Source organism: Vigna unguiculata, chromosome 3 (genome assembly GCF_004118075.2).
Source record: "Vigna unguiculata cultivar IT97K-499-35 chromosome 3, ASM411807v1, whole genome shotgun sequence".
In the NCBI taxonomy this organism is placed as follows: domain Eukaryota; kingdom Viridiplantae; phylum Streptophyta; class Magnoliopsida; order Fabales; family Fabaceae; genus Vigna; species Vigna unguiculata.
In genome coordinates, this window is record NC_040281.1 from 58,167,255 (window position 1) to 58,230,408 (window position 63,154).

A 63,154-nucleotide genomic window follows, 5' to 3' on the forward strand; every position below is an offset into this window, starting at 1 on the left:
GAAGACAATAGCGTCATCCACAGAATCCAAAAGTTCGCGCGGTACTGTTGAGAGAGACCCTCCCCCATCGTGATTGTTCTCATCATGTTCGACTGTGAAATCACTTGAATTGAGCGACCCATCTCCCCTGTCCTCCTCTGCAGCATCAGCAGCTTCATTAAGGTCAAACGATAGACCCGAATTCACCTCCTTCCGGGGCTTCAAGGACCTGTCCTCATCCGATAGCCAGCTGGGTCTTCGTTTTGATGCTCTCTTACCCACTGATATGCGTAGTTGCCACCCTCCCTTTGCTAAATTTTCAAGCTTTTCTTCGTCCAGTGGAGACCCATTGGAGAGGTACCTGAGGTCCTCTGGCAACCCATTTGCAGTGAGGATAAGCATCACATTCCCGAGACTGACTTCACGGCCGTGAGAATCCGGGAACCGGCCTTGTTCCATGGCTCTTCTTATGCTCCCGCGAAGAAGGATATTGGCTTCATCAATGTCCTCAAGCACGATTACAGAAAGTGGGTTCTTTCTGATGGCCTCCGCTATTCGATCGAGTGCTGTTTTACCACGGAGATGCGGGGCATCAGAGTCCCCTCCATCCCCACGGCGTTGTGCCAGAGGTATTATTATCGGATTGGACCCAGATACCAGCTCAGAAAGTGCTGCTGCCATTTTCTTCTTGCCAATTCTATCAGGACCCACGAACAGTAACCACGTGTCACCTTTGGAGCGTCGTTTTCCATTGCCCAGTTTGCACTGGGTCACTGTGGTGGCCACGGCTGACGCTGCATCCTGCTGCCACCAGACCTTTTCTGTCAGGCCTTTCAGGAGCTTCTTGAAAGAGTCCGCATCAAGTAGCTTTTTGCTCTGTAATTCATCGAACTTGTCTTGTGACTCAGAAGAGAGGCAGCTCAAGAAATCATTGATGCCTTCTTTGTGTGTTTCTTCTGGAATGGCATCAGCTGGCTTTGTTTGCCCAAGGACCAGGTCGGTCCTTACCGGACTTTGCTGCGGGCTCATTGCACGCTCTGGTGTGTGGATTGGCACTGGGTTTGCGCTCAATTGCAAAGTGGTTCCTAGATTTTTATTTAAAGGTATTTTGGGTTGGAATTGACGTGCCAGCAAGTTCATATTGTATAGGCCAGTCATTGGCAAAGGAGTTGGAACAAGTCTCTCTGTGCTCACACTTAGCTGATGAAATTTAGGGTGTAAACTCAAGCACGCATCATGCCATTTCTTCTGTATTTCTTGAGTCCTCTTCTTAGCATTCACTTCTTGGCCATTACTCTATTTAAAATAAAAAGAAACGCATCGGTTAGAAGACATGCATTATTTTCTACGAAACCCACAACATAACCGATGCAATTGTTTGTCACATTCACCTGAGCCTGATCCATTACTTTGCCGTTATCATTATTAGTTTTAGCATTCTGTAACCACTGAGGGAGGGACGGTTTAGCTGCCTCTGATTTGAGTTCAGTATCTGATTTCTCAGTTTCTTTCAACATTTCTGCCACTTCACGCTCGCAGTTCTGCATGCATTGCGGGCAACAAATTGATACAGCAGCAGGATCTACGTTCTCAGAGGCACGCCTCAGTGGAGCGATCGTTGTAGTTGACAAGGTCTTTAACGGGGACAAGGACTCGAGCGAAGTTCCAAGAATACCATTGGTCCCAAGCCTGGTTTACAAGTAAGTAAAACGGTCACACCACAAGGAATAGCAAATGCAGGGAACAGAATAATCATGTTCCAGATCACAGCCTAATCAAGCTAACAGTGCTAAGGTAGACAAAAAGCTAAAAATCCTCCTGTCTTATATTACTGTCAACAGAAACAGAAACATCACACGTTCTGTATTCAAAATGTCATGCAAGGGAGTTCAAGCAAGCCACCGGTGAAACACAAATCGAAAAAAAAAAAAAACAGAAACAAAACAGAGTTAACATATCAGACAAGATTCATTCACCAACTGCAATTCCAAGTTTAACCGTTCCATGAAAGAAAACGCGTTAACTCCATTCCATCACACACGAAAAACTAATCTTAATCATTTAATCTGATCTTGCTACAGAATAACCGGGGAAATAAGATTTTGGCAAGACGGAAAGAAAAAAGAATGAAATTCAATGAAGGTCAAGATGATATGCATTATTAAATTGGTGGAAGCAGAAAAACAAAATACCTGGGAAAGATCCCCGGGAGAGGGGCTCTGGTGGTAATTGGCACTGCCTGAAGATCCCAATCGTTTTCCATGGTGGGATGATAAACCTGACACCTCAAGTAAGTCTCGCAAGTAGCAGTACCTAACAACCAAAGTCTACCAGCGCCACCTTCACCGAACTTGCTGACCAACCTCCCCATCTCCGCCACCGCTGCCCGCCCGGCCTCAGCGAGCGTGAGTTGCTGCATGTTACCCAAACCACCACCCACGGCGAACCCAGCAGGCTGCTCCACCAGCCACTTCAAGTCACCCAAGTCAACGAAAATCCCTCCAGACCCAGAGTTCCCAGTCCTGGTCTCAATCAAATCCCCCAACTCCTTCAATCTTGCAGGTATCTGCGCCTTATCAGAAGGAAGCTCCTTCTCCAAATGAATCACGTGAGCATTCGCGAAAGCCCCATCTCCCAATTCCTTGTTCTCAATCTTCTTTATCACCTCCTTGATCGCAGCCTCGGGCTCCGATTCCCCCACCAAGATCGGGTTCCTCTTCTTGGACCTCAGCAATATGTCCACAATTCGTTTGGCGTCATCGCCCCTGTGCTGCGCCGCACTCCCCTGCTGCTGCTGTTGCTGCTGCAGACGCGGGTTCAGATACAAATTCCGGCCGGTGGCGGAATTGGACGGAGCGACCGCGCTAGGCCGGAATCCCAATCCGGAATTGACGGTGGAGGGGACGGCGTTAAGGGACTGTTCGATGGTGGCTTTAACGGCGGGGCTGGAGAAACTGGCTTCGCGCATGACCCTGCTGACGCTGGGGTCGTCGAGAATGGATATGATTAACTGTTCGAGCTCCACTTTGACGGCGAGGAGAGGCTGCTGCTGCTGCTCCGGGTAACCGCGACGCTGGTGGGCCTGAGCCCGCTTGAGGGCCGCCATCAAGGCATTGGAGATTGGCGGCTCCATGGAGGAACCGGTGTTCTGCGAAGTAGGCAATCGCTCGAGAGCGACGCTGAAACATAGCTCCAGCGCTCTGCACTGAAGGGGGTGAGAGGAATTGGGGTGCGATTTTATGCAGGCCTGACGGAGAAAGCCGGAGGGGGAGGCGAGCAGCGTTGCCGCGACGTGGAGCGGCGTGGTCTGGCCGTGGTTCCGGCGGCCGGCCTCGGCGATTGAGTGATTGAGAACGCTGGCCGCCTCCGGCGTTAGGGTTTGCTGGATGGTGCTTAGTCCGGCTCTCATTTCACGGGTGGAATTGAATTCTGCAGTGTTGGTGAGGCTCCAGCGGAAAGAAAAGTTGGGGGATTTGATTTGGGTCGGGTTGAGATTTGATTGGATTGGATTGGATTGAATTGAATTGGAAGAAGAAGAAGAAGAAGAAGAAGAAGAAGAAGGGTGATGATGGAGGGGGAGAGAAGGAAGAAGAAATGGAGAATGGATGTGAATGGTATCGGAGGGTACTTGGTTTGCTTGACTTTATGGGGGGAGAAAAAGGAGAGTAATGTGTGTGAAACTCACACTTGGGTTCTAAGGCTATTGAGCCCTGAGTAGAGGGAGAAAACGAAATTAGTGTGTGGGCAGATAAGATAAGAACACTTCAATATAGACAAATTCACATTTTCAAGGCTGCAAGGAACAACTGGATGGGTAGGCAAAACAATCAAACACAAGCTTTTTACAAACACAAACAAAATCAACACTCTAATACGATGCCCACCCCTACTAGCTACCCTCTTCTCTCTTCTCTCTTCTCTCTCTCTCTCTCTCTCTCACTTTCTATCCTCCGCTAAAAAGGCTCTTTAGAATTCGGAATTCAACGCCAAAAGGAAATATGAGATCCCCTCCCTCACCTTTCCTCCTTCACAACATCCATCCCCATTCTCTTCTCTCTCTCTCTCTCTCTCTCTCTCTCTCCTCTCCATCTCAAACAATAACCAATCTGTCCCCAGGAATAAATCTCTCAACATGCATACATACATGCATGCGTGAGGGCCGGTGAATATAAAGCTACTTCCTTTTTCATCAACTAACCCAACTTAGCTAATTAATCTCACCCAACACCAATATTATTCTATTCAATTTATCCCTGCACTGCATAAATAAATAAATAAATAAATAGACGGTTTCTTTATTGTGGGAAGAGAAAGACACGGAAGTAGAGAGAATTTCTAGTAAACGGAGAATTGATGGATGGATGAAAGTAGTACTATCGGTTGCAAGGATTTCTGGAAAAAATGCTTTGTGGACAGACCAATCTGCTCTCCTTTTTGTGTCATCTTTTTCCTCTCTCTATTTTAATATTATTAATCATTACTTTATTAATTTAACACTTGCCTTTCAATATTTCTTGTCTGCATTTTTTATAATTCAATTTAAAGGCTAATTTGTCTGGACTCAACAGATTAGTTATTCTATCATGGAAGAAGCCAAAACACCTTTTTTGCACATATCAATATTATATTCTCCGTTACCTAATATATTTCATATTAATACACGCTATTTTTTTTATTTGGGAAGTGAGATTATTATTTAAAAAGTAAATAAGAGTAATTAATTAATTAATTAATTAATTAATTAATAGAGAGGCGTGTCTGGTAAAAGAATACTACGACTACTCATTGGATAGAGAAATGTAAAAACTAAAAAAAGAAAGATGATGATGGGAGAGAGATAGTGAGGAGTGAGGTCTTGGGAGTTTGGATTGACTGCCTTTTTAGTTTTTATCTCTCTCTCTCTCTTTTTCTCTCTCATCGCTTTTGTTTTGTTGCTAGTTTGTTAAAACTGTAACAAAAAAGAGATTAAGCGTATGCATGAGTCCCACGCATGCAGTGGAAGGTTGATGACACGACCCAAGAGACATTGGACACCTATGGTCTGTGGGCCCCTTACGCGCCTAGGAAATGTGATAGTAACTGCTGCTGTCTCAATCCTCAATTTTGCCTTTCAACCAATTTTCTGCTTTTCACACGCAACACCTACAAAAGGTATCTCCCCACTTTCACCTTTTTCATACTTAAATTACTCTCTCTCTCTCTCTCTCCCTTTCTCTTACTTTATCTCAAGTCCAAGCCTACGTGATCGTTTGGCAAGTTACCATTACCGCATCAAAACACACTCACCTATTATTTCTTAAGCTAATCCTAATTAATTAATACACCTTATTATTCTAAACTTTTCTCATCACTTACTACTATAAAAGTCACTACTCAACAACGCTAATCCTGTATCTTTCTTATAACCAATATTTTTAAACATTTCTATTAATTAATATATTTAATGCATTTAATCCTTTATAAACAATCAACTCTGAGAATCTTTATAAAATGTAAGAGAAATTCAAATTATTCCGCATCACTTTTCTCCCTGGTTGGGTAACCGCACAGATTTAAAGAATCAACCTTTTTTCAAATGTATTGTCCCTTAATGAGACAGTACAAGCCATTCAAGTGATATTAATACGGGTTTTCCTCTTGTCATGAGGTTCAGATTCAATCAACTCTACTTCGGAATCACGTTGGTGCATGACTTCTGCAGCTTTGCTCATGGATGGACCATATATACATAATCGCTTAGAATCTTACTTACCATATATACCTTTCGATCTCAACTTAATAATAAAACAATGAATCTGGACCCTTGCCTGCCAATTTTTATTAATCCTCCCTGTTTAACAAAAGCAGGTTTCGATGAATTGAACTGCTTCTCATTAAAAAGTAAAAGGTATTTTCTTTCTGACCTTTACTGTATACATTTATTTTATTTACGTAAATGATGTAATAATTAGACTGCTCTTGTGCAGGAAGAATTGAGAGTTAAAAAGTATTTAAAATTATAAAAATATAAAAACTGATAAATTTGAATTAATTATTACGGGTATGAATTAGTGGTGAAAAAAAGAGAAAGAGGAGGAGCACATTAAATGCATTGAAAATGGTTGAGGCCTAACCTTCCCAGGCCACAGCCGCCCAATAATATCTGGCATTAAATTCAGTGGACAAATTCAACTTGGTTTTATATGGACCGACCTTCATTCAATCCGATAAATTACAATCTTCTTTAAATAAGAAAACGACCTCGTATTACACCTTCTTCTCATTTTTAACCTCTTCCAAAAACTAAAATAAAATACCAAAATTATTATTTTCATCATTCACTCTCAAATAAATAATTGCTCCCTTTAATAAATAAATAAAGAAACAACACATTCCTCTTATTTATTCTAAAATAACAGTTGTTTAATATTTTGAATATTTTGCATAAGGTACGATCACATCTGGCAAATCCCTTCACTCTTTTAAAGTTCCATGTATTCTACTTAATGGGATGTGAAGACCCAAACATAAAATAAAAATAAAATCGTTCTGAGCTTGTATGTATGTATCCATGTATGGGATCATTAATTGGTATCCATATCAAAAAGTTATTCTGCATTATGTACGGATATGTTCCTTTACGAAATAAAAGCATAAAAGTGTATGTCCGATTAATGGTACAAATTAAATATACAAGATCTTGAATCAATAATCGTTCCATTAACATAATTTAATCACAGGAATCGCTAATGTATTAAATGAAAGGTAAAATGTTGAACGTCAGTTTGTATTAATTAAGTCCAAATAATTAAAAGCGAGAAGATTTAAAATAATTAAGTTAAAAATGTTTGTTAGTCATTCCCAATATGTGTTAAGAAAAGCATAAGAAAAGAAAGAAGGCATTTGAAGATAAGAAATGATAAGGAGTGGTGTAAGGCTAATGATAATGGTGATTATGGAAGTGTGAGGGAGGGGATATATAAATAAATAAATAAAAAAATAATAATAGAAGGAGCTTTTGGGATTCCCAACTTTATATGACAGAGGGTAGCTTAGCCACAGACACACCAAACAACTTTTTAAGAAAAGCTTACAGAAACCCAAAAAATAATGAATCATCATAGTTCCTTTTTGTAACGCACGCCCTCCACCCCCTACTTTATTTTCTTTACCTCTCTCGCACTTTTCGCGTTTTTCGAGTTCACAACTACTTCTACCTTTATACGCACCCACCGCTGCATCACTTTTCTCTCTCTCTCCTCATTTGTCTCTTTTCCACACCCTTTGCTTCCTCCGCGCTTCATTCATGTCACAACCATTTTTTTCTACTCATTGCTCTCTCTCAGCTTCCCTTTCATCTTCACACACACGGTTGCCATGGCGTCATACCCCTCCCCGGTGGGGACTACCCTCTCTTTCTTCTAACAAAACAAAACAAAACCTTCACCAACAATTTTTTTTTTCTTTTCTCCTACATGTTACGCCAATATAAATCATTTTCATCCTCTCTTTTCTTGAATTCTTTTTTTACCTTTTATTTACTAGGTTATTTTCTTCAGAAATAAACGTTCTGTACAAAAAATATGCATGCATGTCCGATTGCATAAATACTCAAAATTAAAAAAAAAAATAGTGACAATTAAGATAGGTTCGTCCTTTAACCAATATATATACTTTTCCTTCTAAAAGTGGATGGAACATGTTTTGGATATGACCCGTAGCAAAAAAATAATCAGGAAAAATAGAACGAAGACTGTTTTCCCTTCCAAAAGTGGTGGGAACATGTTTTATGTATGACTCGTAACAATTTATTTCGTCTAGGAAAAATCAAAAGAATACTTAGTTTTCACTTTTGGTTGTGTACAATCTGGAAGGTGTGTCCAGTGACATAAGTGTTTGAAATTAAATAAAATTGAAAAAATACGTCATTGGAATAGTTTATGTTTTAAATAATACGTGAACTTCAATTTTTTCTCTTTTCCTTTCAGGAGTGGTTGGAAAAGGTAAAACTCTTAACTAACTTTTATTTTTCATTTTCGTCCTATAAAAGCCCAAACAATAGAAAGATTGATAGTTACGTTCTCTATTCTCGGGTAATATTATCTCTTCTCATCTACAACCACAAACACAAATGTGTAAAATGAGATTTCTTTTTTCTTTTTAAATGTTGTTCCAGTATAAATAAACTACTACTTCTTTCGGATCCTAGTTTATTTAATACTAGTATTTCAAAAATATTGTAGATAAACTTAAATATTACTCTCAAGAAAAATATATTTTAATTGTATGAAATCAAAAATTTTAAACATAATTAAATTATTTTGCAGTGTAATTTGATTTAATCTTTTTAATTTAGGTGGAATGTTCAATTCCCTCCCTCCGTATATCTTATATGTAAAATTAGATATTTATCTATGGTTCAATAGCCACTTAATAAAAGATAATGCGACAAATTCATCAAATCTTATTAGTGCAAATCATAAAATTATCTTATAATTACAAAAATCACTTGTGAAATAAAAGTTGTTCCATTAATATATTATAAAATAGTTTTAGATCTCCTCAATATAAAATATCTAAAATAAAAATAATATGTAATCTAACTTTGATATATGCTCACGTGAAAGATTTTTGTTGACAATGAATTTAACAATGTTAATGATATATATATATATATATATATATATATATATATATATATATATATATATATATATATATATATATATATATGGATAAAGTAAATGAAAAGAAAACAAAGATTTTGAATTCATCTTTGTTCTTGGCATGTGGGGGGAGAAGTTGCCACCTCTATCTTGTGGGAGGTTGAGAGGCTAAGAAAAAAAAATATTTGACAATAATACGTGTGAAATTACGGAGTCATGAATCATAGGATAATTTCAACACCAATTTTCTTTTTTTTATACTATTTTTATGGAAGAATCAATTCTCTTAATATGTTAAATGTGATTAATATTGTTCGATTCAGCTTTGAGATCCTTATAACGTCATAATCAGTCTGTATCGAATAAAATATATTGATCCAAATCAAAATCATGTCTCGAATCTAAATTGAATCTAATATCTTAAGATAGTTTTCTTCTTCTTTTTTTCACAACTTTCATCCCATATTATCAAAATCATAATAAACATGTCCATGGATAAGAAAGAAAAACAGGTAAATCAGTCAAATAATTACTTCAAAAGTTAATAAATTAAAATTTTTACTTTTTTAAAAAACCCCTTCTAGACTTTTTATTATTTTCCTTTTCATAATACACAAGTACATGCCATCACTTGATATACATTATGAAACATTCAATTTAAGTATGATATCACGTTTTATTTAAACTTTTTTTTATATATTTTGAGTGTTACGAATTTATAAATTCATATTTTTCTTCTTTTAGTATTGTAAAATTGTAATATTATATTTTAGACATTATTTTTATATATCTTTTTAACAAACCAACTGTCTTAATATCCTTTCAAACGTAGTCAATCCTTATTTTAAAATTATTAGTTATATAACCTAAAAATTAGATCACTTGGATCTTCATACGAGATTTACTTTTATAAAATTATTACTAAATTTAATGTTAATATTATTTCCTGTTTCTAAAATATATATTTAGTCATATAATTTATCTTTACAAGTATGAAAAGATAATAGATAATTCATGTGTCACTTAAATTGTTACAATAGAAAGTTAATTCCATTAATTATAATTATTGTTACTCATATGATAGATAATTCATGTGTCACTTGAATGAAAGATGGACCTTACTTTAAAATATTAATTTTTAATTTCAATATATACCATTAAACATATGAACCTCTATTTAAGTCTAAAGTTAGTTTTGTTTTAATTTTTACATTTGGTTAAAAATAATAATTAATTTTAATATTTCGGTATACAGATTAAAAATATATGTACCTAAATAAAATGAAAAAAATAAATAAATAACCTTAAAACAGTATATTTAAATTAGAATATTCTTATCGATCAAAACTTATAAGAGAAAACTCACTATACTATTGAAAAACATAGAAATTACAGCAATATTTTACATCTAGACTTTAGTAAAAGATGTGAAATAAAAACATGGTACCATAATGTAATTATGAGTACAACTTTATGTTGATCAATTCTTGAATTGGTTTAATAAAAGGATATTACATATGTTGTTTATCAAGCCAATGTTATATATTTTTTTCTTTTTTGAAAAATAAAAAAATTAAAGATAATATATAATTTAGTTTGTGAAACCAATGTAATATGTTTTTCAAATTAAAAAGGAAAAAAAAATACTACATCGTTTAAGACTAAGAAGCGATATAAGATTTTATGTTTTCATACCCGCCCTGCATATATATTTCACATTTCTCTTTTCACATTTTGTCCTTATTGTTTCACCCTTACTCCATGACAACGTTTTGAAGCTTTTTTCACTCCACTTTCTCATTTGTTCCTTCTTTTTTGCTTGTAGTGTTATTGTTCTCTACATTGTGATTTCTAGACGTTTTGAATCTTCTCTTGTCATTGTTGTTTGCGACCCACCATAGAGTCTCTCTCGTCGTCTCTCATGACCTATTTTTTTGGAGTATATCTCGTTATCTCTCTCGTTTAGTCTCACATCTTCCTGTCTCACTCAGATCGTATCTGATGCCCCTATTAGGAATGCAGTTCTCTTGTTTCAATAACCGCCCCTGATGTTAGGAAGGTGGGTTTTTGACTTCTTCTTCATATAGCCTAATAAAGACTTATAACCTTAGAGTTTAAGGTTTCAAATATTGTTGGTATTGTGCCTTTTTGTGTAAGAACTTTTCATGCTTTAAAAAATATTTGTACTCTTTAACCTTTTATCTATCTGTTTTTTTTTTTAACTCTCTAAATGAATGGAGGAGGGAGAATTAAGGATGATGAATTGCTGGAAAATGTTGTGTGCTCTCTCTCCTCAAGGATAAATAATTTATTTTTCACTTCAATGTTATATATTACATCGGTTGTCTTACAACCAATGTAAAAGTCATTGTACTTATTATATCGGTAGTATTTATATCGGATACAAAATTATTGTAATTGACTTTAAATAATTGATGTGAAAAATCATTTTTGTACTAGTGTCATTATCAGTTAAAAGTAAAAAATGTTTGATTAAAAAAAACTTATAAATAATGATCATAATAATAATTTCAGTGCAACCAATAAGAGACGTGAATGATTTTTTTTTTCAAGTTTAATAAGTTTAATGTTGTCGATATTCATTCATAACATAAGAGAAGTTATTATGTTATATTCCTTCCCGTAATAACTAAAAATTATCATGAAATTGAATATTGTGTTATGATATACTATTTGATAACAAATGTTAACAAATAATCAAATGAATAAGTTTTAATAAGTTGAAGATATATACCTATGATGCACTGATACTTCAACTTGGGTCACGTATCTGTGTTCGATACGTATTCGTGTTCGATACTTTAGGATACTTTATCGATACTTATCAATAAAGTATCTAATTTATAAAATTGCAGTACACTACAAGAAACTTTTTGAATAATAACTAATTTTATTGACAAAAAATAATTAGTCATTATATAGTGTCCAATTTAGGTGTCAATTTAAAAATTAAAAATTATTGACAACTAAAATAGTTCCAAAAAATTATAATTTGTCTCTAAATTGATAATTAAAATAGTTTTTATTATGATTTAGTTTCTAAAGTTTTGGCTACTAAAATAATTGGTCTCTAATTAGAAAATCGATTTCTAACATATTTTTAGTTACTAAAATTGGTTATTATTTATGAGTTTTTTTGTAATAGTACTTTTATGATGACAATAACTTATATTTTTTATGTTGACAACTTTAGTACATATAATTTTAATTTGGATTCACACAATAACAACCATATATTTATTATGTTTTTATACATTTTCAATATTCATATATTATGTATCTATGTATCGTATCATATTAAATGTATCGACGTATCAGATATGTGTCGTATCTGATACACATATCGTACCTATGCATCATAGATATATACTAATTGTTTAATAGTTATTGGGATTATGTAAAAAAAATTTAAAAAATTTTAAAATTAGAGTTTAATTTATGTTCATCAATGACATTTTTACCTATAATTGTCTATGTTATTCACTAGCATTATGAAATAATAAAGTAATTTCTATTAAATGTATCCATAGAAAAGTTTGTACCGATAATTTATGGAAAATAAACTCCTAATACTATTAAAATTCTTCATTGGATTATTATCAAAGTCAACTCTTTCAAATATCTTGGATACGAGTATTCATCATCTAAATAAAAATGGGAATAATATAACATTAGGTTGAAGCTAAATTAATTATCAAGGTTTTATTTATTTTTTATATGTAAAAATGAAAAATCTATAAAAAGGTTAAACTAATACATTTATTGAATTCGAATATTAGGACAAATATAATAAAATATAATGTTAAAGCGAGGGTAATCATTACAAAATGGTGGAAAATGAAAGATTAAAAAATTTGTTAGAGAAGACGTGAAAAAAGAATCCATTTGGCACAAAATGTTGACTTTAAATTAAAATCTTTCTAAACTTAGAAGCGAAATTTTTAAGTTCGATTTAATAAAAGAAAAATGCAACTAAAATGAAGTAGTCAAACTCTTAGCCATGTGTCGTTTGTGGATACATCATTGATACCTTTTGAGATCATTGCTTTCATTTAAATATATAATGGTTATTTTGACACATCATGTGACATGATTATAAGAATATACTATTTTATTATTCTAAAAATTTATAAGAATTAGATCAACATGTTTGTTTCAGATTATGAAAATTGGATTTCAATGAGAGAGTTTAGTTTTATTTTTTTGATTTGTGTAAATATTTTTCCATCAAAATGGAGAATTGTGAGAAAAGGGAGAAAATGGGGTTGTTACGTGTGAAGGTGGAAAGAGAAATTAATGAGAAAAGGGTGACGCGTGAAACATTAGTCCTTTCCTCTTTTGGCGACCCACAGAAAAGTGATACTTTGGATTTGGCTTTGATATTGGAAACGTTTAGAAGCAGAAGAGACAGTAGCTCTCAACTTTTTGCATTTATTACCTTCCTTCTTCACCCCTCAACCATCCTTATCTTGTTTTTCTTTTTTCTTTTTAATTCTATTCTCTTTCCCTCAAATATTCATCATTATCAAATTTTAGTTTAATACTTTTTTCTTTTCAAAAATTAAATATGCTTCAAAATATCCTTTTTACAACATAAATATGTCTTTATTTTTTCGTTTTAGATAGACTTTTTTTTCTCCCAAATTCAAAAGTTTATAAATAATGGAGTGATAAATATGTAAGAAATATAGTTAAAAAGTTATATTGTTTTGTTTCATTGCAATGTAATTAATTGAACAAATTTTATGTTGGATAGTTTAAGCGTAAATTGTGATGTATGATTTATTGACTTGTAAATGTTTATTATTATTATCATCATTATTATTATTATTATTATTATAATATGAATATTTTAACGAATGATACATTAAGTATAAATATACATAACTAAATGTATTTAATATTATTAAGTAGAAAAAATTAATGTCTCATATCTTTTGTTAATTTCATATTGTTGTAGTATATATAGGCGTGGAAATATAATTAGTATTTTTTTTTTAATTTAATTTATGTGTTCTTTCTCCCATAGTTAAGAAAAAGTGTATAAAATAATTAAAACATTTTGTTAAATTAAGAGCATAACTTAAATATAGTAATTAATATTATATTTAATTTTTCATTGAAAATACCGATAGAAATATAATATTAATTTTGTTTACATTGTAATTTCTTTTCTACAAACTGTACTAAAAAATTAAGTTATTTGTAATTTTTTCAAAGGGGAGATGAATTTTGTTGGGAGCAGGAGTATCGAGTTATAAATTAGTAGTTTATTTTTAATTTTAATAATTAAACATATATGCTAAATTTCATGTAAATTATGTATTTCACAATTTTATATAGTGAATAAAAAATTAATATATGAATGAAACACAATTTGTACATATTTTCTTATAAAATCATGTTAAGTTATATATATATATATATATATTTGAAATGGGTATTTATTCTTTTTATGTTTTCAATTAAATAATAATCATAATATATTTCAATACAAAAAATAAAAATATGTAACTTTATATCCATGCGCGTGACTTTTAAGATCTTATATTAGCAGTGACATGAACTCTATAAAAGATGCATGTAAATATGAATTTATTTAAAAAAAAAAAATATTGTGATTGGTTAAAATTTTTCTGTTCTAATTTTCAAAAAAAATAAACAGGATGATAAGAGTTTTAGAGAAAATATAAAGAAAATTAAATAAAATGTGATACTCCTAATTAACAATATTTTAGATCCTTACATTACATGACTCGTGCACTCATGAAAAAAAAAAACAGAGAAACATTTTTTTTTCCTTAAATGAAAATTAAATCTATATGGGTAAAAGAGTTATTTATATCTTAATTCTAAAGATTGGTAGTTAACAAAAACAACATAATAAAATTTATGTTTTCTTACAAAATCAATAATTTCTTAATGAATTTAAAAATATGATAACGCATACATACATATATAATTTGAATAAAAAAGTTGAATCATAGAGGACAAAAAAATAATAGATTCTTTACAATAAAAATTTCAAATGAACTCGAGAGTAGAGCACGAAATCAGTAACCAATTTCTTAGAAAGAGATACTCTGCAAATAGTTTAAAAGATTCAACTCACATGTATATATCACACATGATCACACATAAACATTACCCTGACTTAAGATGAATAATAATTTAATGCTTATGAACCTCTTGTACTATTTTCTAATTTTATACTCTCCATCGTCTTTTACAAACATTGACCTTACAAAATTGGACTTGGTTCATTCAACCTATTAAAGATCCCATCATCCAGAATATTCTACTTTTTGGGTTAATGCTACATAAAGTGGATATTATCTTTCTATTAAAATTCCCTACATATACTTGGAAATAAATATGAAGTAATACAAGTAAGAGATTAAATTATTTATTGACATGACAATTATTATGAATTTACATATTATCTATATCTAATTAGAAATGGATACTTAAAAATATCTTAGTTTCTTGCATGGTGAATAGTTTGTATACTATGAAAAAAAAGAAGAAGGAAGAGTGTGGTGGTTACAAACTTCCCATGCAAAATCGAAAAGAAATAAAAAAATTAAAAATAAATAATACTCTTATATTTTATTTAGAATAAAAAATAAACAGTCTTTATATATATATATATATATATTATTCAGAAGTAGATTAAAAATTACAGGGTGCAGGGTGTCCACCATGGAACATGATTTTCTGTTTGTTACGAAGGTAAGATCATTGAAAAGAAAAAGTTATAATAGAATAGTCTGATACAAATCTACAAATCCAAAATGTCTTGTTTATTTGTTTCCTTAATTACAATTTATCACAATAATTAAAGAGTTCACTCCTTTTTTCTTACGTCTGAAAATAGTTAACATAAATAGTTATTATGGAATTTTTTTGTTTTAATAAATAAATACTATTCTCAATAGAATTAATAGATGATTTTGACAAAGTCAAAATTATTTCTGGGTGACCAATTATTTTAAAAAGATGGTGAAAAGTTTAGGAAGATAAGAAGGAAAAGGATGTTTCTAAAAAATGACACTTGTGGCATTAGTAAGGAGAATAGGAGAAAGGTAATGATGAAAGGAAAGGTAAGGTAGATAGCCAAAATGACAAAAGAAGTTGAATTTGAGATGTGAATGCTAAGACGGAGGGGAAAGAAGAAAAAATAATTTTACGTTAGGAATTGTATTCAAAAAATGGAAGAGACTTATCATTTATATTTTTTTTAAACTTACAATATAAGGATTGTAACACAATTTTTTACTAGTTATTGCAAAAATACCATGAAAGAACATTTGTGAAAAAGAAAGAAAGGTGAATATAGAGGAACTGTAATGTTAATGAGGAAACTCAATAGATTGTTCAGAGCTTAATAGGCAATTTTTATGTAACCATCATAACTTTTGGAGAATGATTATCGTGTATTTATCATTTTAATCGGTGTTATAAAATCATTGTTTTTAATTAAGAAATAAAATTAAAAATAATTTACAATATCATTATTTTTTAATCTATGAAGACACATATTCAAAAGAAAATAAGACAATGTCAGCTAATAATAAAAGGAACAATATCTCATATATATTATTACCTTAACTATAAAAGAAGGATTTGATTTAAAAATTAATCTTTAAAAGTGTATAGAGTATTAAAAATATAAATATTATAATTTTTAACCAACTTACCAAATAGTTCATTGAAATTTCCGCTTTTAATAGATGGAAAAATTCACGTACCTAATTTTAAAGTCAAATTCGAACGCAATTAATCTAGATCTTTCCTTAATAAGGTCTATCTTTGTATAAACGTTTGATTTAATTCAATCAAATTTAGCACGAGCTTAATTACGTTGAACTTGATAAAAGGTGTATCTAATTTTATGAAAGATTATATTTTTCAAAGGTATTGAACTCCATTATATTTTTATATATATATATATATATATATATATATATATATATATATATATATATATATAATTTGATACTACTTATAAATCATTTTCGAGGTGATGTGACATGTAGTTGAGAATAAAATTACAATTAGTTGTGGCCATAGACATATATGTCTTCTGGAAAGTATATTAAAATAAAGTTCATTAAATAAACAATGAAAATTTTCAATTTTTGTAGTTTATGGAAAATTTGAGTCAAAAAAACTATTTTTAGAGATAATGTTTTGAAATTATTATTAAGATTTATTTCTAAACTAAAAAAAAAAAAGTCAAGAAAGGCAGACAAACTTTTTTTTTTTCTCTTGATACAGGTAAACAAGAATTGGTCGTGTTTTAACCATGAGTGTGCAAAGAATCCAAAATAGGAGGCTTGTTTTAACTTTAAAGAAGTCATAAAAGCATCGAGCATTGGTTTGTGTCATTGATTGCATGCGCTCATCAAAACTCAAATTTCGCCTAACTCATCATTATTGAGATGCAACTGCGGGGAAGACCAGTATTCCATTCCTCACCTCTGATCACATTAACTTCTTCACTTTCCACCTTTCCCTAAGTTTTCGTTACCAACCATCACACAATTTATATATCATCCATTAATAATATAATATTATTTATCACCATCAGGAGGAGTTGTTGTCAGTGACGAATTTCTGATACATCGGGAAATAGTTGACCCCGTTTTTTTAGTGATGCGAAGCAGAGGAATGAGCTCACGTAAAAAGAAAAATTGAGTTATTGAGAAACTATTTTAATTAACGTGCGAATTGAATGGCTGAAAAAGATAACGTCAAGGGACAATAATAATGCGCGAGAGAGTGTGTCAACAATGTTTTGTCCATATTATGCAAATTGGGCACCTTAATTGATTGGGTTTGAACGCAAATTTCATTGGGTGAGAATGGAAAGAAGAATACAAAGGCTTGAGTGCAACAATGAACATTGGCCAGAAACTTTTTCTTTTTTTTTTCTTTTTCAATTTTGTGACTATTTAAACTTTGGCTGTTTTGTCTCTAGCAATAGCATTTATATTAAGCATGATGCCGTAATTATTTTCTCCATCACCCTAACACAACACTTTTTTCTCAATCCTTTTGCATCTATGTTTCTTTTCTTTACCATCATTTTACTTCTTCTCCCTCTCCCACACATTCAAAATTTTCAATTTCTCTTTCTGAATTATTTACCTGAGTATGTATGATTGTCAAAAAGGCGTTGTTGCTTCTTAGTTGGTTTCTTCACAAGAGAAAAGTTTCCCCACTACACCCTTTTCAATTCCATTCCCATCCCCACCAATAATACAGAAACTATGATGATTCCAAGACGCCCGTTACTTTCATCCCTTTGATTCTATTCCAAGGATCCTTCTTCTATATGCTCACAGAACAAACCTTAAAAAAAGTTAAAAACACAACACAACAGCCTTTAATCGTAGAATTAGTGAACAAAGTTGTATATTCTCAGATTTTGAACATTTCATAAGTGTGGAAATTAAAAGAGAAAAGCACATTTCCCACAAGTTTAAAAAACTGAGATGATGAAAGGGTGACAGAGGAAAAGTCTCCCCCACAAAGGGTAATTGATGGAATGTAATGAGGCAAAAGGTCCCATGAGACTTTTGAGTATTGCAAGGCAAAGGGCACTTTAGCATGCCCTTTTTTTTTTATTATTAAGATATGTAAAAAGTGGATGATAATCATGTGATGAAGGTCAAACTTTAAGCAAACACATAGAGGAGCAAATCACTCACAACTGGGAAGAAATTAGGGCCATCTCCTCTCAAAAGTTTTTTGGTAGCTTCTTGCACTCAAAGCAAGTAGACTTTCGTGCCTTCCCTCAATCTCTTCTTCCACAACTATTCTCCCATCTTTTTCTTTTTTTTCTTTTTTTTCCTTTTTCAAGTTTAGATTAGAATAAAAGAAAGTGGTCTTGCTTTTTCAAGAGACGAAATCAGTCGGCAGAAGAGCACCAATCAAGCTAAACAAGACCGTTGGTTCCCCCTTTTTGCAGAACAAGAATTGTACCATCATTTCCTTTTTGAAAAGGAGCTATACGGTGAAAATTAAGTGTCACCAACATTTTTTTTTCATACACCATCTCACCACTCATAATTACTAAAATTAATTCATCTGCACCACTATTTTTAATCGTTAATGTAAAAATTGATAAATATTTTCAGAAAGATTAACCCGATACGATTATCTAGCAATGAATATGATTCTAAAATAACAATAATGAGACATGTCTATTAAACTCTTATTATTTGCTTTTGTCGTTTACATGCAAAATGTCCCCCCATGTAGTAAAAATCACTTCATATCGGAGAGAATTCTTGATTATACTGGAAGAAAATAAATAAAATATTAGGTCAGTCTGGTTGTAGAAAATTGACATGTACGAGATAACGAGTTTCATCATCATTGTCATTATTGTACGCACAAAGATTTTTAAAAAATGGCTTATAACAGAACAAAAATAAAAAATAAAAAAATTAATCTCAATGATTAGATCAAGATTAATAACTCAAATTATGTGTTTAATTGCAAATTGCCCACAATCTTTTTCCTTTAAGAAAGAGAAAAACACAAATTGTCCACAACCTTTTTGTTTAAGAAAACAAAACACCATTTAATGTCAAATTTAAACTCAAACTTTAATTATTTAAGACGTGGTCAACAAATCACAAGTCACGAGCAATTCACATGTGACATTTGTAACTAAAATCCGTAACCTGAATCACTATTACTTTAATCTAGCGTTAATTTAATATTTTCATTTGTCATAATAATTAACAGGTCTTAATCCGCGAAATATATTTCGTGTATGATGTAATAAAAGTCACCCAAGAAGTGAAGGCTTTTAATCACAATCATTATATTAAAATTAAAATCACAATCTTTTTTATGGATGAACAGAACATTTAATTATAATTATAGTTATTAAAGAAGTTAATTTGACCCATTTTATACGATCAAGATTAAAGAAATAGACCACATGTAACTGAATTCTAATTTCAAATAAATAATTAAATATAATTCTTTTAATAATGGAATTTCCTTCTATTTTAACGTCTTATTTAATCTATTTATACTACTCCATACGTATAATATACGTTAACAAAAGTACATGTATATAATATAACATAGAACATTTGTAACATTAAATTTCCAAAAGTTATATGTAGATGCATATATCTTGTTAAGTTTATAAAAATTTAAAACATTTGACCATCTTTATGTATTGTACCCACTCTCGATATAACAAATATAACAAATTACTTTAAGCCACAAATACATAAATAATCAATTATATGTCAATAAAATGGTATAATTAGATGCACCGGGCATCTTTTATAAGATTTGTATTAAACATGTTTTAACCAAAGTGATTAGTTAACTTTATTTATAGTTTTAATATAATAATCTGGTTTGATTTCTCAACACCTTGAAATTTTATATGTGATTAAATCATCAATTAGCCATTAGATTTTATTTTCTTAATAAGTTGTGTAGTTCATACTATAATTCTAAAGTCAAAACTATGATTATTCAAGAGGTTATTTTATCGAGTGACACACATAATAAGGCATTGATACCGTTCTCAACCAAAAACTTTAAGACGAAAAGACTTTCGATACAAGGACCTGTAGTGGGGGTTTCACTGAGAAGAACAAGCATCAATGAGACCTGAGTCCAACCTTATAAGACATTGACACCACTCTTAACCAAAAACCTTAAAGCAATACATTTATGGATTTTTATTCTTATATAATGTTTTACTTTCTCATTTCTATTCAATGTAGGACTTATAGACTTACACTTGGATTCTTAACAGAATGAAACAAGACGTACTTAATTACTTTTACGGAATGTTGGATAGTAGAATTTTTTTTTTCTTGAATGGTGGTATAAAATGAAAAATAGTTAGAAGGTATTTATTTATGAATGGTGGTGTGGGGTATGTATGAATTATTTAACATAATTGTTCGATATGAGTGATGGATGAAGAGGAAATGATAAAAGGCTAGGGTAGGTTGTTATGATGAGAGGGGCACCGCCCCATGTAATGAGTATAATGTATGTATACATATAATATAATTGTTGTATACTTGTTCCATTTTGGTGACATAAGGGATAAGGAGAAGATGCCAAATTCCCACCTCAAAAAGCTTTTTGTTTGAATGAACAAGGCATCTTCTTTACTTTAAACTTTTTGATTACATGGAATCCTTAAAGTGTTACTAACTATAGAAAAACCCACTTAGATGAAGCCACATGAAAAGTTACTTTCCCTCCACTAACTAATGTTCTTCAGGTTTTGTTCATCTCCAAACACCATTAATCAATTTCTCTCCCACACTTTACACACAAGCTTTTAGCTACCTTTCTACCACAAATTAACAAAACCTCTTCTCACCTGAAATCAAAAAGATACCATGCTGCTGCCTACGTAATACACTTTAACCACCTAATCCTTTCCTTTCACCTTCTACTAAGATTCTTCTTCTAACCCTTCAAACCAGCCTTTTATCAAAATCTGCTTATTAAAGTTCTGACAAATCTTTAAGATACCCATCCCTTCAAGGGACCTACAACAATTCATTCACTCATAATCACCAACACATTTTACACCTAATTATACTTACTTACCCATTCCCTTTTTTACTATCCTAATTAAATCATTTTTATCATCCAACCATTTTATTACAGTGTTTCTTTCATTCACATCTGTCACAGACACTCTGCTTCTTCCTTTGTATTCACCAATCATTGTTAGGTAAATGGCAAATGTTTTTGCTAACATTAACGTTGTACTGTAGATACTAACCAAATTAAAACTCCTGTGGTGACCATATAAGGATATAGAACCAATACCTCTTCACTAAATCTATATACAATATTTTATTCGCCTCACCAATTTTGTCATTGTCTCATTTACTAGCTTTCGAAAATGGTTTTCTTATTCCTTCTATGGACCTTCACTTAAATCTTTTATCCAAATAAAATTTTCTTTAAACTTAAACCTCAAAATAAGATTTATTTAAAAAAAAACATTACTTTATATTTGTATTTCCTTTGGTTTTAAAATAATATATGAAATAGAGTGGAAAGACAATAGAAGAGAACCGGAAGTTTTTTTTTTTTAAATTAATTTTCTTTGAAATTTTTTTTTCATACAAATGAAAGAGCATGTATGTATTAAAAGAAAATTATAAGAAAAGCTTTCATCTAAATACTGGTATTTTAGAATTTTTTTTTTCACCGTGGACTATTAGGAGTGTGAATGTCGGTTGGCCCACTCATTTGGATCCGGATTGGGACAAAGTGATTCACAAAAAACTAATAGGTTAACAGGTTTGACTTACATAAATTAAAAAAATTAAAAAATATTTTAGAAAATTGTTTATAACTTTTTAATCCTAAATTCAAATATCTCATCAAAATATGAATATACTCTAAACATATCAATTACAAAATATTTTTCCGGTTACTATAAGTAAATAAAGAAAAAATATTATTAAAAAAATTAAAGTAAATTATAAAGTAAAAATTTATATGCATATTTATATATTAGCAGTGAAAACACATGATTTGTTTTTTTAATGATGATAAAAAATACTAAAATTATTATTATTATTTTATTACAATTATAAAGTTAAATATAAATAATTTTTTATAATTTTAATATGATAATTTTATAATTAAAAAATGTTTAAATTAAATAAAACAGTCAAATAAAAAAATAATTAAATTTAAAGAAAATTCGATTGATAAAATAATTTTTTAACTTAAAATAATTTTTATTAAAAGATGAAATTGAATCTTGTTTATATATATAGATATAGATGCTTATAAATAAAAATAATGTGAATTATAAACTTGGTGAGTCCACACTTTAACTTACATGACAGTAAATTATCTGAATTGACAACTTAAATGTCCACTTACCTCAGAGACGAGACTCACGATTATTTCATACGACCTACTTCACATTATCCACCTGTACATTAGTTTGCTTAATCATAAAATCAATATTTTTTAAATAAATTTTAAAAATCATTTATTTAATAAATAGATGCAATTTACTTATTAAAATAAACTAAAATCTGACTGTATTTATTTTAAAAACAGATTAAACAAACATATACGACAAAGATAAATCGTATTTGTTAAAAACATTTTTTTTAGATGATAAACATAAAGAAACATTCCCCATATTTAATTTGAGCTAGTTGAATTTGATTTTGTATGTTAAGAAACTTAGAATTATACATATTCTATATAATTTTTAATGCTATAAACTTGTGCTATGTTTTTTTTTATGAGAAAACAATATCAGAATATCAGGAACTACAAATTAAATCTTATCAAATTCTTGACTCTTCGAGATGGATACTTCTCTATTCTTTGGGATATGTCTTTGTAATGTAGGCGAATTGGACATTTTAGAAATTACCTGTGGAAAAGACTCTCACAATTAAGTAAGCAAAAAAACTCTCAAAAATCAAATCACAGATTAGTGAAATAATGAATTGTGTACCTTTAATTACTGGGATCCATGTATATTTATAGAGTATTAATCACAATTTAGCTTATTTATAGGCTGAGCCTTTATTGGACTGAGTGGACCTCTTATGGACCTATAAGGCTGGGCTAGGACTTATGCGAGACATGTAACTTGATCTTGGGAATTTAACTATTATTTCTTAAATTAGGAGTACAATTATGTATGCATGATCTTTTTGTACAGCTAACCAATTATTCTGTTGATATTGGGACTATAAGTTAGTGGTTGGGACTGAGTGGTTAATCATACCGGTCTCAACCGCCTAGTATAGTACAATTTTATTAATACTATATAATATATACATAGAATTATATATATATATATATATATATATATATATATATATATATATATATATATATATTGTACTTGCAAATAGGATATAAATAAAATCATCTCCGAAATGAAATCCTTAAGAAATGGTTGAAGATGAAGGTAGTTTAAGAAGTGAGTAAATTTATGGGCATGCGCATCTGCTGGTACTTGCATTGGAAGGTAGCCATATCATTGTCGTTCTCATTCATTTTTATAGGACCTACACATTCAGAATGCATTCAATATAAATTGAGACCTAAACTACTTTCAACTAAATTCATAATTGCATCAAGCCACCATTACCATCTCCCTTACCCATTGTTCAATGCATCTATGAATTTAGGTACCATATTTAATACCACCACACCTTCACCCATATAATAAAGGAAAACATATTCTTGTCATAACACAATTTCATTAAATAAAACTATATTTATAAATTATATAAATTGTTTTTTTTTTAATTTTTTATTTTTTTCTCTTGTATCTCCCAACTAATTATTAAATTACTTTCTAAAATTAGCGACAGGGAATATCTTCAGTACATCTAATTGATAGACATAGCATTTATTAGAAGTTTCAAGTTTTGTTTAGGGACTGAAATAAAAGAAAAGAGAGTGCGAGATGATGTTTAGATATTTATTGGAGTTTATAAATACAACTTAATATTACAATGACTTATTTTAATTCATTTTAATATTTCCAGTATCAAAACAAGTTAATATAAGTTATTTTTAGTTTACATCTTTTCAAATAAATATTTTAACATAAGCGAAAACGATAATATTGCAATTGCGAGTTGAGGTTTAGTTAGAAGAAAATATACTGTGAAATATTAAAATAGTCTAAGACTCCGTATTTATTTATAGCATGTTAGTTAAATCATTAATATAAAATTATAATAACTACGACTTTTCATATCAATTTTTATAGTATCTATTAAAGAACAATTGTAGATACACTGATGGAGCATTATATGAATTTTAATAGTTTTGTAATATACAAAATATATTTTTTTTTTCACATTGTAATCGTTGTAAATTTTCACAACCAAATATTTTTTTTTCTTTGTGAGTCCAATATCAATAGAATCAAAATAACTCTTTCATAATCTCAAATTCAATACATATATTAACATAATATTACCTCATCTGAAATAACTATATGTCTACAACATATCACATGTTATATTATTATTATTATTATTATTATTATTATTATTATTATTATTATTATTATTATTATTATTATGCATTTTCATTCGATTTAAAGACTTAATTCATCATACTATAATAATATTTAAATATAACATGTTCATAAAATACAACAATTTAGTGGACCATCGGTTCATCGGTAGAACAGCAACGATGGACCCTCTGACCTCTAGAGGGCCTATCGGTCCATCGGTAGAACAACAACGATGGACCCTCTGACCTCTAGAGACCATCGGTTCATCGGTAGAACAGTAGTGATGGACCCTCCAGCCTTGAGCGCCTATCGGTCCATCGGTAGAACAGCAACGATGGACCCTCTGACCTCTAGAGACCATCGGTTCATCGGTAGAACAGTAGCGATGGACCCTCCAGCCTTGAGCGCCTATCGGTCCATCGGTAAATTAACAGCAGCGGACCTTCTTGTCTCAAGGGTCCATCGATCCATCGGTACAACAGCGACGATAGACCCTCTGACCTTTAGAGTCCATCGGTTCACCGATAAAACAACAGCGACGGACCTCATAAAAACACCTGACGGGCGATCGGTAAAACACATTACTAGCTTGTCGAGAACATCGTCATTTAACCCAGTCAAGCGACCATCGGTCGTACGGTCATATAACTTAAGCCAACGATTATGGGTTAAACGAGTCATTAATCGTCATTAAGGGATCATTGGGCCGTGATTAAGAAACCCTAATTACAGGCCCATGCCAAAAGCTATAAATAGGACCCAAAGGTAAGTTGGTAAGGATCTTAATTGCGCATTTATTACGACGGGTAATCTGACACACCGATCGGTCCCTTCTAACTTAAGCATCAGAGTATTTTAGACAGGTACCCCGATCGCCATCCCAACCGATCGAGCTAAGGAGTGGACTTTGCTGAAGTCGTTGGAGAGGAGGAAGATATCGCGAAGTGGAGTTCTTTTAGTGGGCTCTTGGTCCCTACCCCGAAACATTTTGGCGCCCACCGTGGGGTCGAGCAATCTCCTTTGAGAATATACCCATATGGTGACCACAAGGAACCGAAACAGCAACATGGACGGAGGGAGGTTAGCAGATGATCAAGCGGATACTAGGGAGATGATACGATTGATGCAGCAGAGAATGGACGAGATGCAGAGGAACTATGAAACGCAGATGCAGATTTTACGTGAGGAGAATGCCATCTTAAGGCAGAAGGAGGACGAAATCCCTTCGACCCCGACCGTACCCGACCCGAACAGGCTAAGTCGAGTACAACAGCATCGAGATGCTGAGCGGGTGGAGAGCCGTCTTCCACCTACGGGACATGAACAATCACAGCCAGCTCGGGTTGATAGGACGCAGGCCTCAAGAGGAAACCCGTCACACACGGTGGCGGAGAGTTCAGGAGCGAACAACGGGGGTCGCCCGTCACGACAGCCGATCCCCGCGTCGAGGTCCTCCCCCTTCACCTCGTACATCTTAGAAACGCCGCTACCGGAGAAATGGAAAATGCCGACGTTTGACAAGTACGACGGCACGACCGATCCAGACAACCACATGCGGGTCTTCATGCATCAGATGATGTTTCATGCTGTCAGCGATCCCATCTGGTGCCGAGTCTTCTCAACCTCACTCACCGGGGAGGCGCTGGAGTGGTTCTCTGAGCTACCGACCGGTTGTATCGACTCATTTGCTACTCTGAAGGCGAGGTTCAGCACACAGTTCGCGCCCCTGAAACCGGCCATTTTGACGGTCGACAATCTGGTGAACATCCGACAGGAGGATGGGGAATCACTGAGGAGTTACCTTGATCGGTATAACCGAATGTCGGTCAAGATAAAAGGTCTCAGTGACGAGATCGCGCGGCATCACTTCTCTTACGGACTCCAGCCAGGAGTTTTTGCGGACAAGATAAGCCGTAAGAAGCCGCAGACGATGGAAGAAATGAGGGAACGCGCAGCCAAATTCATACAAATGGAAGACATGCAGGAGTTCAGGGTGAAGAAGAGGGAGAAAGAGGATGCTGCACTCCCAAAGCCGATAGCTCCCAGATCGAGCAAACCGGTAGCCCGACCTACCGAGAGGAAGCCACCGAAGTTCACAACCTACACCCCCCTGGCTGTTCCCCGAGCTAGGATCCTGCAGGAGGCCTTCAGCGCCGATTCGCTCCCAGCGATTAGGAAGAAGCCTTCGCCGCCCGATGCAGACGGGAGCAAGCATTGCCAGTACCATCGGACTATCGGGCATACTACCGAAGAATGCCACACGCTCCGCGACAAGATAGAAGAGCTCATTCGACAGGGACACTTGAAGAAATACATTCGGCAAGATCGTCCCCAGCGGAGTCCGGTGAGGAACCAGAGCCCGAGGAGAAGAGTCCCCCCAACCCGATCGGAGAAGAAAAGGGAACCCGAGCGCGAGAAGCGTAGGAGAGGACCGTCTCGGTCACAACGGAGTCCGAGAAGGAGCCGCAGTCGTAGCCAGGAAAGACCCCTGAGGGGTTATATCAACACCATCTCCGGGGGTTCGCCGGAGGAGGGTCAAGCTCCGCAGCCCGAAAGAGGCACGTTCGGGCGCTGAAGTCGGTCCATCTGGTCGAGAAGAAGATCCGATCGATGCCTCCCATCACATTCACAAACGACGACTTCAAGGCGCCCGATCCTGATCATCACGACCCGATGGTTATCTCGATAGAAGTGGCCGAATATGGGATCGGGAAGGTGTTGGTCGACCAGGGAAGCTCTGTCAACATCCTATACTGGAAAACTTTCCAAAGGATGAACCTTTCCGAGGACCTGATCGTGCCGTACAACGAGCAGATAGTAGGTTTCTCGGGCGAACGGGTGGACACGAGGGGATACGTAGATCTTCGCACGAGGATCGGCTCGAGGAAGGATGGCCGAGAGGTAAGAGTTAGATTCCTTCTTGTTGAAGCTAACACTTCATACAATGTGTTGCTAGGGAGACCCTGTTTGAACGCCTTCGGAGCGATTGTGTCTACCCTGCACCTGGCCATGAAGTTCCCATCGGACAAGGGGACGATATGCACGGTGCATGCAGATCAACAGGTCGCCAGGCAGTGCTATGCTGCAGGATTGAGGATCAGGCCTCACAGCCGACCGCGTAAACAACACCGATCGGAGGTAGCGATGACGGACCTAGATCCCCGAACGAACATAGAGGATAGGCTGCAACCAGAAGGAGAGACCAAGGAGATCTTCATCGGGAGCCAACCTGGACAACTCACGAAGATTGGGGGAGCCCTGAGCGCGGAAGAGGAAGAGATCATCGGCGCCGTGATCCTGGAAAACAAAGATCTATTCGCGTGGTCGAGCGCCGACATGCCAGGCGTCCACCCAGACGTGATGTCCCACAAGCTAGCCATTTTCCGAGAAGCCCGGCCGGTCGCTCAGAAGAAAAGAAAGATGGGAGAAGAAAGACGGCAGGCGGTCGAGGAGGAGGTGAGAAAACTAGAAGGAGCTGGTTTTATCAGGGAAATCAAGTACACGACATGGCTGGCTAACGTGGTCATGGTAAAAAAGCCGAGCGGGAAGTGGAGGATGTGTACTGACTTCACTGATCTGAACAAAGCTTGCCCAAAGGACGCATATCCCCTGCCCAGCATCGATCGGCTGGTAGACGGGGCCTCGGGGCACAACTTCCTGAGCTTTCTGGACGCATACTCAGGGTATAACCAAATCCCTATGTATGGCCCGGACAGGTCTAAAACGGCGTTCATCACAGATCGAGCAAACTTCTGCTACGAAGTCATGCCGTTCGGTCTGAAGAACGCAGGGGCTACCTATCAGAGGTTGATGGACCGGGTCTTCCGCGGGCAGATCGGTCGGTCCATGGAAGTCTATGTGGACGACATGGTCGTGAAATCGCAGACTGCCGAAGACCATGTACGCGACCTCGGCGAGGTCTTCCGCTAGGTACGCAAGTATAACATGCGTCTCAACCCAGAGAAGTGTGTCTTTGGGGTGCCGGCGGAGAAATTTCTAGGTTTCATGCTGACCGCCCGAGGCATAGAGGCGAATCCAGACAAGTGCACTGCTATCGTGGAGATGAGGAGCCCTAAAAACCTGAAGGAGGTTCAATGGTTAATGGGGCGGCTGACTTCTCTGGCACGTTTTCTGCCCAGGCTGACGGAGAAGGTTAGGCCGATCCTGAAGATCATGAAGAGGCAGACCGCAGAGAAGTGGGATGACCAGTGCGAGGCGGCATTTCAACAAATAAAGGAGATGATCACCAGTCCACCAATCATGAGCCGACCGGTAGAAGGGTTGCCCCTGCAGTTATACCTGTCGGTATCTAACGACACGATCAGCGCAGCATTGATACAAGAAGCCCCGGAGCAGCGGCCTGTTTATTTCATCAGCCGAGTTCTACAGAACGCAGAAACGAGGTATCAGTTGATAGAGAAGATAGCCTTGGCGTTATTAACGGCCTCACGTCGGTTGCGCCAGTACTTCCAGAGTCACCAGGTGGTCGTCCGAACCGATCACCCTATAGCCAAGATACTCCGGAAGCCCGACTTGGCCGGTCGAATGATCGCATGGTCAGTTGAGTTATCCGAGTTCGGTCTCAAGTACGAACCTAGAGGATCTATCAAAGGGCAGCATTTGGCCGACTTTGCAGCCGAACTCCATGGACCGATCTCTTCGTCCGAGCAAACATGGATTCTGTTCGTCGACGGGTCGTCGGACAAACGAAGTGCCGGAGCGGGAATCGTCATTGAAGGACCGAACGGCTTCACAGTGGAGCACTCCTTGCAGTTCCAGTTTAAAGCCTCAAATAACCAGGCGGAGTATGAAGCGCTGATCGCCAGGTTAAGGCTAGCGAAAGACCTGGGTGCAACAAAGTTGAGATGTAACACCGACTCTAAGCTTGTGGTCGGACAAGTGCAAGGAGAATATCAGGTTAAGGACGACTTATTACTCCAGTACTATCACAAGACTGTTGAAGCCATGAAGGAATTCGAGGAGGTGACCGTCCATCACATACCCCGAGCGGAGAACGCCCGAGCCAACAGGCTATCGAAGTTAGCGGAAGGAAAAGAGAAGGGGCAATTAAAGACAATTATCAGGCAAACCCTGATGAGACCTTCAGCAGGAGAATGCGCCGTAGCAGGTCGATCGGTTGATTGGACCAGCGAGGTGCGAGAACTCTTAAAGAAGTGCGAGGCTGGAGAAGAGGTCAGGCCGACGGAGAGGAGACGAGCGCTCCGGTTTGTGATCATCGGAGAAGATCTATACAAGAGAGGCTTCACAACGCCACTCTTGAAGTGCCTATCAGCAGACGAAGCGGAATACGTCATGAACGAGGTCCACAATGGCATCTGCGGGATGCATACCGGTCGGAGAACGATGAAAGCAAGGATACTCCGAGCGGGATATTTTTGGCCGACCATGGAAGAAGATTGCGAAGCCATGATACGCAAGTGCGCAGGATGTCAAGCCCACGGAAATGATATGAAGAGGGCTCCGACCGAGCTACACAGTTTGACAGCCCCGTGGCCGTTCGCTCAATGGGGCATGGACATCGTCGGACCTTTCCCAATCGGTCGAGCGCAGAAGAAATTCATACTCGTAGCAGTCGACTACTTCACTAAATGGGTCGAAGCGGAGGCTTTGGCTAATATCACCGCTAGGCAGGTTCACTCCTTCGTCTGGCGCAACATTATATGTCGCTTCGGCCTTCCCCACACGATCATCACTGACAACGGTCGTCAGTTCATTGACAAAAAGCTGAAGGACTTCTATAAGCAGGTAGGGATAAGACATGTTACCAGCTCGGTCGAGCATCCCCAAACCAATGGTCAAGCTGAAGCCATGAACAAAGTTATAGTGGCTGAGTTAAAAAAAAGATTGGGAGAGGCCAAGGGAGCATGGGTTGACGAGCTGCCACAAGTCCTTTGAGCCTACCGATGCACGCCACACGGGACGACCGGGGAATCTCCTTTCAACCTGACATATGGTACAAACGCCATGCTGCCGGTCGAGGTTGGGGAACCGACCCTTCGGCGGGAAATGCAAGACTTGGAGGTGAATTGTGGACGAATGCGCGAGGAGCTAGATTGGACAACCGAACGAAGAGAACGGGCGGCCGTGCGAGCTGAAGCGTGCAAGAGAATGGTGGCAAGAAGGTATAATGCGAAGGTCAAACCAAGAAGTTTCGTCAAGGGAGATTTAGTTTGGAGAAAAACCAACGACGCACGAAAGAAGTCAACACAGGGAAAGCTGGCACCAAATTGGGAGGGCCCGTTCCGCGTGACCGAGAGCCTCCAGAACGGAGCCTATCGGCTGGAGCACTTGAGCGGCAAAGAAATACCCAACACATGGAACGCGTCACACATCAAAATGTATTACAGTTAATCATGAATAAAATGAGCGTTTCATACTTCATCTAACAATCTGACCGATGGGGCTCCCCACGGGACACGAGCAAAGCCTGACCGATCGAGACGGGGACTTCCAAGAGGAAGACCCGCTCTGTCAGCACCGATCCCAGCGATCTAATCACCCTACGGGTAAACGAGTGACACGAGCTGTCCTAACCGATCGAGGGTACCGCACCAACGATCTAAAAAACTAAAATTGAGCGCACAAACGACAACCATACAGAACAGATAATCATGCTAGTTTTACAAGAGATCCATCGGTCGTCCAGTCAGCCCAAATCTAAGTGCAACCCAAATTAACAAGATAAACAATTAAGACGGCCGATCGCCAACGCTAGTAAACAACAGAAGTACGGCCGGTCGCCAGCGTGAAGCAATAAACGAATGAAAGCAGGTCAATCGATGAAATAAATAAGGGGCTAAAAATTTACATAAGTGTTTGTCAAAAAGTAACCTAATAACCGAGCGAACGCGATCAATCGAACGGTCGATCGGGTTCGATCGGTTATATCAAAATATACGAATTACAAGTCTTATACAGGTGGGTCATTGACCTCGTCCAGCCGGTCGAAGACCCTCGTAACCCTCCCATCAACCACCCCCATATGAACATCGAACCGATCGGGAGAGCAGTTGTAGTAAAAGACAGCAAGGTCGACGACATTCTGGAAACCCGCTTCATATTGAGCAAATACTTGCTCATCGGCCACTCCTAGTTCGGCCTCCAAGTCCTTCGCCTTCTTCTGCCAGTCGGCAGCTGAACCAGCGGCGGCCATGTGCTCCAGAGTAAGATCATCGAAGCGTCGCTGAAGCTTGCGCAGGTCATCAGCGGCTTCACCTGCTTTCGCCTGCTCCGCCTTCGCTCGATCGTCTGCAGCCTTCAATAGGCCGGCGCACTTGGCGTGCTCGGCTTTAATACCGTTGAGCCGATCAAACTGGGTCTTCAGGTCAGCCGCCGACGCTTTCACTTCGTTGAGCTCAGCCTTGGCCGCTGCAAGCTCCTTCTCCAAATCCTCTATTCTGCTCCGCTCGGGGCGAGGAAACTTGGTGTACAGGGCAGCTAGCCTGAGAGTGAGCTCCCCGGCGGTCCGAAGGGCATCCTCTTCAGACACGTCCTTCAGCGCCTCGGTCATTCGAGGTCCCAACTGAAGAAAAACCTCGTCATCAAGGCGCACGCCGCCGCCGAGGAAAGCGTCGGCCAGGGATCCAGACGCCTCCCCTTTCTTTTGTTTTTTGAGAGGTCGGTCGGACGGGGAGTCATCTTTCTTAGACTTTTTGCCTTTGTCCCCAGCAGCAGTGGCGCCAGCACCTGAACCGGGCCCCTTCACAATCAGACGAGGCCGCGAGACGGCACCCGAAGTCCCGGCAGGGGCGGTGGAAGGAGGAGCTCGATCGGCCTGAGGGGCTGCAGGGACGGTCGTTATCGGCACCACCTCCTCAGCAGTATCCTCCCCCCTCCGTCGAGCCTTAGCACGAGCCACGAACTCGGCGTTAGCAGCGGTCGTCCGAGCCATTATATCTGTAAAACAGCAAAGCAAATAAGTTAAACTGCGACCAAGATCGACGATCGATAATATCAGAACAACTAACCATAAACCGCCCTCGATATGTCCGGGGAGCGGATGCATTGGATCAACGGCCGCGGGTGGATCTTGTCGGGCAGGGTCTTAAGGACGGCCAGGTCAGCCCGCTCGGCCGGTGTCAACTGTTCTTCAGCCCAAGCATCCGTGGGAGGTGGGAACGCCGTCCAATAAAGCGGAAACTTAGGACGATCCTGCTCGTCAAAGATATATCTCCTTCCCTTGCGGGGAATCGCGACCTTAAAAAATCCGGTCTTGAAACCCTTATAGGAGGCAAGATAGAGGGTGAACAAGCTCTTGTTCGCCCCGAGGAACGAAACCCAACCCTTAGACGCCGTCGGCCGCGTCTTATAGAAATGAAGGAACAAAGGCATGGTGGGCGTCAGGCCGGCCGCCCGGCAAAGGACGTCGAACGCCTGCATAGACGCCCATGCGTTCGGGTGAATTTGCGTCGGTGCACACTGGATCTGGCGGAGGACTGCCATCTGCCAATCGGCAAACGGCACGTTCAAACCTAGATCATGGAAAAGGCAGGCGTACACGTAGAAGAAGTCTAGCTTCGCCTCTCTCTTCCCGTGACACACTCTCTCGTTGCCGGCGCATATCTTGACCCGAAGGTGTCCATCCTCTACCTCCTCGCTGAATATTCTGGTCCGCTCGACCAGATCCCCCAGGTCGTTCCCCCAGCGAAACCTTGTCACGAGCGTACGCGGCTCATAGGGGGCCCAATCATATCCCGATATTTCCGGCAGATTGACTTCGTCCCCTTCGTCGCCAACGTCAATCCCGATGATGTCCCCGCTTTCATCAGAAGCAGCGACCTGCTCCGCCGCCTCTGCGACCGGTGGATCGGCCTCAGAACTGCCACTTAGGAGAATTAGGGAACTCGCGCCGCTCGACACTCCCCCGAGCGAAGTTCCCGACTCAGACGACTCAAACAGGGCGGAAACCGACCCAGCGTCCCCAGAATACCTGACCGCTCCACCCGACAGACCATCTGAATCCGATGCGCTTGAAGACATTTTTACCTGCAGATAGAGAAAAACGATCGGAAGCTCGGCTAGAAAGAGAAAGGAAAGTGTGAAAATAACGACAGTCACACAAACCTATTTATAGGGGGGACCATGTGACACGTGGCAGCCCCAGGACCCTACGATCACATTCGGATCGACGGTCCCAGCTTCGCGACGCTTCAGATCATAACTGCTAGGCACGTTCCACGAGACAATGTAACCGTTGAGAAACGCCAGTGGTCAATCGGCACCACGGTCTGAGAAACCTCTTCGCTTCATCCCTATCGCTCGAGGCTGGGGGGGCTTGTGTACAGTATGTCCAATCGGTCAATCGGCCATTCCTGACCCCCAGGGGACCATCGATCTCACGGGTAAGCGAACAACCGTGTAGCACCATTAAAGGACCATCGGTTCATCGGTAGAACAGCAACGATGGACCGTCTGACCTCTAGAGACCATCGGTTCATCGGTAGAACAGTAGCGATGGACCCTCCAGCCTTGAGCGCCTATCGGTCCATCGGTAGAACAGCAACGATGGACCCTCTGACCTCTAGAGACCATCGGTTCATCGGTAGAACAGTAGCGATGGACCCTCCAGCCTTGAGCGCCTATCGGTCCATCGGTAAATTAACAGCAGCGGACCTTCTTGTCTCAAGGGTCCATCGGTCCATCGGTACAACAGCGACGATAGACCCTCTGACCTTTAGAGTCCATCGGTTCACCGGTAAAACAACAGCGACGGACCTCATAAAAACACCTGACGGGCGATCGGTAAAACACATTACTAGCTTGTCGAGAACATCGTCATTTAACCTAGTCAAGCGACCATCGGTCGTACGGTCATATAACTTAAGCCAACGATTATGGGTTAAACGAGTCATTAATCGTCATTAAGGGATCATTGGGCCGTGATTAAGAAACCCTAATTACAGGCCCATGCCAAAAGCTATAAATAGGACCCAAAGGTAAGTTGGTAAGGATCTTAATTGCGCATTTATTACGACGGGTAATCTGACACACCGATCGGTCCCTTCTAACTTAAGCATCGGAGTATTTTAGACAGGTACCCCGATCGCCATCCCAATCGATCGAGCTAAGGAGTGGACTTTGCTGAAGTCGTTGGAGAGGAGGAAGATATCGCGAAGTGGAGTTCTTTTAGTGGGCTCTTGGTCCCTACCCCGAAACAGTTAGTATACGCATAAGTCAAATATTCAAATTTGAAGAAATCGTGCCAAATTAGTCAAAAAAATATTTTCATAACTTTCAACAATTAAATATCCCATTCTTATAACACAATACTAACTAGTAATGTATATTAAGAACATAAACTGTTTTCCAAAACTATGATTATTATCAAATAATTCTAAAAGATATCATAACCATATATTATTTATATCAAAACTTCAAATGCTTCGAATGTTTACGAACAAAATACATTCCGTACACAAAAAACTCAAACTCATTGTGATCAAGTCACATAATCACATCCAAGAAGACTACTCTTATCATAATTAGCTTCTCATTGTGATCACAAGGTGCTAGAAAATTACAATTAGCTTCTCTTATATCTATAACTTGCTTAACCAAGCTTAAGCTCTTAGCTTTGTTACTCCAACGAAAAGTCTAAACTTATACATAAAATTCTCTTATCACCAATCTAAACACACCATCATGTCCTTGAACTAACAAAGATTCATATTTATCTCCCAAAAACTAAAATGCAAAGTCCAAACGTTAGATAAAACTATTCTCGTAAAACCAACTCAAGAAAAAAAGATAATTAAACAAATACAACATTACTCATAAAACTGACTAGAAAAGAGATCAGACAAATAATTATTAAAAAATGAATTATAATAGGAGATAAATATTTCACTTTTCGTGGATTTATAAAGTAAACTCATATCTATAAAAGGACAAGCAATTAGAAATACAACCCTTCCCATAAAACTAACAAAGAAAACTTACCAAAGATGAATTCATAATTATGAAAAGATTAATAATCATTTAAAAATCTAAAAAATAAAGAAGAAAGAAGAAAAATATTTTTTACAAAATAAAATTAAAATAATTAACTTTTCTATTTATTTATTTTACTTAAATAATACAATCTATATACTCTATCTTATTTAAACTATTTGTATTATTGAACATATTAACTCAATCATTATATTCTATCTATACTTAGTTATATTATAATTGATGCGTATAAAAGAATATAAAAATAAACAATGAGCTAATTTATATATTAAATATTATTCTCTTTACATAAAAAGTAAGAATCCAATACAACACTTATTTCCAATGCAACACTTATTATTTATTTAAAATAATTAAGTGTTTTTAATAATTAAGGTATCACTTAAAAAGAATTAATGTTGTTTAATATGTGTTTCTAGGTACGCACCGAAAAAAAAAAATAAATAAAAAAAATACTACCTAATACGAGTGAGAAGAACATTCAAATGCCATTAGTTTATGATTTAATAATGAATTCATTTATGAAGTGAATCTTTCAAAATTTTCAATGAAAATTTAAATTAAAGTTAGTAAGAAAAAAGTCTACAAATTAATATCGATTCGTAATGATTTAAATATCTGCATTAAAACGAAATGACATTTAAATTATAAGGAAAATATTTATAGTTTAATAATTATTAAGATATCTTATCATGAAAATGTCGCCTCCTTGGTCGGTGATTCTCTTAAAGTAATGGAACAGTGTGGGCCTTATAAACAAAAACAAAAAATATCATATATTTTTTATTTTTTATATTTTTACACATTCTAAAAATTCTATAACACTTATAATATTTCTTACTTTAATTATATATCTCATAATATATTATGTTATAATATGATTTTCAAAATTTTATAAATCTACATTTCAATTAAAATACGAACTTAAACAAATATTTATTATACAAAATATATATATATATATATATATATATATATTATATTATATATATATATATATATTATGTTTAATTTTTAAACATTTATTTTAAAAAAGAACTTAATTATTCATAAGAGAAAATTCTACAAATACAAATATACATATATTTATTTACATATATTAAAAACTATCCTCTCATATGCTTAGTTTTGAAAAGTACTGTAAAACATCATATATTATTTTATATCACATAATCATTTTAGTTAAAATAAGTTGGTAATTTATAAAATGTCACATATTTATTATAATAAAATTTTTAAATTATAATCGATTTTGGAGATAAAGTTAATTAGTATTTAAATGTTAATTTATAGACTAAAAATGATTAATATCTAAAATAGTTTTTATTATAAATAAAAAATTATAATTGTTTTGTGAAGTAGATTCTAATTAATTTTTAATATTAATTAATAAAGAATCAGTATTTAAATTAATTATTAATTTAAAGATTGTGTGAGAAATTAAGTCCTTATATAAAATATATAAAACATGTGAGAAATTTAAATATTATTTTTAACAAATATAAAGTTGATTAACTTTAGTTTGATTTATAAATAATGTTAGACAAATAATCAAACTACTTCCAATAATATCTCTATGTGAATCATGTATATGGTACAGTTGGATTAGGATAGAAGAGTGGAGCGTGAATCTGTCTTCCTCTATGATGTAAACACAAAAATGAAAATTTCAAGACAATTTTTCAAATTGTATTTATCTTTAAAGAAAACAAAATAAATGAGGATATTTTAACGCAATCGATTATAATACAATCAATTACATAATGAATTTTTACATATTTATATTATAAACTAATAATTATATTTTTAATATACTTATTATGTCATAAATACTCTATTAACATTTAAAAATTATAACTATTATAATAGCAATTAATTAAAAATTATGTCAAAGCAATAAATATAATAAATCTATGATAATGAAACATTTGTTTCATCTAATTTAAATATCTTTATTTTCCATTCTCTAATCCAAATAAAAATGATTTATAATTACAGTTGTACATATTACAAGAAACTCGTGTGTTTATGACTTTATAGGTAAGTGGTTTAGTTTAACTGCACCAAATGATCCACATCACTTGACTTGAACCAACATTAAATTAAGTATCTAGAGAATTCTATAAACATTTATTACACTTCGTACATATAATTCAGTGTTAAATCTTAAAAATTAAGTTTATTAAAATAAGTTTAATTACCGCACTACTGTATAAACCTAATTTATACTTAACCATAAACTATAGTTAATACTCCCTCATCTTCTCATTTTCATTTTCTTTTTAAGCGTAATTTTTTATAATTTATTATTTAATTATCAATTTTTTGAAATGAAAATAAAAATAATAAAATAGAAAATGTTATAAATATTTTATTAAACCAAAAAATTATAACATTTAATAATTTCTCTTAAAAATCTTAAACAACGCTTCAAAACGGAACCAATGGAGTAATTTCTAATTATAAAAATTGACAAAAGATTTCGAAAAGGTTAACTAATTTATTTTAGCAAAATAATAAAAGTTAATAAACTCATGTTACAAAGCATTATAAAAGTCAACAATTTTATCTTACACAACGATATAAAATTAAGTTAATGAGTATCTATTAAATTTTATTTTGAAATATACCTAATTTCCACATCACTATCACATAAATAGTTATCATCAATCTCTTAATTTTATAATTTGTTTAGAGTTTAATATATTTTTGAACCTTATAGTTAAAAGGTTTATTTTTAATCTTTTCCGATAAAAAAAAATCTTTAAACACTATTTTATGAATTTTTATTTCTATGTTATTATCATCTTAAATGCTTTGTCGATCGGATTCACAAATAGCGTAATAATTTGTTGGACAATTAACATAATTATTGAGTTATTTGATATAGAAAACAGACTATTAAAAAAATGTTAAAAAAAATATAGAGAGAAAGTTGATAAAAAAAATTAGATATTAAATGTAAAATTTGAAAGAAAAATAAAAATTAAACACACTATTAAAAATATTAACCTTTTTCAAATATTACCGTATTAATTTTCTATATATAATGCCACCACTGGAATCTCAAGTATGAAATTCAAATTCAAATGTTGGAGATCGAGGTATCTTTAATTTAATCATTTATCTATATTTGTCCATAGCAAGTCTTATAATGTTTATACTTTTATAGTATTACTTTACTTTCTGTATAAAAATATGAGGATATTCTCCCTGTAACTTCGTTTTGACCGAAACTCTACCCAATTTATGAAACATAACACGCAGAATCAAAAGAATCAATTTCAAATTCAAAATGTTAGATAAGATTGAGGGACCATTCATTTAATCCCATCTCTATATATAGCAAACTTTTCATTAATATTAACATCTGGTAAAACAAATTAACATGGAATTATTCTCTTCCAAAAAACTTATATATTTTTTCGCATTTCTAATCTGATAACAAATTCACTAATAATAATAATAATAATAATAAATAAAACCCAGGTGTTTGTTTTTATAATCCTTTGGTGTCAGCATTGTGTCAATGAATCCAGATTCAAACTAGAAAAAGTACAATACTAACACCTGACATTCTTTGGTGTAGCTTCTTTGAAATTTCCTCATAATCATTGTCTTTGTCCTATTCCCATACCCACACAATTCCCTCTTTTTCTTTCTCAAACCTCATCATCTCACCCTCTTTGCATGCCCTAATGGGAATTCAGCACCCAAAATTAAAATTTCAAACCAAACTTTCATAAATAAACTACATTTACAATTTGCTTCCTATAGCCAAATACAGAAAAATTAATTTTTAACTCTGTCCTTCTACCCACTCTATTCATCTTACCTCTCCCAAAATTAAATGCCTCAACTTTCCTCAAATTAATGACTGTCATATGCAGGAAAAAGCATATTTCTTTACAGTACCAAACATATAAACAGTGTTAAAAATCCACCACTGACATCATCATTACAAAACGAACAGATTTTTTGTCATGTGCAGACTATTTTTTCTTCTTGCCAAGAATCATTTAGTCAAACCCTAAATGTAACTTTCAAAATTGAGATTGCTCGTTTTCTCATTAATCCTTCGATGTTTCTGGATTCGTGAATGCGTGTGGGTTATGGAATTTCGACATCAAACTTAAAAAAGTGGGGTATAGAAATTAGTTATGTGATAGTTTTCAGTTGATGCAGTGATTTAAAGGCAACTAAGTGGTATAGAGTTGGATATTTCGAAAGAGTTTGAAACTGTAAATATTTAAAAATAGGCATGGGAATGAAGAAAGAAGATAAAAAAATAGGTGAATGGAGTGAGAGAGTGGTGAAAAGCAGGGCAATGATGTTGATTGGTTTGAGTGTAGGTTGGTGGTGGAAGAAGGGAAAGAGTAAAAAAGAGAGACACATGCATATAACAGTTAGTACATTTGAAAGGGTTTTTCTTTCCAAAACTATGATAAGTGGTAGAATAGGCTAGGCTCATGCATTTATGCTACAACATAACTGCTTCTACCATGGCCTTGACTTTTCCTACTCCGTTAAAATCAATCAATAAATAAAAATAAAAATAAAAAACATTTATTTCCATTTTCGTGGTTCACCCTTTTCTTACATTCTTTTTCATGGAAGATCTTTCCCACGTTAAAAAAACGACCAAGAACAGTGGAGTCAAAGTCCACCAATCAAGGAGAGTGAGGTAGAGAAGTACGTGGCAGTTAATGCAAAAACGTGAAGTGGGTTGGTGCGAATGTGAAAAAAAGCAAACGGAGGAAGCCCCTGAAAAATGGCACCGACACAACACTGCATGCCTACACTACTTGACGTTGTCACTTTTTATACGTGTGTTTGTGTGTGTCTTCTGCCTACTAAGTAACATCTCACACACTCACGCCTCTCGTTTTTTCTTATATACACCGTCCATAATCGCTTTGTTCCCTTCACACACATTCGTCTAATCAAACATTATAAACCACCTTCATTAACATATGCTAAGTTGGAACCGATATGGAAAATAATTTTTTTGACAACTTTTTCTTACAACATAAGTTGTTAGAAAATATAAGGTGTCATTTTCTGAGTGATTATTCATTTTTTCACTATCTCATTATTTTATATTTCAGAAAGATGACATTTTAGGTTGTAAAAGAATATAGTCAAAATCTAGTAATCAAAATATTATTGTCCATTCCAACATCGAACTTCATGTTTGATTAATTATTTTCTTTGCCGGAAATTAACTTCACAAAATCATTTTTAGCTTTTAGTAATGATTTTCTTGAATTAATTTTAGGTTAAAGGAAGGCAAATGTGTTATCTGCATTTTTTTTTTTTGCAGTCCTTGGAAATGTTTTTTTTTTCACAAATACATGTAAATAATGTTAGTACTCCTTTTTTTTAATTTTTTTATAATTCCTCGTTGCTTATTGTTAGATATCCCTCTTTCTGTTGTCTGAGTTTGGTCCCACGCTGACCACCACAAATTTAGTTTCCTTACGTATGTTTCTCCAATTAAATTATTTTTCACTTCTTTTTCGCTTTGGGGGCATTGAATTTTAGGTTCAACCAGAAACTTCTGATATTTTCATTTTTCTTGTCTTTATTCGTCGTCCTATAATTTCTCAATTGATTGGACTAGGCCCATCATGCGAATGAATCATAACGAGGCCTCTTTATTTACTTTTTTTTGTTATCATCTTAAATTACTCAATTTATAGGCCTAGGTCCGTCACGTGGTTCATAAAGAGGTGTTTTGTTGTTTTTTGTTTAAATAACTTCCTTAAATTACTCAATTTATTGGCCTGGCCCAATGTGTGGTTTATAGCGCCGCCCTTTATCTGTATTGCTGGACTTCTAAAAAAATCAGGAAAAAATCAGGAACCTTTATTAGGTTTAGGCCCGTCCCGTGTTCGTTGGTAACTACTGCGACAAACAGGGTTCATGAGTTGATTAGAAGCAAAGTAAAATTATTTGGAACAAAACTTCCGTACAGCACTATAGACACTGATTCTATTCTATTCCGGTCTTCCAATCATGTTTTAAAGTTTAACATGACAATATCAATATTTACACTTCTTTTCTTATTTTCTCACTCTTCAATAAACAGTATAATAATAATAAAGTAGAAATCAAATTACAGGTACAACTCTTACTAAATATTACATCATGATTTTTGTCTGATAAAAAAAGTCACTTTTTAACTGTTCATAATCATATATTTTTTTAAATCCAACCTTAGATTAAAATTTCTTTTTACATATATTACATTTACAAAATTTCATGCCGGTTAAAATAATTTGATATGTTTTATACAAATTAAAATCAACACAATATATACTTCTAAAAATATATAAAAAACAAATATACTTTTATATAATCTTTTTTACGGTATAATGCCTAATAAAAAGTCACGATAAAAAAAAGTTCTATTAATTAGTACCTAAAAACTATGACAATATTTTTTCCTATGAGTAAAGAGAAAGTAGTCAAACCGTAAAATATCAAAGACAACAAAAGTTACACGACACAGGCATCAGCTTACAAAGTACACAGATTAGAAGTTACCGATTTACTATTGTGAAAAAAAAGGCATTAGTAATTAATTTTTATAGATTAGTTGAAAACGTTGGATCAATTGATTGTGCTATTTATTTGTATCTGCTGATAGAAAAAGGGCATATATGTTGCAGAAACGAAGAACTTGTGTGTTTCTCTTCTTGCCTTCAAAAAAGAAGCTGGCTTGCATCACCTTAGCCTAACAACAACGTGCTGTACAGAACACAATTAAAGGAAAGAAGGTTAGTGATATGAATAGAAAAAATTTACACTTGCTACACAAATTTTAAGCTGTACCTTTATTTGTGTCCTATTAAATGTATAGGTGATGTGTACTCGTCCATCACTAGCTTGGATAACAGCAGGATATGAGAATTCCATTCCTAATGTATCTTCCAGTGTAAGTGCCTCTTGCCAGGATTCACCATCATCCTCAGAAACACCAACTTTAAGCACACCCCTTGAAATGGTGTTATAAGCAAGCAATATTCTCCCATCACTCAGCTTAACCCCATCAATACCTAAGCCAACAAAACAAGTTTCTTAAATGTGCCATGATTAGTCCAGATCCTCTACTGAGTTTTTTTGGTGTTGTTTTCTGCTGAGTATTAAAGTACACTATGTTGGTAACATCAAAGTGTTTTTTGAAAATAGAGTAGAGGAACAACACAAAAAACTCAGCACATAATCCAAATTCGCCACTGATGCATGCATGGGGATGTAAAATGGCAACATGAGTAGTTTAGAAAATTGACCTGAGTTTGGATTGGGGAGTTGTGTAGGCTTTGCATAGCCCCAAGTTTTGCCACCATCAAAGGATTCTGATATATAAACTCTACCAAGGCCAGTAAAGGATCTGAGCAAAACACGTAGTGTCCCCTTTTCAGTCAGGTATGGTACTGGCTGAATCACACCAAGAGGTGTGTTTTCAATGAAAATTGGGCCATGCTTTCTCCATGTTCTGCCAAAATCTGTTGTAACCTGATACCATTTCACAAGCTATAGAAGTTAACCAGCTAATCAAGATCAACTGCTATTACATCACAAAGATCAGTGAGTTCTATTAGACACCTCTGCCCATGCTCCCCATGAGTTCCAGCTTTCAACAGAAGATCCACAGAGTAAGTCACCGTTTTCTAGCAAGAGGGGCTGAAAAACAGATACTGAATTCAGTAACAAAAACATTAATTTGTTCTGACTCAGTTATATTATAAATCCCAATTCCAAAGGAACATACAAAAAAATGTTACTTAGTAAGTTAGTAGTTTCAGTTTCACCTTATTCTTGATAGGTCCTAATATACCAGGAGGAAGTTGTTCTCTTTGTGTCCAGGTAATTCCTTTGTCATTTGAACGTTTCATGAATCCACTCCACCTGAGTACCAAAACATGGATCTCAATCAATGGAGGGTGACAGATTCATACTTGGGAATGTAGACTTTTCATAATGCATGGTGATACCACTTCACAGATTCTTAACCATAACAAGATACAAAAGCACCCATGAAAACAAAAAGAATCAAGTTGACGTAGTGTGGAATCCCAGCCAATGCATAATCCTACTTTATGTAGGATGCTGCAGAATAAAGAAATAGGTAGGAAATATTCTTACAATTGCAATTTTGTATACAATAAAGGATGCACTTCCCTCTTTACAAAGGGAGAGCATTTTACCAAATTGGGGATCATATCTCAATTGTGCGGGACATGGTGCAAAAGGAAAGGAATTTTGAAAAAAAAGAAGAACAGAATAGCATCATTGACATGTTGAATAGGCCAGTAGTCTATTTAGGAACATGTTTGATGGTGTATAAAGTAATTATTCCCTCTGGTTTTGTTTTCTACAGAAAATGTGGAGATGCTGTGCTAATTGTTTTACTCCTTCCAATTGTCATAATCATCAAAATTAAGCTTAAATTGTTCCTAATTTCTTCAATCAAAGGAATCTTATCTTATCTTATCTTACCATCAAATAGATAATAGCTGCAAGCAAAACAGATATCCACTCACACACAAACAAGAAGGTTGTAAGATTTGAAGCTTTACTTTTGAACATCTAGGCCTATTCTGTAGAACAGCACTAACTCATTTGATGGAAGTTTGAACAGTACCGGGTTCCACATAGGAACATTTGGTTCTTCATCAGCAATTATGGGTGATTTCCATCTGCCATTCTACCAACCAAATATGCATTCACAAACCAGAACGAGGTTTCAAAACTTTAGAGCTAAGTAACAATTTTACAATGATAGGAATAGGAAATAATTTATACTAGAATGATTACTGATTTGAAACCATATTATTCGGTATTCACATGTCGGCCACTTTAGAAATTCATGTAGTTCCGAAGCTACATTTTTATGCATTCTGTAAATAGAAAATGTTCAAAATAAATTATTAATTTCAGTTCTACAGGAAGAAGCCTTTCCATTGATGACAACCAAGTAGAACCTGCAACTTCTGGTATGACACTATATTTTTACTGCAACTATAAACCTGGAAAATTTGGAAAAAGATGAGTTAATTAACGCTTCTACCTTATAAGTCTGCAGCCATATTTTTACATCTGGTGCCCCCTCAGAGGAGCCCCCGAAATATGCAACCAGAAAATGGCCCTTCTCAACCTGTAAAAGTCAAAATACTTATAATCTGTTATGTTAATTGATATACAATGTTTAATTAAACCGAGGAAACGAACAAAAACTATTTCGTAATTTTTACCACCTCAACAATGGTAGAAGCATGACAACTGTTGAAAGGAGTTGATCTTTCAGGAAAAAGGAACTCCTCCACAACTGGCCCTTTTACGTAGCCACTGGTTTTATTTCCTAAGCCTTCGGCACCTGAATTTGTAGAGTTTTTCCTGCATAAGTTTGCAACTTCATCTTATCTAACTACGGGAATATTGCAGGCACCAGAAATTAATAGTATCAAGTAAATATAAGCAAAAAGCACCAACATAAAAAAAATAAAAAAAAATCATGTACTTGAATACAGAACACTGTATAATAAATGTATGAAATCAACAAAATCAAATAATGGTTTTTCAGGTGAATGAAAGAGTGATAGAGTTAAGGTGTTTGCATACCCAGAAACGGAGTAAGCTCTATTAACCATACTCACGAAGGCCAAATATACAAAGGTAAGAAACAAGGACATGGTTCCAGTTCCACGCTTCCTCTTTCTGACACCTTCAAGGAACACTGCGTGGAACGTGAGAGAGAAATTACACACTGGAAAACTATATTCATCGCACACATAACTTTTTTTAAGGTTTTTTCCACTAATGAAAGTTATGTGAATAAATTTTGTCTAACTCTTTTGTTTTATTCAGTTTGGGAGTTGACTAAATATCAGCCCTCCACATTTTCAAATGTCATCGTCTGCCGTTCATTTTATTTGATGTATTGAATGCTCAATGTTCTATGTCTCTCTGCTGTTCCTTAAAATATTTGCAACCTACTGTACAGGATAAGCACGTTTGTGTTTATACAATTGGAAACAAAATTTTTGTAGCATATAAATATGGTGACGAAATATTTTATTGTGAAATTGCGTTTGTAAATAAATGAAGTATATTAATTTCTAAAGTATCGGTAATCGTTCGTTTATTTTGGTCTTCTTCTTTACACAACTTTAAATTTGAAGTACTCCCCGTATTGGGAATGAATGTCTGTGAAAATGGTAGGCTTACAGCAGATTTGACAACAGTAAATTTTTATTTTGACTATTTGTTTTCATTTTTTACTATTTAGTTTCTAAATTAATATTACTTTGAAACAATGATGATAGTTCAATTTTTTTTTCTTTTATTTTTATATTTTTTCTTAATATATTATTTTATTTTATGTGTGATTATATAACAATCAAAGTTTTTATACTTTTTTTGTGAGATTTTAGTCGTATTTTATATATAAACTAAAGTATTATTTAGTTATGATTTATGTGTAAATTATTTGACTATATATTTAGTTATTTTTAAATTTAATGTTTAAATATCTGAAATTTAGATTTACAAGTGAAATATAAAAGAAGGATTAGAATAAATTCATTACAATTTAAGTTCTATATTTACACATGTCACAGTTTATGCCACTTCGATCATCAAGAATTTTTTTCATGACATAGATGTCAACTACTTAATATACAAATCATACATTAATTCAGAATCATCCTAGATGTACCTACATATCCATACAAGTTTTATCATTTTTCGTAATACCTAATATACAACATAATTATCTTAAAGTCACAAATCGATTAAATATGAAAACTAATTTTTGTTTTACATTTATAATATACATTTAAATGCAACCAATCAAATAAGAGAAAAAAAAAAGAAAAAAATATATATTTTTTCAATAATTTTTAGATTAAGCAGGTTAGAGGTTGAGTTGGAACCCTACTTTTGCTAGAGTAAAAAATCTTTTACTTGAGTGAAAATCAAAATCAATTACTTTCAAATATATTTTTAAAAGCATTATAATAATACAACTTCTAAATCATTCAAACAATTAATCCAAGCATTTCATCTTTTATCCATTTAAATCAACCTTGGTTTCTTAATCAAAGCATGCATATTTATACTCACACAAAATTCATGATCTATTAGATGAAATGTTATAAAAATTTACTCTATTATCTAAATTATATTCAAAATTCCATTAAAGAAACCTTATATTTAACATGCATAATTTAGTTACTAAATAACTAATCAATAACAGTATCTAATTCAAAACATTTTAAATAATCATTTATCAAATCAAACCCAGCAATACTCATGTTCAAGCATTCAAACAAAATTTCAACCGACAATTATAGATATCAAAATCTAGTAAGTAACCTTCGTATCCAAATTATCTATCCTATGATTGTATCAAAACCATAAATAATTTTTTTTACCTAAAATTCTTTATTCTAAAGAAACTTTTAGCTAAAGCATGAACTTATCCAAATCTAGGGACAAAAAACAAAGTTTTCAAATTTAAAAAAATTCAACATGTGGTAAAAATAAAATTGAAATGGTCATTTTTCTCAATTGACCACATCAACATTAATAACAAGATCACAGGAAAAATAAGAGAAAAATTTATAAAGTAAATAAAAATTTATTCGGATTGAAAATATGATTGAGTAAAAATAATCTTGATTCCTCAATTGCTTTAAGATGGAATCAACTTCCTAAAAATTCAAATATGAAATCAATAATTTGGAGAAAAGTTGAGAGAAGAAAGTGTGAAAAAAAAATTAAAAAATGAGAGTGATTTGGGAGAATGACACCTACCTTTACACAATTTTTTTCATTTTGTCTTATTTATTCATCTCATACATTAAGTTCACTCAAATCATTGGAATATTTTTCATCTTGACATTGCCATAAAATATAAAATTATGTGTAATTCATTATTCTTTTCTCTAATTATTTGACATTTAAATAAGTATTATTTAGTAATTTATTTTAATATTTATACAATTATCATTTTTTAAGTAAAATTGACACTAAAGAAAATAAATCAAAGTTTTAACTATCACACATCCTATGAGAAAACAATCATGATTTAAACCTAGAAAATATTATTTACTATGAGGTTACAATCTTCCTAATGTGACTTATCACTCTCATACTATTAGTACGTTGTTTATACGCCGTTTTTATTTCATTTTTATAATTCTTAAATGAACAATTTAAAAAACTAATCCTAAACAAACATAATTTCTTTTTATCCATTAAAAAAATAAAACAAAATAAATCATAAAATAATTAATTCCTTTTTGTCCAGCTTTTAGTACTATTCGAATGCAACAAACAGAAAATACCTCGATCCCACAAAATGTATTAGAGAATATGACAATTTTATATTTCATAAATTTTGACTAAATTCCTAATATTGACAAAAAAGAGATCACAACAAGTTTATTTTATCTAAACAATGGAAATTTTAAAATGAATTAAAGAATGCAATAATCGTCTTTTTCATTAGGTGGAGCATGGATAAAAAAAAGTATGCAAAAGTACCAATACCTCTTTGGGACTAAATTTTGCAGATTTTTCAAAATATAATTGTTTTTCTTTTCAGAAGACTATTTTTGAAATTTTCTAAAAAAATGATATATAAAAATAATAGCTGACAATGATTATTCATTTTTTTCATACTTTAAAAAAACGGAAACACCAACAACCAAACTTTTAGTTAGCTTTTTATTGAACAAAGAACAATACATGACAATGTAGATGGATTAAGTAAAAGACTTGCTTGTTTCTTCATTTTCGAAATTGAAACAATTTACTCCACGTCAACTTGGTAGAAGAACAACATGCTGCCAAAGAAAAAGATAGGGGTTAATATTATGAGGAAATGCAGGAAACGAATTGCAGATTAATTCCCAAAAAAGAAACTCAACATCTTCCAATGATGATAACTGAAACCATCAATTATAATCAATTACCATAAAAAAATTGAGTTGTACCTTAATTTGTGTTCTGTCATATGTATAGGTGATATGTATTCGCTCATCACTGTCCTGGATAACAGCAGGATAAGAGAATTCCATTCCCAATGTATCCTCCAATGTAAGAATCTCGCACCAAGAATCACCATCATCCTCAGAGAGTGCCACTTTAAGCACACCCCTTGATTTAGTGTTATAAGCAAGCAATAACCGGCCATCTCTAAGCTTAACCCCATCGATACCTGGTAAACAAAGTAACACAGATAATGCACAACATAGACAAGTAGCAAAAGAATGAAAAGGAGTAAAAAAACTTCAAATTTGAAGTTATCCATCATCAACGTAGTTCTTACTGTTCAGTTAAAACAATCTTCATAATTATGCTGCAAAAATTTGAAAGCAATATAGTTCGCAAAATTGACCTGAATTTGGGTTGGGGAGCTGAGTAGGTTTTGCATATCCCCAAGTCTTGCCACCATCAGATGATTCTGACATACATACTGTACCAATGCCATCAAAGGATCTTAGTAAAACACGTAGTTTCCCATTTGCAGTCTGATAAGGTACTGGTTGAATCACGCTCAGAGGTTCATTTTCAATGTAAATTGGGCCATGCTTGCTCCATGACCTGCCTAAATCTGCTGTTACCTATTGCACAAAAGAAGTAATAAATGTCAGCAGGCTACCATTTCTAACCAACACTGAAGCCAAGCGCTCAACTAAGATGAGTTCAGATAACACCTCCACCCAGGCGCCCCAGGAGTTCCAGCTTTCAACAGATGATCCGCAAATTAAATCACCATTTTCAAGCAAAATGGGCTGAGAAATAGTAAGGAAAGCCAGTAGTAAAGAATAAATTTAATATAACTATGAACATCAAACCTCTTGCCATTGATAAAATTCAGTGAAATAGATCTGATGTACCTTATTCTTTATAGGTCCTAATATACCAGGAGGAAGCTGTTCTCTTGATGTCCAAGTCACGCCTTTATCGTATGAGCGTTTCACAAATCCACTCCATCTGAAATAAATATAGTTCTCATTAAAATTACCTAAAGTCCTATATGGTGGGGGAGGAGAGGGGGGATACAACTTATTAGATAAACAACTTCAGACTGGACAAAGCCATCACTTAAAGATTTCAATTTCAATCTATGGGGTTGCAATGAATTATGAATATATCTTTTTCAATATATTATAATTTATATGTCATGGAAATATTTCCATGTGAATTTATAATCTTTTTCTTTACCAATTACAGATTTTATCTGTAAATATGAACTTTCACACGGAAACTCTTCTGTTATACTATCCTATCAGTATATCTGATAGGAACTGAATTTACTGCAGACTAATAGAAAAAAGTTGTCAGAGAACAGTGCTAATATGCACAAAGTATAGCAACTAATAGTGGAAGCAAACAAAACAGAGAAGGAAAAATTCTATGCCCTACGGCAACACCACCCAAGACTACCTGAAATTGATTCCCTCTTTCTTCACTTATATCCCACAGCCATTAACTTTACCACCGTGCTTTCCACACCAAGTGCTATATCTAGAAGTTTGTTATAACCTAAGCAAATCCCACCTCGCGTAACAATATGATTCAAACTACCCAGTTCACAGGAGTTTAGAAGGAGAAACAATAATATGCATGAAAAAGTCAGGTTGATAAAATGCTCGTCAGACTTACTAAACTAATTAATAACCATAAATATCCATGTCGTTATCAAATCTCCAATAAAGACATTAGTCAGAAGAAAAAGAAAAGAGGAAAAAGAGTTGTTATCATGGAAATTTCCAATTAAGCACTTAGGTTTTGGATAGAGAAATTGGACCGGAAAAAAAAAATCAAAATTGGATGCCAATCAACCAAGTGGAATCACAAACCTAGCTGTCTCAACAACTACCATATGTATATATGTGAACATTGCAGCAATGAATGTTGGCACGAGTGAAAAATAGATATATGAGGACTGAAAAAGTTATAAACTTTACTTCTGAACTTCTTGGCCTATCTTGTAGAAGAGAAGTATCACATCTGATGGAAGTTTGAACAGTACAGGATTCCACATAGGAACATTTGGTTGTTGATCAGCAATTACAGGTGCTTGCCATATCCCGTTCTATCCACCAAAATTGTGATCAGAAGAAAGTCAGTGCAGCATTCAAAATTTAGAGTTCATTACATCCCTCCTACAGATGTGAAACTATAAAGACGGTTTTTGACTAACAGATTAGAAATCAAAATTTGTTAACACTTCCTTTAGACACATTTGTAAAACTACTTAATAGCAACTCTACATTACGACATGCTGACTTTGCCAGGCAAAACAAACAGCTATTAAAGAAGAAACCTTGGCAGGAGAATATACTAAAGCCCCCAAAACTAGTACAACTGTGTGAAAACGCCCAGTTTCCAATTAATTGAAAGACTTTGGGGTAAAGCGTATGCATTTTACCTTGTAAGTCTGCACCCATATTTTGACATCAGGTGCCCCCTCGAATGAACCCCCAAAATAGGCAACCAAAAAATGATCCTTATCAACCTGCAAAGGTCAAACAGCGTGTCATTGGGTTCATTTGACCAAGAAGAATAAAAAAGAAAAAAACATCGATAAATCTTTTTTGATGGGCAGAGATTATTGTATCAATGACCTCAACAATGGTAGAAGCATGACAACTCTTGAAGGGAGCGGATCCAGCTTGGTAAGTGAACTCCTCCTTTACTGGTCCTTGTATTGAAGAATCTTTCGCCATGCCTAAAGGTTGAACTTGCGAGGTTGCTGTGTTCTTTACTTTCGCACTGCTCGAAACAGTGATCTGCAAAATCCTCTAGTTTTAGTGAAACCGAGTGGTACAGGAAATGGTTCAACTGCATTCTGTGTGGCTGAACAGCTGTCCGAAAGAAAATAAAAAATTGAGGTCTATCATAAAATAAAGAATCAAAAAATTAATTAACAAGAATTCCTATCTGCTCTCAAACAAAAGCGGCTTTTCATGTTTAATTAACAAGAAGAGGATCGGAGTAGGATATGATTTTTCAAGAATAAAAAATTAAAGGGGGGTTTTATTCTACAGTGTCGTAATACATGTAATTCAGAATGTTGCATGATAAATGAAAGCGGAAAAAACAACAGACGGAGTGAAGTGGGGAGCATGAAAAAGATAAGGAAAGAAATCGAATTAAGGATTTAATTGGATTGGATAAGAAAAATTAAAGAGATAAATATGTTTTTTTTCTTAATTTTCGGTCAATTTTGAAATTAGTCTATTTCAAAACTTTGAATCAATTTAGTCCTTTATTTTTATTTTTTTTAAATACGTAGATTTAATCCTTCTAATCAAATTTTGTTAAATTTATTTGACATTTTAAATGTGTTTCATAATAGTATTTGACTTAATATTAAAGCAAAAATGTGTCAAACAGTATAAACAACTCAAATACAATCCTGAAATGCATACGAAACCTCAAATAAACCTAACAAAATTGGATTAAAACGACTAAATGCACGTATTTCAAAATATGAAGGACTAAATTGGTTTAAAGTTTTAAGATGAACTAATGTTAAGATTAACTAGAAGTTAAGAGACAAAAAACATATTTAACCCAAATACATAATAGTAGTTAACTTAACATTAAAGCAAAAATGGTGTCAAACAATATAAACAACTCAAATACAATTATGAAATACATATGAAACCTCAAATAAACCTTACAAAATTTGATTAAAAAAACTAAATCCACGTATTTCGAAATATGAAGAACTAAATTAGTCCAAAGTTTCAAAATTGACTAATTTCAAAATTTATTGAAAGTTAAAGGACCAAAAACATATTTAACCCAAAATTAAAAAGTAAAATAACAAATTAAATACGTTTTTGGTCCTTACCTTTTAGTAAATTTTGGAATTAGTCCATTTTGAAACTTTAGACCAATTTAGTCCTTCATGTTTCGAAATACGTGGATTTAATTTTTTTAATCAAATTTTGTTAGGTTTGTCCGATGTTTCGTACGCATTTCAGGATTGTATTTGAGTTGTTTATACTGTTTAACACAATTCTGCTTTGATGTTGAGTTAACTACTATTATAAAATGTGTGTTTGAAATGTTAAATAAACTTAACAAAATTTGATTAAAATGATTAAATCCACGTATTTCGAAAAATGAATGACTAAATTTGTCTAAAGTTAAGTTTCGAAATGAACTAATTCCAAAATTCACTATAAGTTAATGGACTAAAAACATATTTAACCCAATAACAAATAAAAACTTAAGTGATATAATTCAGGAAAAACAAATAAAGATTTTAAAGAGGAAGAAACTTGGTTCAAACTTTTAAAACATAGTCAAACGGATCCACTTTTAATTTTTTTAATTTATTTAAAAAAATTAATTAATAACACATGAAGAACATGTGTCAAGTGCATATAATCAACGTTGTTGGGATCAAACAAAATCAAATCAATTTTAATTTTACGTGATAATCGAGGAAAAAAAATATTTAGCTATTTTTATTATAATCATTGGATAACATTTCGAATAACTAATTGAATATTTATAATTGAATAACTTCCTACAAAATAAAAAAAAAAACTACTTCATTACAATAAATAAATATATTAATTAATTAATGAACTAAGTTAGAATGTTATAACTTATGGTCTCCATAATTCTTAACAAGAATAAGATTATCAATATTCATACATATTTATATTTTCTATTTCTGATTTATTTTGTTTTATTTTTATCTTCATTTTAAACTTTACATTATCTTATACTACTTTCTTTATTATAAATGTTTTAAAAACTTTATTTAATTACATAAAAATAAAAACACGTGTTTTTTATATAAAATAAAAGGTTCAATTAAAATTTAAATATTTTTATGTGAATTTTTATTAAAAATTTATTAATTTACTGAATATTTATTTATTTTTTAAATATTTTTTATTTAATTTTTACTATTAACAAAATAATATAATTGTTATTTTTTTTTTCATTTTAAAGTTAAATATATTTTTTTCTTTTGTGTCTGAACTTACATATAAGATAAATTCGTTTTGATTTTAAATTTTGATAATTTTAATTCTAAAACTAAAAAGTCAAATAAATTATTCTTTAAAATTCTAAAAATGTTAATTTTTTGTTGCATGTTAAATAATATTTTAAGATTACATTTGAATAGGAAAGTGTGAAGTGATGTAGAGAACTAAAACATAACTTTAAATGTTGTTTAATATGGTAAGAAAAATTGTTGTAATTGAGACTATATTTTTATTTATTTTTAAAATTTGAGAAAAAATAAATTTGTGAAGATTAATATTTATCTAATTAAATTTGTGAAGTAAAGAAAAATTATGTAACTCTTTAGAAATTATGGTTGAATTTTTTTTAAGTCATGCAAGTCAATCCTCACGAGAAAAATTAAATTGTTTTAAATCATTCAAATAAAATTTTCGTCTTATGGAAATATACCACTGGAGTGAAAATTTCCTCAACTTATATGAACATTATATTTAAATGGCTTAATTACCTTTTTAGTCCTTATTTTCGTAGTGTTTGATGCATATGGTCCTCATATTGACAAAATGTTTAAAATGATCCTCATTTGTACCGAATGTTTAAAATGACCCTCATTTTTTTAATTCATGTTTTATTTTGTCCTTTTCTATAACGCCGTTTAAATCATTAACGGAGCATTGTAGAGGTGACACAGTTTGTACTAGGGTGTGTTAGGTGTACTGTACATGTGACTAATCAAGGTTAATTTTTTAATTTCTTCATCTTCGTCTTTTTTGAGCTCAGATTTGCAGAGGAAACAGCTATACTTGTCATTTCATCATTGGATTGCAGTTGCGCTCTTCATTTCAATTTTCTAATTAATCATCATCAACGAGGTAAATGAGTTTAGGGTTTTTTGGGTTGTGTTTGCTCGTGGGTTAGGGTTTTTCGTAATTATATTTTGGGGTTTATTTGTCTTTTGATTGTTGTGATGTTCTGCATGGTTTCTAAATTACCTGAGACTGCACCAGATGCTCAGACTGCTGAGAATGCACAAACTGCTGAAACTGCTGAGAATGCACCAACTGTTGAAACTCAAACAACTCAACCACCAAGGAATGAAGTGGAGAGTCAAGCAGCACAACTACCAACACCAGAAGAACCATCTCAGCAGTTTAGGATGAAATTACAGATTAGGAGGAGGTCATGATAGCAGCTACAAACGTCTTAATTATTTGTTGGAATTTCTGATGTAGAATTCATTATTGATGTACTGCATTTTGACTTCTCTTAAACTTCGTTCAATTTCACTCTTGCCAAACATTGATGTAGTGCATTTTGATGAGGATGAATTAACGTTATGAATTTAACTTCTTCCCGACTTAAATCAATTTAATTTTTCTCAAGCTTAGATCAATATCACTTACTTCAATGCTCAGATTAAGATGTCATTTTGAACATGGTGGGACTAATATCAACATAATCAAACTAATTCATTTCTTCATTTAACAATAGTACAAAATAGATTGAACTTTAAAAGATTACACACAATAACAGTATGAATAATACAATAACAACACAAGTGAAACCTATTACTAATTGCAGCCTCTTCTCAGCAACCTTCAATGACTTCTCCAAATCATTAATTTGGCTCATTTGTGTCATGTTGATGACATCCTTTTCATCAACACCACCATTTGAAAAAGGTTGCAATCCACGTTATTGGAACCACCACTCTGTAAATCAATAAACAAAAAATTAAAACCAATTTATTATTAAGACAAATAAAAACAGATTGTACCCAAAATTTTTTACCAACAATTCAGAATTAATCCATTTCTCGTTGAACCACCAACAATGCACGAAGATTGAGATCGTAACATACCTATATAATGAGATTGCAGAAAGAAGAAGATTGCAGCAACGCCAATTGGGAATGGAGGAACAAAATTGTCAAAACTCACCAACTGCCCAAACATTTCTTACCAAAATCTTAGCTCACTTATTTATCCCCAAATATCTGATTACCACACCTGTACAGTACACATAACACACCCTAATACAAATACAAATTGTGCCACCTGTACAATGCTCCGTTGATGATTGAAACGGCGTTATAAAAAAAGACCAAGTAAAACACGAATTACGAAAATGAGACTATTTTAAACATTCGGTAAGAATGAGAACCATTTTAAATATTGTGTCAAAATGTGGATCATCCGCAATAAACACTATAAAAATGAGGACAAAAAGGTATTTAAGCCTATTTAAATCGAAAGAAAACAAAAACTTAGAGACCCTAGTTTGAGTATATCTACATATATAGGAGATAGAAGTGAAGTGATTTTACTTTGACCCGAAGCTGGTTAGTGATGCGCGGCAACATTTCAGAAACAAAATGGTTGACAGTGACCGCCATAACCTTCACACTCACAGCCATTTCCATCTCTGGTAACTACAAGTTATCTCAATTCCGAGTGTAATCACGCACTCACCATCGTCCTCATATTTGTCACTGGTTTTTGCAGCCTACGCATTAAAGAGAAAATGGAACCATATGAACTCCAAGATCGAGGAGCTCGAGGCATCTCTTAAGTTCTGTTCTGAGAAATGTGCCTCCGAAAGGCAAGGCCGAATCAGGGCTCAACAGGTCTCGATCACCTCTTTCTCTCACCCAACCAACCACTTTACGCTTTCCTAATTCCGTTTCCGACTCCGGTATTTGCAGGCCTTGAGAGAAGAAGTAACAAAGTCGCAACCTAAATCTGAAAACCTAAACCTCACTTGTTATCCCATGATGCCAATCGGTACCGTCCACTCCTGCTTCTCCACCAGGAACGGGACGCCGAGGCAACCGTTACTCGTGCCACTTGCCAGGGCGTGTTTGGTTTTTAACACTACTCGCGTTCCACCGGCGTCGCTCGAGGGTTTGGTGGAATATTCTCATTGTTGGATTCTGTATGTTTTTCACTTAAATACGGATCTTGATAAGCTGTGGAAGCATCCGTCTAAATCAGGGTTCAAGGCCAAGGTGTGTGCCTCTGGTTTCAAATAATAATTTGGTCCCTTTTCACATGAACTTTTCCTTAGTTTCTTTAACTAATTATGAGTGCTTATTATATACTAGAGAGGATTTATTATTTTTAGTCATTGAAGTTAAATCAAAAGAAAAAATGAATTGAAATTCTGACGTGACCCAAATGTATTTTTAATCTTTGTACCAGTTAGAAGAGATAGTTTCTACGAGAGTTAAGTTCATGAGTCCAAATTAGCATACGTGAGAAGATTAATTCATTTTATGTTTTTATTTTCTTGTTTTATCAATGCTTAAAAAGAAGTTTATTTAAACATAATCTTAATCTACTTTGTCATAGCTATGCCATGTTATTTTTTGTTTTATAGAAGTCTTTTCATATGGATCGGTGGATGAATAGGTGAGGGTTCCAAGATTGAAGGGTGGAAGAAAGGGAGTGTTTGCCACACGATCCCCACACCGTCCATGCCCCATCGGACTCACAGTTGCAAAGGTAAGGACACTTGTTGGTTTTGTGACTCTGAGATGGTTCTTCTCACGAATGACATTTTTACTGATCGATATATCTCTGGTTTAATGTATATTGTTGAATTTTGGAGACCAGCAAACAAGTCTCTCAGGAAAAATCATTTTATCCTTTGTTATCTTTAGATTACTTAGTGATTCCTCTTAGCATCACTAAATTGTTGCAATGCAAGCCTACGGTAAATTCATTCCTAAGACAGTATCGGATTTCAGACCCTTGTTCCTGGGCTCATTGCATATGCTATGAAAGAAGTGGCCCAATGTTTATGAATTGATAGCTTCAGTTTAAGTTTTTATGGTGGTTATTCCCCCTCCCCAAGTATGAATTCAGTGTTGTGTGGTTAAGAAACCATACAGTACTGTTTTACATTTTAAAAATTCACGTGACAAGACAAGTATGTTGATGCCAAGCAACAACAATGATTTGTGTAATAAACATGTGACTGTTACATGCCATTTTTCTTAAGAGTGGATGAGAAGAAGTATGAATCAGTCACGTAACAAAGGAACCACAGATCATGGAATGATAGCGACACATTAAAATTGGGCTACACTGCTGATAGGAAATTGAATTTCACCCTTATTATTATGTGATAGGGAAATCTTAGTTCTCCATTGATTACTTTTTATGCAGGGTCTCATTAATGTATATTTTTTTCATGTTGTCTCTGCTCCCTTTGCCATCGACTCCATAGAATTTTAATTTTGTATTCAAATAAACAAAAAGGACGGCTGTAGTTTCTAACTTTCATGTTATACTGTAGGTAGAGGCTGTACAGGGAAATATGGTTTTGCTCTCGGGTGTGGATCTGGTTGATGGAACTGTAAGCCTCCATTTTCAATCCCTGCTTTTTATGCAAACTTGAATGGAATTTTGTGCCACTCGTGATATTGGTATTTGTTTAACTGTGAATTTTATGCTTTTATGTAAATGCATAATCATGTTGCTTCGGAATCTCATCAACAGCCGGTGCTTGATCTCAAGCCTTACCTACCATATTGTGACAGCATCCGAGAGGCTACAGTGCCAAATTGGTTGACAGTAATGCCCCGTTTTCCTTTTAGCTATATCTTTCACTGCTTATATTGGTTTACTTTTTCTAATTAATGTATAGCAGATTTTAACAATTTGATCTTTCGATTACTGTAAGTAACTTTAAACAATGGTTAGCTGGATATCAATTTAATCTTCACATTTGCGAAAAATGATATATAATAAATCATCACTACCTTTTACTACGCAATGAAACTCTTGTATTATGATTATTCGAAAGCTTTATATTATGGTGTGCATTTAGAGTCCGCAATGAAATGTACTTGAGCAATATTATATTTTCTCACATCTCTCTATAGAAGTTTAATGAATTATCTCTTCTTAAAAAAGTTGTATTTCTTCAGGATGATAACTTGCTTTCTGTAGCTTCTATTAGCTTTTCGGAGGACTTCACTTCAGCTCTCGAAAATTGCTGGATAGTGGCGGTGAGTTGTTAACTGCTTAATGCATAATGTCCACTCTTTATTTTTGTTTTTATTTAATAAGAATAGATTCACTTTTCCAAATGATTGCAAAGCAGCTCCTTGAAGCTTTAACATTTTTCATGGAAGAAAATTGATATTTTAGCAACTCTTATAAATTACAACCTTGTTATAATAATAATAATAATGATATGAACATCTAAGTTAATAAAGAAAAATAAATAAAATATTATTTCTTGTGTTTGTTCAATCATAACAAGAAAAAAACACAAAAGCAAAAATAAAAGAAAGTAATTGTATTATAACATTAGGTTCTATATACAAAGTATGTTCTCAATGCAACATATATCGCATATACATAGGATTCTCTATTTATAGAACTAAAGAAACAGAATAACCAAAAACCACAAATACAATTAAGACAAAACACCATATAATAATACATGTGGTAGATGGTACACGGTCTAACTAATATGAACACTATTAAAAGCATTCTAGTAGACAATATTTTGTACTATTCATGATTATGATACAAACTCTTTAAACTGCACACAAACTCCAATCCATTGTCAATTCTAAGCACTATAAGTTTGGTTACATGCTAATTACCAATCATGGTGTGCCACTCCTTAATCAATAAAAAGTTTTAGTCTTTCTTTTCTAAGTATAAATTCACACCCTCCTCGAGTAATCATCAATGATAGTAAGGAAATAAGACCTACCATGAGTTTGAGCTCTTGTTGGACTCCATAGGTTTACATGAGCATACTTAAGCGGTCTACCGGATATATGCTTACCCGACTTAAACTTCAATCTATGAAACTTTCCAAAGTATGCAATGATCACGAAACTCCAATTCATCATTCTATCACCTCCTACCTATTTGCCCAACTCCGTTAAACCTCTCTCACTAATGTGTCCCAATCTTAGATGCCACAGTTCGGTATTATCTTGCATCGTATGACTAGCCACAAACACATGTGATCACTATTCTAGTATATAAAGACTTTTCTTTTTCACTTCCTTAGAAACTTTAGACGCACCTTTTAAAATCTTCATAGTACCTTGTTCAATCTTGGTTGACAAACCCATAAGATCAAACATACTAATCAACAAAAGATTTCTCTTAAGCTCTTGAACACATTCTCACATCTTGCAATATCATCTCTTGGTTGTCAATCATCTTCAATTTGATTGATCCCATGCCTTGCACCTATATGCTTTATTGTTCCCAAGAAGAATTACATCTCTTCCTTTCAGTTCTAAGGTCTCAAAAAACTCCTTCACCGAACATATGTGATGAGTGCAACCTGAGTCCATAATTCAACTTCTTTGTGTAGTTGACACTAATGCCACTAACACTCTAGCATATTCCAGCTATTAGACGCTACTGCAACATCAAAAATATAGTCTCTTTTGTAATGACAGTTTCTGCCCTTCTCATTCTTTTCCTTCTTTGGACTGTCTGTCTTATAGTGACATATCTTGTGACAAATCAGTGGATGAATGCTTTGACTTATTCAATTTCACCTCCCGTATTTTCTTTCTCTTTGACTTCAAGACATTCAAACTCTTCAAGACATTATAGTATGCCTTATACTCTTGAAGTTTTTGTAGCTCCCTAGTCCAAATTGAGTTCTAAACCTCCTCCAGAGTTAAGCCTTATCATTGTCTTTGAGCTTCACTTCAATGTTATCCAGATATTCAGAATCTTGTTAAAATCTGCTAGCTACTCCACCATCATTCTTTATTTAGTCATCTGGAATGAATACAATTGTTACTTCAGATAGCGTCTATGTACCAAAGAATTTGTCATATACAATGACGAAAGTTTCATACACTTTGATGTATCAATTCTCTTCTTCGTGACTTCCCTGGATGTCTTATTCCCAAGACACAAAATTATGGTGTTTTTGACTTTGTTGATTATGTCACCCTTATCTTATCAACAAATTTTGTTGTATCAAAATAACTTCCATCTTGATCCTCCATAATCCGAAGTCATTCTCACAAAAAAAACAAAAACTTCTCAATGGAAAATTGGTGACCATGTCTTCAAATCTTGCTGTTCTTGAGTTTGTTCCTCTCAGACGACGTCAATTATTGGGTTCGTTCAACAATAACAAGAAAAAACACAAGAACAAGAAAGAAAACAATTGTATTATAACAGAAGGTTTTATACACAAAGTATGTTCTCACTATAACATATATCGCATATTCATAGAGTTCTCTATATACGACTAAGAAAACGAAATAACAGAAAACTGCAAGGATAGTCAATACAAAATGCCATCTAATACAGGTGGTGGATTGTCTAATTAATCTTAAAACCACAAGACAGATCTTTGTACTCTTCAACAGATGATCATGATTGCGCTAATACATCACATTTGCAATTGTTTGATAGAGGTTACCAATATATATATCACTATTCTTCACGTAAAATACGTTTGTTAGTTAATTTTAATGCAAAACCAATCATATTGAAAAGAAATGGTAAATTAAGTGGCTCAATTGGAATAAAAGAAAATCAGGGGCTGAACCTGAAGTGACCTTGCTTGAAATTGTAATGACAAAACTTAGCAAAGGCTCAATTAATTATTTATTTGAAATTATTTTTGTTAGCCATAATGGATGCACCCAATCAGTATGTAATTCAACCTTTCATGTTTTCAACTTTCTTCAGGGGTACATATTTTAAATTAAAGGGAAATGACTCTGATTACCATACTTATGTCTTGGCTTTTGATTACTCTCACTATTTTAATTTTAACATTGTACTTAACTATCTAGTGTCGGTTTTAATTGCTAATATTCCCGTTTTATCTGAACGCATGATTTTTTTTTTTGTTTCCTTAAGTCACATTTTCAATCTTGTTGCTTTACATCATACGGGTTTATGATTCAGGAAAAGAAGTCATTGTATGCATCACCAGGTGAGTTCCAAAGCTTGATAAAGCAGGTTCTTTCCTGGGATATTCGGTCATTGAGTCAACGCAATCGGCCACATGATGCACTACCTAAGAAAGAAAACGATGAACTATTGGGTAATGCTTCTGATGTAGATGACCATGAAAATGAAACATTAGTCCATGAAAGAGAGCAGAATGCTATAAATTCCAGTGAAATCATTTATCACCTGATTTTGGAGGGACTTGATGTCTCTTACAGAATTGATCATGACGGTAATGCCATCGTAGATAATGTATCACCTGCTGTTCAGGATAATAAGCATAGTTTCTTTAATTACTTGACATGGAAAGACAAGATGCAATGATTTCTTTTATTCTACCCGATTACTTGTTAAGCTATTTTAATTTATAATTTTCTTTTTCAAAAAATGTTTTTGCCCTTTTGTTACTAGTAATGTAACTTTGAAGGTGTTTAGTTTCCTTTATGTTCATTTTGAATTCATGTTTTTGTTACAATTTCGTAATACTATCTTGTATTATTTTCAAAATTGTGAAGAATTAAGCAACATCCCACAAGTTATTCTTGTTGTTAGTTTATAGGCTACACTTTTACTGTTATGTGTTGTGGTGAATCCAGGTATTGAGAACAAGAGAATAGAGGATGCTGTTTTATTTTCCTTGAGTATGGAAGAATAACAGATAAATTAGATTTTCTATATCATTTACGGACTTTTAAAAAAATGCAGAAACGGGTACATTAAACTTTCCTATGGACGCTCGTGTTTTTAGGTAATATAACTCTAAAGTTCATGCATTTTATTTATCAGTTTTAGAGAATTCATATTTTTAGTGGCGGATAAATTTTTAAATCTTGAAATTGATAAAAGATTAGACTGAGTAGTTTGATTCTCTTTCTCCTATTACTAGACTAAACTTTAAATAGTTTGAATATCTTCTTCTGATTATTAGTCTAAATTATTTTTATAGTACGTATTAACTTTTTTTTCCGATTTGTTTAGCTTTTTGAGTTTGTTTCGTAAATTTTTCAGATTTAGTTTGTTCTTCTATGTTTTTTTTTTTTGGTTTTTCTTTTTAATAAATTGCTTCATGTGATGATACCTTATTATTGGATTCTAGAATATCAATTTAATTGAGATATCAAAATTAACGTAACTTTTTATATAAAAGAAAGTTTATGTACAATAATAAAGAAAAATTAATATATATTGATGTATCAAATGAAAAATATTTACTGTGATAGATAAGAATTTTTCATTGTAACCATACTATTAAGACCAAACTCTTATTGTATATTCTGTATCACGTAGTTAAGTTTGCTTATGCATTTAAAACTGGGCATTTCTTCCTGCACCTCCATCATTTCTTCCTCCACCCAATATTCATATTAAAATAACCAAATTATCCTTAATTAAAAACGAATAAAAACCCTTGATGTATACATATTTTGTATTGTGTAGTAATAGTTCTTCTTGTTGGTATTGAGATATTAAGAAACTAGCTTATCTTTTAAAAACTTTATCTAAAAGGATTATAATTACAC

General features: G+C 33.9%; 6 protein-coding genes across 7 annotated transcripts in view; 3 read left to right on the plus strand and 3 right to left on the minus strand.

Moving 5' to 3' along the window:
- LOC114179748 (protein SUPPRESSOR OF MAX2 1) overlaps positions 1-4,389 on the minus strand; it is a 5,016-nt gene extending 627 nt beyond the window's left edge. Inside the window, exons 1-3 of the mRNA XM_028066174.1 lie at positions 2,172-4,389; positions 1,371-1,668; positions 1-1,275 (exon numbers count right to left, since the gene is read on the minus strand). The exon at positions 1-1,275 is cut by the window's left edge and continues 627 nt beyond it. Of these exons, the coding sequence (XP_027921975.1) occupies positions 1-1,275; positions 1,371-1,668; positions 2,172-3,388 (2,790 nt within the window). The 5' untranslated portion in view covers positions 3,389-4,389. The remainder of the gene's footprint in view (positions 1,276-1,370; positions 1,669-2,171) is intronic.
- A 21,328-nt stretch (positions 4,390-25,717) lies between these two features.
- LOC114175544 lies at positions 25,718-27,256 on the plus strand. The gene has a single exon (XM_028060298.1). The coding sequence runs from the start codon at positions 25,718-25,720 to the stop codon at positions 27,254-27,256; it is 1,539 nt and encodes a 512-aa protein (XP_027916099.1).
- Positions 27,257-28,626: 1,370 nt separating this feature from the next.
- Positions 28,627-30,597, plus strand: LOC114175545. The gene has a single exon (XM_028060299.1). The coding sequence runs from the start codon at positions 28,627-28,629 to the stop codon at positions 30,595-30,597; it is 1,971 nt and encodes a 656-aa protein (XP_027916100.1).
- Positions 30,598-42,053: 11,456 nt separating this feature from the next.
- Positions 42,054-45,469, minus strand: LOC114176788. The gene is made up of 9 exons (XM_028061948.1): positions 45,280-45,469; positions 44,916-45,054; positions 44,729-44,815; positions 44,238-44,365; positions 43,470-43,566; positions 43,264-43,341; positions 42,948-43,173; positions 42,490-42,713; positions 42,054-42,405 (listed from the first exon to the last, which is right to left on the minus strand). The coding sequence occupies exons 1-9, from the start codon at positions 45,348-45,350 to the stop codon at positions 42,382-42,384; spliced, it is 1,074 nt and encodes a 357-aa protein (XP_027917749.1). The 5' UTR covers positions 45,351-45,469; the 3' UTR covers positions 42,054-42,381.
- Positions 45,470-48,302: 2,833 nt separating this feature from the next.
- Positions 48,303-51,749, minus strand: LOC114176519. Of its 2 annotated transcripts, XM_028061585.1 has the most exons (9): positions 51,734-51,749; positions 51,300-51,539; positions 51,104-51,190; positions 50,640-50,767; positions 49,566-49,662; positions 49,383-49,460; positions 49,064-49,289; positions 48,660-48,883; positions 48,303-48,509 (listed from the first exon to the last, which is right to left on the minus strand). In XM_028061585.1, exons 2-9 carry the CDS (start codon positions 51,399-51,401, stop codon positions 48,486-48,488), a joined length of 966 nt encoding a protein of 321 aa, XP_027917386.1. In that variant the 5' UTR covers positions 51,402-51,539; positions 51,734-51,749; the 3' UTR covers positions 48,303-48,485. The 2 variants fall into 2 exon arrangements, with proteins under 2 accessions (XP_027917386.1, XP_027917385.1); XM_028061584.1 differs by lacking the exon at positions 51,734-51,749 and having other exon boundaries at positions 51,300-51,647.
- A 3,968-nt stretch (positions 51,750-55,717) lies between these two features.
- Positions 55,718-61,972, plus strand: LOC114175885 (tRNA (adenine(37)-N6)-methyltransferase). The gene is made up of 8 exons (XM_028060727.1): positions 55,718-56,097; positions 56,175-56,296; positions 56,375-56,677; positions 57,081-57,173; positions 57,970-58,029; positions 58,173-58,247; positions 58,604-58,684; positions 61,590-61,972. The coding sequence occupies exons 1-8, from the start codon at positions 56,019-56,021 to the stop codon at positions 61,956-61,958; spliced, it is 1,182 nt and encodes a 393-aa protein (XP_027916528.1). The 5' UTR covers positions 55,718-56,018; the 3' UTR covers positions 61,959-61,972.
- Positions 61,973-63,154: the final 1,182 nt, after the last annotated feature.

Bases quoted from the DNA above. Each gene is read 5' to 3' on its own strand.
- LOC114176519 (XM_028061585.1), bottom strand. From the start codon at position 51,401: ATGGCGAAAGATTCTTCAATACAAGGACCAGTAAAGGAGGAGTTCACT. The intron at 49,663-50,639 runs GTAAAGTTTATA...TATTTATTTCAG, and splicing joins ATAGGCCAAGAAGTTCAGAA to ATGGAGTGGATTTGTGAAAC. The intron at 48,884-49,063 runs GTCAATTTTGCG...TTTGTTTACCAG, and splicing joins GCTCCCCAACCCAAATTCAG to GTATCGATGGGGTTAAGCTT.
- LOC114175885 (XM_028060727.1), top strand. From the start codon at position 56,019: ATGCGCGGCAACATTTCAGAAACAAAATGGTTGACAGTGACCGCCATA. The intron at 56,678-57,080 runs GTGTGTGCCTCT...GTGGATGAATAG, and splicing joins AATCAGGGTTCAAGGCCAAG to GTGAGGGTTCCAAGATTGAA. The intron at 57,174-57,969 runs GTAAGGACACTT...GTTATACTGTAG, and splicing joins TCGGACTCACAGTTGCAAAG to GTAGAGGCTGTACAGGGAAA.
- LOC114175544 (XM_028060298.1), top strand. From the start codon at position 25,718: ATGGTGACCACAAGGAACCGAAACAGCAACATGGACGGAGGGAGGTTA.
- LOC114176788 (XM_028061948.1), bottom strand. From the start codon at position 45,350: ATGTCCTTGTTTCTTACCTTTGTATATTTGGCCTTCGTGAGTATGGTT. The intron at 45,055-45,279 runs GTATGCAAACAC...AAACTTATGCAG, and splicing joins AGAGCTTACTCCGTTTCTGG to GAAAAACTCTACAAATTCAG. The intron at 44,366-44,728 runs GTAGAAGCGTTA...TTTGGTTGGTAG, and splicing joins TATGGCTGCAGACTTATAAG to AATGGCAGATGGAAATCACC.
- LOC114175545 (XM_028060299.1), top strand. From the start codon at position 28,627: ATGCGTCTCAACCCAGAGAAGTGTGTCTTTGGGGTGCCGGCGGAGAAA.